Source organism: Delphinus delphis, chromosome 15, assembly GCF_949987515.2.
Source record: "Delphinus delphis chromosome 15, mDelDel1.2, whole genome shotgun sequence".
Lineage (NCBI taxonomy): Eukaryota > Metazoa > Chordata > Mammalia > Artiodactyla > Delphinidae > Delphinus > Delphinus delphis.
The window spans coordinates 28,207,161-28,278,349 of record NC_082697.1 but is presented as its reverse complement, the minus strand read 5'-3'; the positions used below and the strand labels follow the sequence as shown (position 1 = coordinate 28,278,349).

The 71,189-nt window shown below is 49.9% G+C and overlaps 1 protein-coding gene across 4 annotated transcripts; it reads right to left on the bottom strand.

Moving 5' to 3' along the window:
• Window positions 1–26,926: 26,926 nt before the first annotated feature.
• Window positions 26,927–68,544, bottom strand: LOC132437741 (tyrosine-protein phosphatase non-receptor type substrate 1). 4 transcript variants are annotated; one of them, XM_060031104.1, is made up of 9 exons: window positions 68,205–68,544; window positions 67,264–67,351; window positions 49,150–49,503; window positions 42,783–43,103; window positions 41,868–42,197; window positions 39,951–40,061; window positions 36,897–36,921; window positions 30,428–30,467; window positions 26,927–28,033 (listed from the first exon to the last, which is right to left on the bottom strand). In XM_060031104.1, exons 2-9 carry the CDS (start codon window positions 67,340–67,342, stop codon window positions 27,779–27,781), a joined length of 1,515 nt encoding a protein of 504 aa, XP_059887087.1. In that variant the 5' UTR covers window positions 67,343–67,351; window positions 68,205–68,544; the 3' UTR covers window positions 26,927–27,778. The 4 variants fall into 4 exon arrangements, with proteins under 4 accessions (XP_059887087.1, XP_059887088.1, XP_059887086.1 ...); XM_060031105.2 differs by lacking the exon at window positions 68,205–68,544 and adding an exon at window positions 67,956–68,058; XM_060031103.1 differs by lacking the exon at window positions 68,205–68,544 and adding an exon at window positions 67,817–67,881.
• Between the last annotated feature and the right edge of the window lie 2,645 nt (window positions 68,545–71,189).

Below are 71,189 nucleotides of genomic sequence, written 5' to 3'. Positions count from 1 at the left end.
ATGAATTACAATGCAAGTTGAATTAAGCCTCATCTGGTAACTGCTATTAATATAAGGGCATTGATTGGGAAAGAATGGGATCCTATAACTTGGGTTGGGGAGTGTGGGAAGACCCTGATGAAGGGGGGGGACATTAAACCCCTAAATTCTAATGAGTTTTCTTTGCCAGTGGAAGTGGCCTCCCCACCACCCCCTTGGTATAGGCCTTTCCACCTTTGGCTGAGGGGATTAACCCCGTACTGCCTGAGAAAACTATAATGGCCTCCCCGGAGGCAGTTTTCAGTTTTCATGTAAGACGATGCTGATTCTCCTCAGGACCCACCCCCAACACCCCTCTTTGCTTCCAGACCTATAACTAGAGTCAAGTTCCAGCAGGCCCCCAAAGGTGAGGTACAAAGTGCGACCCACTGAGGAGCTGAGCCACACCCCAAAAGAGCTAGTTGAATTCTTCAATTTATACAGACAAAACTCCTGGGAACATGTGTAGGAATGGGATAATGGTGGAAGGAATGTAAAGTTCGATCAGGCCAAATCTACTGACATGGGCTCACTTAGCAGAGATTCTGCACTTAAAATTGCAGTTTGGGGAGGTAGGAAGAGCTCTAACAAGTTGCTTGGTTGGTCAGATGAAACATGGAACAAAAGGTGGTGGGTAAATTGGAAATGCCCGACCGTTTTTGATTTAATGTAGAGGGAGGGGTTCAGAGGCCTAGGGAAATTGGAATGTTAGAGTGGATTTGTCATTAATACCCACTCTCTCACACTGGGAGAGTCCAGGAGACATACCTTTCACCAATACTTTGAGAAATAAATTTGTAAGAGGAGTCCCAGCATCCTTGAAGAGTTTCATGATCACTCTCCTCTGTAGGCTAGACCTTGTGGTGGGAACTGAAGCCAACCAATTGGAAAACCTAGATGCAATGGAAACAATTGGATCCTGGAGTGGCAGGGCCCAAGTGGTGATACTCGACCTCCAAAGACAAGGTGGGCGTGGTTACCACAGTGGACCGCAGAATCAAAGAATCAGAATAATGTGACTCGAGTAGACCTAGCCAATACCAGGCTAGTTAATGGTGGTGTTCCTGGAAGTGAAATAGGTAGGGAACCTACTAAATTCTTGCTCTATCTGTATAAACAGAAGAGTTCTAGGTCAAGTGAACAAAATTCAAACATGAATCATAAAAACGGAGTGGTGGCCCCTCAGTTAATACCCAGATTTGAGTCAGTTTACAGACCCAGTATCCCTCGAATGAAGAGGAGGCCGGGCACCTTGAGGAAGGATCCCAGTACACTACTGAAAATTTTTACTGTTCATCTTTCTTCCTGGCTTCCCCAAAGAGACCTACAGCATTTTACCAGGGTAACTGTTTATTAGGGAAAAGGAAATGATTAGACCTTTTGGGGACTACTGGACACTGGCTCTGAAAAGCCAACAATTCCAGGAGACCCAAAATATTACAGCAGTCCACCAGTCAGAGTAGGGGTTTATGAAGTTCAGATGATCCATGGAGTTTTAGATCAGAGCCATCTCTTGGCGGGTCCCCGAAGCCGTCTTGTGTTTACTTCCCCAGTGCTAGAATGCAAAATTGGAATTGACATACTTAGGAGCTTGGAGAACCCCCACATGGGTTCCCTGACCTGTGGAGTGAGGGCTGTCATGGTGGGAAAGGCCAAGTGGAAGCCACTGGAACTGCCTCTACTTAGGAAAATAGTGAATCAAAAGCAATACCACATCCCTGGAGGGATTGCCGAGATTAGTACCACCATCAAGGACTGGAAAGATGCAGGGGTGGTGACTCCCACCGTGCCCTCCTTCAACTCTCCTATTCGGCTTGTGCAGAAGAGAGATGCTTCTTGGAGAATGACAGTGGATTATCATCAGCTTAACCAAGTGGTGACTCCAACTGCAGCTGCTGTACCAGATGTGGTTTCATTTCTTGAGCAAATTAACACCCCCCCTGGTGCCTGGCAGCCAGCTATAGATTAGGCAAAGGTTTTTCTTCATACATGCCTAGAAGGCCCACTAGAAGCAGTTCGTTTTCGGCTAGCACGGCTTGCAATACAACTTCACTGTCCTGCCGCAGGGGTACATTAACTCTTCAGCCCTATGTCATAGTTTAGTTTGCAGGGATCTTGATTGCCTTTCTCTTCCACAAGATATCACACTGATCCATTACATTGATGACATTATACCAACAGGGCCTAGTGAGCCGGAAGTAGCAACTACTCTAGATTTAATGGTAAGACATCTGTGTGTCAGAGGGTAGGAAGTACATTTGACAAAAATTTAGGGCCTTCGACCTCAGTGAAATTTCTAGGGGTCCAATGGTGTGGGGCATGTCAAGTTATCTCTTCTAAGGTGAAGGATAAGTTGCTCATCTGGCCCCTCTTACTGCCAAGAAAGAGGCACAATGCCTACCTGGCCTCTTTGGATTTTGGTGGCAACATATTTCTCTTTGGGGGCTGTTAACTCCAGCTCATTTACTGAGTGACCTGAAAAGCTGCTAGTTTTAAATGAGGCCAAGAACAAGAGAACACTCTGCTATGGGTCCAGGCTGCCGTGCAACCTGCCCTGCCATTCGGGCCATGTGGTCCAGTAGATGCAGTTCCAGAAATGAGGACTCCACTTGTCATATTTCCTCCTTATTTTATTAAGAATATGTTTGTGTGTATATGTACATGTACTAAGCATATACCTTTTTTTCTCTTTTCTTATTACCTGATCATTTGACGTAAGATGTATTGACTTTACATAGTATTTAAGTATTGTCAGTATTATATCACAGTAATATTTAAGTTATGGGATATCAGGAGAAGAGTAAAAATCACACAAGAACTTTATTTCCTCTTCTGTGGAAGGGATTAATGCATTTTGGGTTCTATACAGGGTGATTTTATGTTGGACAGAATTACACCTTTTATTGTCTTTATTTGGGGATTAACTGTATGTGTGCCAAATTGACAAGGGGTTAACCTATGATGGTCACAACCTCAGGTAGTTTCCACACATGCATGTTGTGATGGTGAATTTTTTGTATAAACTTGACTTGGCTGAGGGATGCCCAGAGAGCTGTTAAAACATTATTTTTTGGTGTGTCTGTGAGGCTGTTTCTGGAAGACGTTAACATTTGAATTGATGAACTAAGTAAAGAAGACGGCCCTCGCAGTGCAGGTGGGCCACATCCAATCCCCTAAGGACTCGACTAGGACAAAAGAGTGAAAGAAGGGTGAATTTGCTCTTTGCTTAAGCCGAGATTCCCTCATCTTCTGCCCTCAGACATCAGACATTAGCGGCCCTCGTTTTCTTCTTGGCTTTTTTTTTTTTTTCCTGTCTTTTTTTTTTTCCCCTAGCTTTTGGACTTGGGTTGAGATTTGCACTATCAGCTCCCCTGCTTCTCAGGTATTCAGACTCTGACTGAATTACTCCTTGGCTCTCCTGGTTCCATAGCTCATAGACGGCAGATCGTGAGACTTCTCGGCCTCCATAACCACATGAAACAATTCCTACACAGATCTCCTCTCATCTTACGTATACAGTTGACCTTTGAACAACACAATAGTTAGGGGTGCCAATCCTTCACACAGTTGAAAATTTGTGTATAAGTGGAACTGTGCATTTCAAACCCATGTTGTTCAGGGGTCAACTGTATCTCTCTCTCTCTATATCCTATTGTTTCTGTTTCTCCGGAAAACCCTGGCTAATACAAATGTGCTCATCGGTTCTCAGAAGACTCGAGGGCTCCTCTGCAGATCTCCAGAGCTGGCTCTTTCTCTTCCTTTCTTTCCTCTCAGTCCTTCCCACTTCCTCTTTCTCTTTCTGTACAGCTCTCTCCTCAGTGACACTCTGCCCCGTGAACTGTAGCCGCCTTGGCCTCCTAGCTTCATCTTCTCCCTCAAGGAGACCACCGGGCTCCACCTAGATCCGCTTTCCTGCATGGTGGTCTGAAAGCTCTCTCCAGATAGTAGGCTGGGGGCTCCCCTCTTTTGTTTTCTATCCCTCAGTGATCACTGCCTTTGTTGTCTGATGTCCAAGGTCTTGAAAACTGTTGTTTCTTATATTTTGCCCAGGTTTTGGTTTCAGGTGAGAGGACAAACTCCACTCCTTACTCCATCTTGGCCAGAAGGAAAGTCAATGAATGAGCCCAGATCACTTCTCAAGGAATCAGTATAGCTCCAAGTGTTTCTACTGGGCAAGTAGGATGGAGAAATTCTTTAAATTTAAAAAACAACAACAACAACAAAGCAATGGATAGAGCAAACAACACATTCCACAGGCTAAATTTGACCCCTGGGCGCCATTTTGAGACTCATAACCTAGTTGTTTCTAGGTTTTTTACTTCTTCTTTTAACTAATTTAAGCCTCAAAATAGTCTTCACGTTTTACAGATGTAAGAAATTAAGACTCAGAGAGGTTAGGCCACCTGCCCAACGTGAGGAGTTGGAAGAAGCAGCATTTGAACCCAGGTCCTCTCTGACTTCAAAGCCAGTGCCATTTCTTATGTGAAATTCCTACCCTTTTGTCCCTTTCTGCACTATTACATTTTGCGGTGTTTTCTGTGTATTTCCCGTATGCTTCTTCCCTTCCCCCTCCGACTTTGAAACTCCTGTACTTTCATCCCTACCCCTTCGTGTTCAGCAGAGGGCCTGAACTATGGGAGATGATGAGGAAATTTTTGTGGAACAAATGACTTTTCTCCTACTATTTGCTTTCTTAATGTTTCATGTCTTCTCTAGTCCACATCTGTCTGTTCAGTGAGAGGTATGTTACCAGCAGCTCAGGTGGGATTCAAATCAGGCGGCTGTTAACCGTGAAATGAGGCCTCCGCTACCACAGGGGTGAGGAGCGTGGAGTGATGTCAAGATGGAGTCGGTTCATTAGAGGGGAAAAGGGCTGGTTGATGTCATGTAAACACAATCTTTTAGGGATTAAAAACAATTTTCAAGTTCTAGAATATTGGAGGGGGGCTATTCAAGTTCAATAGTCATCAAAAAAAATTCAAATTAGGGCTTCCCTGGTGGCGCAGTGGTTGAGAGTCCACCTGCCGATGCAGGGGACACGGGTTCGTGCCCCGGTCCGAGAAGATCCCACATGCTGCTGAGCGGCTGGGCCCGTGAGCCATGGCCGCTGAGCCTGCGTGTCCAGAGCCTGTGCTCCGCAATGGGAGAGGCCACAGCAGTGACAGGCCCACGTACCGCAAAAAAAAAAAAAAAAAAAACAAAAAAAAATTCAAATTAACAAACAAAATATTAGCATAATTAAAAAAACAACACAAAGATGCTCTCATATGCTGCTGCTGACATTATAACTCAGTATTATTTTTCAGGAAGGCCATTTAGCAAAGTTTATCAGAAGTCTTAAATATGTTCATCCCATTTGACTAAGCAATTTCACAACTAGAACATTCTATCCTAAGGAGATAATCGGACAGGTGCACCATGATTTATCCAGGAGAATGCTCATTGCAGCACTATTTATATTATAAAGTTGAAAACTGGGGACTTGATATATGCATCCATTCAAACAACAACCCCACAACCTTTAAAAACACGCAGAAGAATGACTTTAAAACGTTTATGAACAATTTCTGAGTTAAGAAAACTCAATTATAAAAGTATACACATATTAGTCATAATTAATTCTTCCCGTGTGCTTTACTTATTTAATTAACCCGTTTAGTCCTTACAATAATCTTCTGAGGCAGGTGCTGTGCTTGTGGATGGTAGAAGCTGGAGCATGGAGAGGCCGACTGACTTCCCCTCAGGCTGGCGACCAGTGAAGGGGTCCAACCCCTGACACCAGATCTCAGAGTCAATTCCCAAAATGTGATCCTTGCTCCAGGAGCTTCGTATCACCTGGAACTTGTTAGGAATGCCAATTCCCAGGCCTTCTGATTAGAAATTCTGGGGGTGGGGCCCAGAAATGTGTGTCTGAGCAAAGCCTTTCAGGTTCTACCCTATTCCACTTTTCCTTGCAGTTTGGATTTTAAAAATGTATGTGTATGGATAAAAAAATGATGAATTAGTCCCTAAAATATCAACAACGTCATATCTAGATGGTGGCATTCTGGGTGATCTGATTTTCTTCTTTGTGGGTTTTTTTGTTGTTCTTGTTATTTCCAGAAGTTTCACAATGAACATTTGTGACCAGGCAAAAGACGTGTTCTTTTTTTTTTTTTTTTTTTTTTTTTTTTTTGCGATACGCGGGCCTCTCACTGCTGTGGCCTCTTCCGTTGCAGAGCACAGGCTCCGGACGTGCAGGCTCAGCGGCCACGGCTCACGGGCCCAGCCGCTCCGCGGCATGTGGGGATCTTCCCAGACCGGGGCATGAACCCGTGCCCCCTGCATCGGCAGGCGGACTTGCAACCACTGCACCACCAGGGAAGCCTAAAAGACGTGTTCTTATAAAAAAAGAAAAAATGTCCCCAGGGAGAAGGAACTCTTCTTTAAAGCTCAGTGAGTGGGTATATATTTGCAGGGTAGGGGGAGATACAGAAGGAAATAGTTTTCCAAAATCATGTTGAAATTCAAGCAGTGCATCCTGACTACGTATGAATCACCAGGGGGTCTTGTTAAAATGCAGACTCTGATTCAGCAGATCAAGGTGGCTGAAGTTCTGGATTTCCAAACAGCTCCCAGACGGTGCAGATCCAGGGACCACAATTTGAGAAACTTTGAGATGTAAGCTCTCAACTCCTAGAATTCAAGCTCCGGAAGCCTTTTCTGGGTCGATGATATATTCCCAGTGTTCTGAGAACAGAAAAAAGAATAGTTACCAAATAAATGCACAGAGAAATTGCAAGCCCAAGGGTCCTGCTGGGGACCCAGGAAACTGGGTTTTGACCATGGTTCTGTACCTGCGGCCGGCACCCTCCTGGGCAAGTGGTGGCCTCCTGGTGTTCAGTGGGCAGGACGACAGCCCTGGGCCTCCTTCTCTATGACCTGATGTGTAAATCCCACTCAGCCTGGCCCAGGGCTGCCTGAGATTTCAGCCGCACTCAAAACAGACAGTCCCAGGAACTTAGCTACTCACGGCCAGGAGTAGTTCTGAGAAACCAAGGAAAGCAGTTAGAAATGAAGAAATCTTTAAGCTGAAGTTTCCTTAGAAACATTAACTCATCCACAGAGGCTGTGTGCTGCATTTGGATTACAGGTTAGGCTCATAAGCCTGAGATAAATTACATACTCTTCGTATTATTCAACACTGTACTGTATAATAATAAATTACACAGTTATAGGCCTTAGCCTAAGTTATAACAAATTATACCACAGCATATAATTACCCTGCACTGCACCATTTAATAATAGACAGCTACGAACTTAAGTTGTGATTCCAGAAAGAGATATGAGAATGAACGGGGCCTGTTGATCCATTCCTCTGATCAAAGCCTGTCAGACAAGCCTGGGGCTGAAGGAGAAAGGGGTCGATCTTTTCTTCCCTCTCTCCTTCCCTCCCTTCCTCCCTTCCTTCCCTCTTTCCTTCCACATATGTGGATGCCTCCTTGATTCTGAGTACACACTTGACCTTGGAAACCTGGGCTAATTGGAACTAATGCTTGTCCCCAAAGTTTCCCAGGTTGTCAGGGGTGGTGGTGGGGGGAGGTGAGGAACCACGTGTAAACTGAAAATGCAACCCCGTGTGATAACAGCCATTTACTACTCATAGTAAAATAACAAAGCAGCAAGGTATTTAATGTATTAGCCTAGGTGTTGACTCCTCACAGCCCTGCAAGGTGGGCATCAGCGTCTATTGAGAGGTGAAATGAACAAGGCTGATGTGACTTGTTCAAGGTTACACACCTAGGAATGGCAGAATGAGGTTTCTAGCCCAGGGCTATCCACTGGTTCTACTCTGAGGGTGCTCTTCAGTGGAGCAAAGATCAAGCATCATAAACATGACACTTGACATGTCCTTAGGAGACAACAGATTGGAGTCCAACACATCATCCCCCACTGGGTCCAGCATGGTCGGGTTATTCCCACAGCCCCAGAGAGGGTATTCTTCCTTCCCAGGAGTTCACGGGCCTGGTGTAATGTGAGGTTGTAATGCTGTGAGCACATCATATGTGGTAAACTTGTTTTATTCTCTCAACCACCTTATGAAGTTGGTGCTCTTCTTACACTCATTTTATAGATGAGGAGCCTGAGGCACAGAGGGGTCAGCAAGTTGCTCAAGGTTAGTCAGTGGCAGAGCTGGAGTCTGAATTTAGGCAAGTCTGGTCTGCCAGATTCCTCATTCTATACTGCTAGTTTAAAAAGAAACAAAATACACTTATCTTTAAAGTCTAAAACTTATCCTCAGATAGTTGTAGGATGGGAGACTCTGGGGGACTAAGGCCCAGAGAGCAGTTTCCTGCTTGTATCTCCCATCCACTCGGGACATACACGAGCCCACTGAGCCACTGGTGCCTTACTTAATTATTCATCTTTTCTTTTGTCTTAAGACCATATTAAACACAAATAAGCAGTGATTCCATTGGAATCAAGGTGTGAAAGAAGCCAAAAGGGACAGAGAACTGAAGTGCTGTTGTCAGGGAAGCTTCTGGGAGGAGGCGGTAAAGGGCCAATAGGAGTTTAAATGGCGTTCAAGGGAGGGAGAGGCATTCGAGGCAGGGAGAAGAGTAGAGGTAAAGAATGACAGGTGAGAAGAGATCGTCTTTGGGGAATATCAGATCCTAGGTGGTTGTGTAAGCTGGGCAGGAGGTGAGGTGGGGTGAGAGCCTAGTCCCTTGGATGCACAATTAAGGTACGGGGACTTTATCCTGTAGGTGGCGATGATCAGTGTATGGACTTGAGGTTCTGTGGGGACATCCCAGCTTCACACTGTAGCCTAAGAGGGGGAAACTGAGCCCTGCCAGGACTAACCTCGGCCTGCCCTACTCCATCCTCCAAGGCTCTCACATGCTGATAGAGTGCTTAAAAGGAACGTTCTTCTTGTCGTGTCAGGCAAGTGGAAGAGACTCAGTTATGTGGGTCTCCCTGGAAAAGCATCTACTGGGGGATGAAGATAGGATGGCCACATAAAATACAGGATGCCCACGCCCTGTATTTAAATTTAAATTTCAGATGAACAACAAATAAGTTTTTAGTAAAAGTGTGTCCCTAAATTGGTTCAAGATGGCGGAGTAGAAAAACATGCTCTCACTCCCTCTTTTGAGAACACCAGAATCACAACTAACTGCTGAACAACCATCAACAGGAAGACACTGGAACTCACCAAAAATGATACCCCACTTGCAAAGACAAAGGAGAAGCCACAATGAGTCAGTAGGAGGGGCACAATCACAGTAAAATCAAATCCCATAACTGCTGGGTGGGTAACTCACAAGCTGGAGAACACTTAAACCACAGAAGGCCACCCACTGGAGTGAAGGTTCTGAGCCACACCTCAGGCTTCCCAGCCTGGGGGCCTGGCAACGGGAGGAGGAATTCCTAGTGACTCAGACTTTGAAGGCTAGTGGGATTTGATTGCAGGACTTCAGCAGGACTGGGGGAAACAGAGACTCCACTCTTGGAGGGCACACACAAAGTAGTGTGTGCATCGGGACCCAGGGGAAGGAGCAGTGATCCCATAGGAGACTGAACCAGGCCTACCTGCTAGTGTTGGAGGGTCTCCTGCAGAGGCGGGGGGCAGCTCTGGCTCACCACGGGGACAGAGACATTGGCAGCAGAAGTTTTGGGAAGTACTCCTTGGTCTGAGCCGTCCCAGAGTCTGCCATTAGCCCCACCAAAGAGCCCGGGTAGGCTCCAGCATTGGATCACCTCAGGGCAAATAACCAACAGGGAGGGAACACAGCCCCACCCATCAACAGACAAGCAGATTAAAGTTTCTTTGAGATCTGCCCAACAGAGCAACAGCCAGCTCTACCCACCACCAGTCCCTCCCATCAGGAAACTTGCATAAGCCTCTTAGATAGCCTCATCCACCAGAGGGCAGGCAGCAGAAGCAAGAAGAGCTACAATCCTGCAGCCTGTGAAATAAAAACTACATTCACAGAAAGATAGACAAGATGAAAAGGCAGATGGCTATGTACCAGAAGGAACAAGATAAAACCCCAGAAAAACAACTAAATGAAATGGAGATAGGCAATCTTCCAGAAAAAGAATTCAGAATAATGATAGTGAAGATGATCCAGGACCTCAGAAAAAGAATGGAGGCAAAGATCGAGAAGATGCAAGAAATGTTTAACAAAGATCTAGAAGAATTAAAGAACAAACAAAGAGAGATGAACAATACAATAACTGAAATGAAAACTACACTAGCAATAGCAGAATAACTGAGGCAGAAGAACGGATAAGTGACCTGGAAGACAGAATGGTGGAATTCACTGCTGTGGAACAGAATAAAGAAAAAAGAATGAAAAGAAATGAAGCCTAAGAGACCTTTGGGACAACATTAAGTGCAAAAACATTTGCATTATAAAGGAGAAGAGAGAGAGAAAGGACCCAAGAAAATATTTGAAGAGATTTTAGTTGAAAACTTCCCTAACATGGGAAAGGAAATAGCCACCCAAGTCCAGGAAGCACAGAGAATCCCAGGCAAGATAAAGCCAAGGAGAAACACATTGAGACACATAGTGGTCAAATTGACAAAAATTAAAGGCAAAGAAAAATTATGAAAACAACAAGGGAAAAACAGCGAGTAACATACAAGGGAACCCTCATAAGATTAACAGCTGATTTCTCAGCAGAAACTCTACAAGCCAGAAGGGAGTGGTGTGATATACTTAAAGTGATGAAAAGGAAGAACCTATAACCAAGATGACTCTACCCAGCAAGGGTTTCATTCAGATTCGATGGAGACATCAAAAAAGCTTCACAGACAAGCAAAAGCTAAGAGAATTCAGCACCAGCACACCAGCTCTATAACAAATGCTAAAGGAACTTCTCTAAGTGGGAAACACAAGAGAAGAAAAGGACCTACAAAAACAAATACAAAATCGCTAAGAAAATGGTAATAGGAACATACATATCGATAATTACCTTAAATGTGCTTGCATTAAATGCTCCAACCAAAAGACACAGGCATGCTGAATGGATACCAAAACAAGACCCATATAAATGCTGTCTAAAAGTGACCCACTTCAGACCTAGGTACACATACAGACTGAAAGTGAGGGGATGGGAAAAGATAGTCCATGCAAATGGAAATCAAAAGAAAGCTGGAGTAGCAATACTCATATCAGATAAAATAGACTGTAAAATAAAGAATGTTACAAGAGACAAGGAAGGACACTGCATAATGATCAAGGGATCAATCCAAGAAGAAGGTGTAACAATTATAAATATATATGCATCCAACATAGGAGCACATCAATACATAAGGCAAATGCTAACAGCTCTAAAAGAGGAAATTGACAGTAACACAATAATAGTGGGGGACTTTAAAACCTCACTTACACCAATGGACAGATCATCCAGACAGAAAATTAATAAGGAAACACAAGGTTTAAATGACACAATAGACCAGATAGATTTAATTGATATTTAGACATTCCACCCAAAAACAGCAGATTACACTTTCTTCTCAAGTGCACATGGAACATTCTCCAGGATAGATCACATCCTGGGTCACAAATCAAGCCTTGGTAAATTTCAGAAAAATGAAATTCTATCAAGCATCTTTTCCGACCACAATGCTATGAGATTAGAAATAAATTACAAGGAAGAAAACGTAAAACACACAAACATGGAGGCTAAACAATACGTTACTAAATAACCAAGAGATCACTGAAGAAATCAAAGAGGAAATCAAAAAATACCTAGAGACAAATGACAATGAAAACACGACAATCTAAAACCTATAGGATGCAGTAAAAGCAGTTCTAAGAGGGAAGTTTATAGCAATACAATCCTACCTCAAGAAATAAAAAGAGGGGCTTGCCTGGTGGCACAGTGCTTAAGAATCTGCCTGCCAATGCAGAGGACATGGGTTCAAGCCCTGGCCTGGGAAGATTCCACATGCCGTGGAGCAACTAAGCCCACGTGCCACAACTACTGAGCCTGGGCTCCAGAGCCCGCATGCCACAACTACTGAAGACTGTGTGCCTAGAGCCCATGCTCTGCAACAAGAGAAGCCACCACAATGAGAAGCCCATACACCACAAAGAAGAGTAGCCCCCGCTCGCTGAAACTAGAGAAAAGCCCACGCACAGTGACAAAGACCCAATGCAGCCAAAAATAAATAAATTTATATAAAAAAAAGGAAACAAGAAAAATCTCAAATAAACAACCTAACCTTACACCTAAAGTAACTAGAGAAAGAAGAACAAACAAAGCCCAAAGTTAGTAGAAGGAAAGAAATCATAAAGATCAGAGCAGAAATAAATGAAAGAGAAACAAAGAAAATGACAGCAAAGATCAATAAAACTAAAAGCTGGTTCTTGCAGAAGATAAACAAAATTGATAAATCTTTTAGCTGTCAAGAAAAAGAGGGAGAGGATTCAAATCAATAAAATTAGAAATGAAAAAGGAGAAGTTATAACGGACACTGGAGAAATACAAAGCATCCTAAGAGACTACTACAAGCAACTCTATGTCAATAAAATGGACAACCTGGAAGAAATGGACAAATTCTTAGAAAAGCATAGCCTTCCAAGACTGAACCAGGAAGAAATAGAAAATGTGAACAGACCAATCACAAGTAATGAAATTGAAACTGTGATTAAAAATCTTCCAACAAACAGATGTCCAGGACCAGATGGTTTCACAGGTGAATTCTACCAAACATTTAGGGAGGAGCTAACACCCATCCTTTTCAAAGTCTTCCAAAAAACTTCAGAGGAAGGAACACTCTCAAACTCATTCTATGAGACCACCATCACCCTGATACCAAAACCAGACAAAGATACTGCAAAAAAAAGAAAATTACAGACCAATATCATCATTGATGAATATAGATGCAAACATCCTCAACAAAATACTAGCAAACAGAATCCAAGAGCACATTAAAAGGATCATATACCACGATCAAGTGGGATTTATCTCAGGGATGCAAGGATTCTTCAATATACACATATCAATCAATGTGATACACCATATTAACAAATTGAAGAAGAAAAACCATATGATCATCTCAATAGATGCAGAAAAAGCTTTTGACAAAATTCAACACCCACCTATGATAAAAACTCTCCAGAGAGTGAGCATAGAGGGAACCTACCTCAACATAATAAAGGCCATATACACAAACCCACAGCAAACATCATTCTCAATGGTGAAAAACTGAAAGCATTTCCTCTAAGATCAGGAAAAAGACAAGGATGTCCACTCTTGCCACTGTTATTCAACATAGTTTTGGAAGTCCTAGCCACAGCAATCAGAGAAGAAAAAGAAATAAAAGGAATACAAATTGGAAAAGAAGTAAAACTGTCACTGTTTGCAGATGACATGATACTATACATAGAGAATTCTAAAGATGCCACCAGAAAACTACTAGAGCTAATCAATGAATTTGGTAAAGTTGCAGGATACAAAATTAATGCACAGAAATCTCTTGCATTCCTATACACTAACAATGAAAAATCAGAAAGAGAAATTAAGGGAACAATCCCATTCTCCATTACAAGAAACAGAATAAAAAACCTAGGAATAAACCTACCTAAGGAGGTAAAAGCCCTGTATGCAGAAAACTATAAGACACTGATGAAAGAAATCAAAGATGACACAAACAGTTGGAGAGATATACCATGTTTTTGGACTGAAAGAATCAATATTGTGAAAATGACTATACTACCCAAAGCAATCTACAGGTTCAATGCAATCCCTTACAAATTACCAATGGCAATTTTCACAGAACTAGAACAAAAAATCTTAAAATTTGTATGGAGACACAAAAGACCCCAAATAGCCAAAGCAATCCTGAGGGAAAAAAATGGAGCAGGAGGAATCAGACTCCCTAAATTCAGACTATACAATAAAGCTACAGTAATTAAGACAGTATGATATTTTCAGAAAAACAGAAATATAGATCAATGGAACAGGATAGGAAGCCCAGAGATAAACCCACGCACCTATGCTCAGCTATCCAACTATAATTAGTTGTATATTCTTGCCAAAGAGGGCAAAGATATGCAATGGAGAAAAGACAGCCCCTTCAGTAAGTGGTGCTGGGAAAACTGGACAGCTACATGTAAAAGAATGAAATTAGAACACTCCCTAACAGCATAAACAAAAATAAACTCAAAATGGATTAGAGACCTAAATGTTAAGACCAGACACTATAAAACTCTTAGAGGAAAATATAGGAGGAACACTCTTTGACATAAATCACAGCAAGATCTATTTTGACCCACATCCTAGAGTAATGGAAATATAAACAAATGGGACCTAATGAAACTTAAAAGCTTTTGCACAGCAAAGGAAACTATAAACAAGATGAAAAGGCAACCCTCAGAATGGGAGAAAACATTTGCAAACGAATCAGTGGACAAAGGATTAACCTCCAAGATATATAAACAGCTCATGCAGCTTAATATTAAAAAAAATCCAGAAATGGGCAGAAGACCTAAATAGACATTTCTCCAAAGAAGACATACAGATGGCCAAGAGGCACGTGAAAAGATGCTCAACATCACTAATTATTAAAGAAATGCAAATCAAAGCTACAATGGGGTATCACCTCACATCCCTCAGAATGGTCATCATCAAAAAATCTACAAACAATAAATGCTGGAGAGGGTGTGGAGGAAACAGAACCATCTTGCCCTGTTGGTGGGAATATAAATTGATACAGCCACTATGGAGAACAGTATGGAGGTTCCTTAAAAAAAACTAAAAATAGAACTACCATATGACCCAGCAATCCCACTACTGGGCATATACCCTGAGAAAACCATAATTCAAGAAAGGACATGTACCACAGTGTTCACTGCAGCACTATTTACAATAGCCAGGACATGGAAGCAACCTAAGTGTCTGTTGACAGATGAATGTATAAAGAAGATGTGGTACATATATACAATGGAATGTTACTCAGCCATAAAAAGAAACGAAATTTAGTTATTTGTAGTGAGGTGGATGGATCTAGAGTCTGCCATACAGAGTGAAGTAAGTCAGAAAGAGAAAAACATTGATTCCTTAAAAAAAAAAGAGAGAGAGAAACAAATACCGTATGGTAACACATATATATGGAATCTAAAAAAAAACCAAGAAAATGGTTCTGATGAACCTAGTTGCAGGACAGGAATAAAGACACAGACCTAGAGAATGGACTTGAGGTTACAGGGAGGGGGTAGGGTAAGCTGGGAAGAAGTGAGAGAGTGAGGGCTTCCCTGGTGGTTCAGTGGTTAAGAATCCGCCTGCCAGTGTAGGGGATATGGGTTCGAGCCCCGGTCCAGGAAGATCCCACATGCCACAGAGCAACTAAGCCCATGCACCACAACTACTGAGCCTGCACTCTAGAGCCTGCAAGCCACAACTACTGAGTCTGTATGCCACAACTACTGAAGCCTGTGCGCCTAGAGCCCGTGCTCTGCAACAAGAGAAGCCACCACAATGAGAAGCCTGCTCACCACAATGAAGAGTAGCACCTGCTTGCTGCAACTAAGGAAAGCCTGCATACAGCAACGAAGACCCAACGCAGCCAAAAATGAATAAATAAGTAAAATAATTAAAAAAAAAAAAAAAGAAGTGAGAGAGTGGCATGGACATATATACACTACCAAATGTAAAATAGTTAAGTAGCGGGAAGGAGCTGCATAGCACAGGGAGATCAGCTCGGTGCTTTGTGACCACCTAGAGGGGTGTGATAAGGGAGGGTGGGAGGGAGATGCAAGAGGGAGGGGTTATGGAGATATATGTATATATATAGCTGATTCACTTTGTTATGCAGCAGAAGCTAACACAACATTGTAAAGCAATTACACTCCAATAAAGATGTTAAAAAAAATAGACACATGCACCCCAATGTTCATTGCAGCACTATTTACAATAGCCAGGTCATGGAAGCAACCTAAATGCTCATCAACAGATGAATGGATAAAGAAGATGTGGTACGTATATTCAAAGGAATATTACTTAGCCATAAAAAGGAATGAAATTGGGTCATTTATAGAGACATATATGGACCTAGAGATTTTCATACAGAGTGAAGTAAGTCAGAAAGAGAAAAACAAATATCGTACATAAACGCATATACGTGGAATCTAGAAAAATGGTACAGATGAACCAGTTTGCAGGGCAGAAATAGAGACACAGATGTAGAGAACAAACATATGGGCACCAAGGGGGAAAAGTGGGGTGGGGGTTTGGTGGTGGTGGTATGAATTAGGAGATTGGGATTGACATGTATTCACTAATATGTATAAAATAGATAAGTAATAAGAACCTGCTGTATAAAAAATAAATAAAATTCAAAAAAAAATAAAAAGAACACTATGAAGTTTTACAATAAGGAAGTATATCTCTATGTGTTACCTGGAAAGGTGCCTGCCCCAAGTGTGTAAAGTAGCTGGAGATGAACCCATTTATGTAAAAAAAAAAAAAAATAGCCTATACAATAAGAATAGCTCCCAGTTTTTGAGGGCTAATGATCATCTGGGCCCATTATAACCACTTTTTTTTTTTTTTGCGGTACACGGGCCTCTCACTGCTGTGGCCTCTCCCACTGCGGAGCACAGGCCCCAGATGCGCAGGCTCAGCGGTCACGGCTCACGGGTCCAGCCGCTCAGCAGCATGTGGGATCTTCTCGGACCGGGGCACGAACCCACGTCCCCTTCATCGGCAGGTGGACTCTCAACCACCACGCAACCAGGGAAGCCCTGTCATAACCACTTTTACATTGTCTTGTCTCATTTGATCATCACAGCAACCCTTTGGGGTAGGCACAGTTTTAGGCACCTTTCTATAGAGGAGGAAACTTTCACAGAGAGGTTAGGAAACTTGCCTAAGATCACACAGCTGGAAAGTCGAGAGCCAGAAAATGAATCCAGAGTCTGACTTCCAAAAATATATTCACTAAATGGGTGTAGAGTGATTATTTCAGGGGGCGGAGAGGGGTGAGTTGAGGTTCAGGAGACCCTGGGATGTCAGGCAAAGGGCCCAGATGTCAATGCTTTTCTTGGGGCACTGTGTGATCTCAGGCAAGTCAGCTCCCTTCTCGGTGCTCACCTGGGAACCCAGGGTGGTGGGCCAGAGCTACTGAGAAGAATCAATTGGATAATGTCGCCAGAGTGCCCAGCTCGGGGCCTCAAGACACGGTAGCTCACAGCAAATGTTATGAATGTTTGGGGAGGCAGACCTGACCTTGGCTGCCTGAAAGCCTTGTTCCGTTTCCTGCATCCAAGGCCACACAGGGTCTCCCCAGGGCCTGGGTACTTGGTTCAAGGCCACTGTCCACATGGGGCTCCAGGGCTCCCAGCTGTCGCCCATCGAGCTGCTCCCACTGTGCTGGAATGTGACTCCCTGGGTGGCCCAGCCAGGGGAATGCGCAGGGGTCATTCTTGACATAGCTGAGCTCTGGGCACAAGGTGCTAAGAGCAGGGCAGTCAATTTCAAAGGGCCTTTGCTGCATCTCTTGAAAGATGTGACTCTAAAACTTGTCCTGCCTCAGCGGAATACACAGCTTGAAAGGGAAGTCGAGTTAGGAGCAGGTGGCTCAGGCCTTTGGTGCCTGCCGGGCAGAGCTGCTTCTGCACAAACGGGTGAGGGAGTGCTCGTGGGCAGCTCCCAGTCTGGACTGTGCATCTGGTTTCCTGCACCTTCCCTCTGAGCGGCAAATTCACGTCTATTTTTGTAATTATTTGGTGATTCCCTCATGCCTCCCCCCACCCCCCGCCATTTCCCGCAAAGGCCTGGGACCTTGTCAGCTGCTCTCTCTGTGTACACAGTATGACTTGCAGTAAGGTGCTGAGTAAATATTTCTCAAATAAATGGATTGCCCCCTTCCGCCAGTTTTGTCATGTTGGAAAGGCCCTGGGATTTATTTATTTATTTATTTTTAACAGATTTATTGAAGTCTAATTGATATACAAAGAAATGCACATATTTAATGTGGGCAATTTGATGAGTTTGGACATGTGCAAACACCCATGATACCATCACCACAATCAACATAACAGACATATGCAACACCTTCCAAAGTTCCCTTGTGTCCTCTTGTTTTCGTTTTTTGGAGTGCACAATACCATACTGTTAGCAATTGGCACTACGTCGTACAGCACATCTTTAAAACTTATTCACCTAGCATAACTGAACTTTATAAAAGATAGTTATTTTTAATTGCTTAAATTACAATACAGAGTTTAATTTTTCCTTTCACTTTCCAAAAATGCATATACAACATAATACCTAAAAAAATGTTGGCATCAATAGATAAATTTTCGGGAGGTCTTTACATGTTTTGGCATCTGTCAAGAATAAAGAAAGGTCTTTCTGATACAGTGACATTTGGACACAGACTGGGAGGAAATAATGAACGTTCCAGACAGAAGGAACACTAAGGGCAACGACCCTGAGGTAGAAGCACGTGTGGCAAATTCAGGGAAGACCAAGGACACCAGTACGGTTGGTGCAAGTGCGCAAGCTGAAGGCCCTGGGATTTAATCCTGCTTCTAGGACTAGTTGGGTAACTTTGAACTTCGCCTTCAAGGCGATAAGGCTCCGGAGACGGCCTGTCTGGGTTTGAACCCAGGCTCTGCCTCTTCTTACTAGTCACATCAACTGAGGAAAGTTTCTGAACGTCTCTGCCTCGGTTTCCTCATCTGGGAAATGGGGCCCTCGCTGTGCCTACATCACAGATCAGCGTGAAGGATAAATGGCTCAGCACGTGGCAAGCACTTACAATAAGGCAAGGCACAGAGTAAGGTCTAGATAAATATTAACTCGTATTATTTTATTATTAAATCAACTTTATTAAGGTGTAACTTACAAACAATAACAGGCATTCATCTTAAGAATACGATTTGATGAGTTTTGATGGATATATATACACCTATGTAAGCACAATCTCAATCAGAGGACAATCCCACCTCCGCAAGTGTTCCCTCTGCCCATTCGGTCAACCCCCTCTCCCCTGGCCCCCACTTGTCTGCTCTCTGTCTCCATAGCTCAGTTTTGATGGTTCTGGAACTTTATATAAACGGAGTCTTACAGTGTGTGCTCCAGCCTCTGGCTCCTTTTGCTCAATGTGTTTTCATCCATGCTGTTGTGTATATCGGTAGTTTGTTCCTTTTTATTGCTGTAACTCATGTTATTACCAGTGATATTCTCAGTCTCAGTTTCCTCTTCTGTGAAATGAGGTTAATAATTTCCACCTCATAGAATGCGGTGAAGGAGAAACAGGACCCTGAGTAGTGTGGCCGCATCACCGATCCCCGCACAGAGGACCCTGCATCCTGCACTCAAGCCATGCTCTCCCACCACCTCCCCCTGGTCCCCAGAGAGGGGCCCTTCCAACGTCACCAGGAGCCTGGAGCCCAGAGGGTCAAGGGCTTTGCGGGGTCAACTGGGGAGGGCCCTCTGAATAGATGCACAGCCGTGAGATGATGGCTGTGTTTATAAAGCAGACTGTTATTTTTTAATTCTTCTCCTTGTGTCCTTTCCCCTACTTCTCTCTTTCAAGGATAATTAAAATGCAAGCTGGCACTCCCTGCAAGGAGACAGCTGAAGATTTAATTGCCCCAAGAAAAATTTTCCAGTGAAAGGTCTTGCAGTAATGGCAGCTCCCGGCCTGGCTGCCCAAGAGGCTTTGCAACTCGCACATAATATTAGCTGTAATGCCTTCATCTGCATGTGCATGGGTTCCATTTACTGGCACGGAAGGAGTCAGGGCAGAACGGAGACGACAGCCTCAGTCGGGCCATCACCTTCTCACCATTAAACTCTCACCCAGCCTCACTCTGGAGACAGGTCTGTGGCCCAGATCCATGCGGCCGGCTGCCACACCAGCTGACCCTGCCCCGAGCGGGCCTGCGGGGGCAGGAGGCCCAGGCGCCTGGGAACAGCCCCTTCCACCACGAAGGTTTGGCCTGTCGTCCTTGAAGTGGGGCCAGGAGGACACGTCTGCTGAGCGGCCAAGCCCCACCAGCTCTCCACGTCGGGCCAGTTGCCAGCTGTGCTTGGGTTGCCCAATTTCAGGGCAGAGAAAGATCCTGCAATCTCTCATTCTGTTTTCCAAGTGTGGTACCAGTTTCCCCAGATGAGGCATCAAAGGCTCAGACAAGGGTCCCTGGCTCCTTGCCTGTTGGGGAGCGTGCATCAATTTTTTAAAAAGTGATCGCTCTGAACCCTGGATCATGATGAGAGGCAGAGTGACTCATTGGGAAAGTCAGACGGACTGGGGTTTGAGTCCTAGTTCCAAACCTGCCAGCTGGGGCACTTTTATTTCTCCTAAGGTGCCGTGCAGTCTCCAATTTCGGGACCTTTGTGCATGCTCTTCTTTCCCCACCTTTCTTCCCTCCTTCTATCCCTTCCTTCCATCCTTCTTTCCTTCCTATCCAGACCTCCATCCTCCCATGCATCTATCCATCTATCCATTCATCTTCCCTCCATCCTCCCATCCTTCCATCCCTCCTCCCATCCATCCAACAAATTCTTATTGGACACAGCCTGTGAGCTGAGCACAGGAGTTACATTAGTAAGCAAAGCTGGCACCCCCTTGCCCTGAGGCAGCTCCCAGGGCAGTGGAGGAGAGGAGTGTTAAGTCACCACAAGGTCAATGTATACTTACAAATTGTGACCAGGGCTGCAACGGAGAAGCTCTGGACAGGTTGTTACCGTGGTGTTCAACAAAGGAACTCAGCCCATCTTTGATTTGGAAGACAAGCCAGAAAGACGTAGCAAGTGTTCCAGGCAGGGGGAACAGCATGTGCAAAGGCCCTGTGGTTCCTGCCAGGAAGTGTCGGGAGGCTGGAGTTGCCGGTGGAGGGAGTGATGGGGAGAGTAACACAGGGCCAACCCCCACGGGGAAGGGCAGAGCCTGCACCGGTGCCTCCACACCCTCTTTCTCTGGCTCATTCTTACTCATCCTTTAGGGCTCAGCTCAGGAATTACCCCTCCAGGAAGCCTCTCTGCCCTATGCAGGTTGAGTGAGGCCTGTGTACTTTCTCCTAATAGGAAAAAGTGTCCAAAACTCAGAAATAAGGCAAAGAAGGTGGCACTTCCTTTCGTTGCCATACTGGGGCATTGTTTAAAAGGCCCACTAAAGGATCAGTTAGTTTTCTGGGATATATACCCAAGTTTGACTTTGCTATTCTGTACTTGTCATGTTTTATCATTTCCTGAAATGTCAAGTTGACACCCCCTTGTTCTAGTGGTGCTCATGCAGTGTTAGGATTATTACTAGGAGCTCTGGCTCCCTCACCCTTCATGGGCTCACAAGGGTATGGTCATCTTTTGTCAACATTGTATCCTCAGAATTTTGCACAGGGCCAGGTTCACAGCCTGAGAAATAATTATTGGCTGAATGAGTGACCTTGACCTTATCTCTTCACTTCTCTGAGCCTCAATTTTCTTATCTGTGAAATGGACATCATAGCACCCATCTGCAAAGGAAGTAAAGTTTCAGTGAAATACAGAATTCAGTTCCCTGTAATCCTGTGGGCTTCAGTCCCCCTTCTCCCAGGCGCTGGATCCAAAAGGTAGGAAATGAAGATCTGGTGTGGGGAGCTCATGGTCTGGTTGGGGGTGGTACTTAGTCACTGGAGGAAGGGAAGGTGACTCTCTGTGGGGCCAGGGCAGCCAGAGGCAGATCCATGTGGTATTTGTTGGGACAGGGAGACCAGCCTGGCTGGGGAAGAGCAGGAAGTAGCCTTAAATAGACCAGGTAGGGTGTAAGGAAGAGACTCTGGAAACCAGGCTGGGATGTTGGATTCCCCAAAGTTGGTAAGAGGGAGCCATCCTAGGCTAATGAGGGAGGGGGGTACTCGATGAAATCATTTCAGCCAGGAGAGGAGAGCCACCATTGCTGAGCTCCTCTGAGAACCTGGCCTTGGGGTGTGTGTGTGTGTGTGTGTGTGTGTGAGAGAGAGAGAGATTGTGTGTATAAATGTGTGTGAATCTGTGTGGGGGGCATGTGAGAGTGGGGGTGTGAATGTGGGTGTGGGTGTGTGTGAAGGTATATGTGTGTGAGTGGGCGTGTGTGAATATGCGTGCGTGTTGACTGCCATCTGCACCACACTGTTGCAAAGGGCTGATCTATTCTCTATCTAACCTTCACTGGAGCCCCCTGAGCTGAAGACTACTACTCCCCCATCTCACAGGGGACCAAATGGAGGCTCAGAGGCGAAGCCATTTGCCCAAGGTCACAGGGTGAGGACTGCGCAGCTGTCTTGACACCCCTGGGTGGAGAGAGGAGGGCTTTGGGCGCAGGGTGAGGAGGGAAGGAGGGGTGTAATTAAGGGAGCCTCAGTAGACAAAGTGATGACAGATAAATGGTTCCTCACTGTTTCTCGTGCTGTTGAGGTCACCTGGATGTTATCTTTCAAAGGAATTCAGCAATGCTTCCTAATATCTCACCTGGGCCAGGCCCTGGGCTGAGCTCCTGGACAAAAGATAAGGCATGGGCTCCATCTTAAGAAAGTGTCAGGTTGGGGCAGGCATCAAAGTTGGGGGTGGGGTTGAATCCCCAGGGAACCAGGGCACCAGTCTTCTTAAAACGCTGAGGTATATCTTGTATGCAGAGAAATGCAGATATTGAGTATGTACTTGATGGATTTTTATATCTGCAAGTCCCCACATAACCACCACTCGGGTGGGGAAACAGCATCCCATCACCCCTAGAGGGCCCCCAGAGGGCCCCTAGGCCTTCTCCCCTTCACTACGTCCTCCAAGGATAGCCCCCCTCTGACCTTTGTCACCAAGCTGTTGCCTGGTTTTGAACATCTGGGGTCCATGTCTCTTTGGAAAGCATTTTAAATTTCATAATCCTGTATGCAGAAAACAGACCCAGATTCCAGTCAAACACAGTGCCATGGTTAAGGGGGGGACAGAGGGGACCACAGTGGTGGCAGGCTGAACCCCGGGGAGGCCCAAGGGTACATTGGCTGGCTGGTGACCGGATGCACCCCAACCCTGTATGTGGCCACTGCTGTCTCTCCAGCAACCCCCTGTCCCCATCATGCCCGTCCAGTGCCCACCCATACCCACAGTGGCACCACTGTCCAGAGGGACAGTGGCTCTTGAACAAAATTCATAACCTCTCTGCGCTTCAGTTTCTCTGTTAAACCGGGGATAATCTTAGGACCTACCTTACAGGTGTGTTAAGAGGCTGGAGTGAACTGATATTAAATAAGTTAATATTTGTACAGAGTTTAGGAGACTTTCTGATACGTGTAAGGGCTTATGTTAAAACTAAATAAAATAAACTAACGTGGATCCAATCTTGGCTGGTGTGAATATGCTAGAAGACGCAGTCGCTTTTACAGCTGGCCATTAGAACCTTGAGAAGGGGCAGAGATTTTCGTGATTATAATGTAAAGTGGGCAGGGGCTGCAGAAGGGAGAGCACGGGTCCTCAGGGATGGGGGCAGGTTGCGGCAGTCCTATCGCTCTCCTTTGCACAAGGAACACCCAGGAAGTGCCTGATAAATGCCGAATGCTTAACTTATTTCCCGGCAGGAGGGAGAGGGTCACTTGGGTCCCATGAACTTAGATTTCGCCTGCCAACCTCAGCCCTAGAGATATGGGCTGTGGAGAAGTGAGGCCCAGGTGCTGCGTGAATTACATCCCCCGGTCTCCTCGCTTGGATGTGCAGTTGGCACCCCCGCTCTCGCCTTCCCAGAGAACGAAGGCATTTCCCCACCTGCTCAGCCTGTATTCATGCCTGGAACACCTCATCCTGCAAGCAGCACATGTATTTCACAAGCTGGGGCCAAGGGAGGAGAGCTGAGCTCTCTGTCACAGCCAAGGTCCTGGAGGGTGAGGCAGGTGACCTCTCTGAGCCCAGCAGGAAGCTCCTTGCCTCCTGTGTGGTCACATGGACCAGGCCAAGGGCTCAGGGCTGATCCCGGGTGGGCTTGTGGATCCAAGTGCAAGTCCCAGCTTGACTAAAGATTCATTGTGTGAGATTGGCCAGGTCATGTGCACTTCTGAGCCTCAAATTTCTGTCTCTCTCTGCAAAATGGGCACAGCCACCACCACTACTGGACAGTTAGGAGAATTAAACATGATGGAGAGACTTCCCTGGCGGTCCAGTGGTAAAGAATCTGCTTTACAATGCAGGGGATGTGAGTTCGATCCCTGGTCAGGGAGCTAGGATCCCACATGCCGCGGGGCAACTAAGCCCGCGAGCCACAACTCTTGAGTTCGCGCACCTCAACAAGAGAGCCCATGTACCACAAACTGCAGAGCCCATGCGCCCTGGAGCCTGTGCGCCACAACTAGAGAGAAACCTGTACGCCACAACGAAAGATCCTGCATGCCTCAACGAAGATCCCGCGTGCCACAACTAAAGACCTGATGCAGCCAAAGAAAAAAGAAAAAAGAGAAAGAAAGAAGAGGCAGACTACTTGGGCTCTGCCATGGGGCATTAGGGAAATGACTTAGCTTCTCTGTGCCTCGGTTTACTCATCTGTAAAACAGGGATAATGAGAGTTCCTACCTCACATGGTGGTTGGGGGATTAAATGAGTTAATAACTGTAAAGCATTTGGCATATCACTCACCACAGCAGGCATTAGCTATTATTACTGCTAATAATTTTGCAGAGTCAGTGCCCATATGTAATGTGTTGATATTAACTCAGTGGCTAGAAGTTGGGCTCTGAAGCTGGCAGCTAGAGTTTGAGTCTCAGCAACATCACTCATTAGTTGTGTGACCCCATAAAAGTTACACCACCTCTCTGTGCCTTGTCTATAAACAAGGCCAGTACTATTATTTACCTGGCGTTGTGAGGTATAAAGGGGTTAATCAGTGCAAAGCGCCGACACACAGTAAGCACTAACTATGAATGTCATGTTACCATCATTATATAACTGTCATTAATATTATTAATATTCTTATGGAGGGGACATAAAGAAACTAACATTTATTGAGCACCTACTATATACTAGCACGAGACATGAATCATTGGCAGTGTTATTCTAGGACAAGCATTAGCTTCCACATTTGGTAGAGGAGGAAAGTGGGGCCCCGAGAGGGTGACCTGCTTGTCCAAGATCCCACAGGTGGTGAGGGGTGACCAGACCCCACTGTGCAATGTTTAGGGCAGGAAGACCCAACGCTTAGTGAAGGCCTGCCATGTGCCGAGCACCCTAGCCCCTTTAATCCCCGCACTAAACCTAGAGGGGGTATTATTGTCCCCATCGTGCCAACGATCAGCCTGAGTCTCAGAGAGGTGAGTGGTTTGTTCCCGCAGCTACAAAGTGGCAGAGCCGGGATCCAAACTTGGTTTTCTGTTGGAATTCTGCTCAAGCAGGTGTTTGGGTGGCCTTACCCTGACTCCCTCTGAGCCAGGGGAAACAAAGTCTTTGTGTCTATAAAACACAAGAGAGGATCAAACGCTGAAGTCACTTCCAAGCCCTGGGGCCCACATGATCTTCTCCCAGGCTCGTGGGCGCAGGGACAAACTCACAGAGACAAGGACACTCAACACCCAGAGGGGCCGTTGTTACCCAGAAATCTTTATTACAAAAATATTTTGCAAGCCAAAAAGTTTAAGTTGCAACTATATACAAAATAGGGCCTGTTTCCTTCCCCGCAGTTTGAAAATAAACTCCAGAAACCGTGCTCCTTCCATACTGTTGTTTCGACTGCTTCCTTTTCCTGGGGTTCGGTTCACAAGGTATGGGAATCTCCAGGCTGCCGGGCTGAAGCTAAACTACGTGACTTTCTTGGCCTCCTTCCTTACTCCCCTTCCAAAATTCAAAATAAAATAAAATGAAAATGGCACCAAGAAAACATTTTTTTAAAATTCTGTGTGTGTGCGTGTGTGTGCTCACATGCGTGTGCTGTCTCTGGGCAGAAGAGAGGGAGATCAAGGTTTACAAGCCAAGCTTTTGGAATCTGGAAATAGCTCGAGCCAGGTGGCTGGGCCACTGTGCTCCTAGATGCCACAGAGAAGCTCTGGCTTGTGGGGCCAGAGCTGCCCACATGGCCTGTTGGCTCAGCCAGTTCCTGCATGCCATCATGTAAAACAGATCACTGTCCCCCAGAGAGCTGGGTCTGCACTCGGCTCCCCGAGTTCCACCTGGAGGACCTGCTGATGGGCAGGATGGCTCAGCTTCTGCCTCTGACAGCGTGAGCCAGGAATCCCTCGGGCATCAAATGGCTGGACCCAGGGGGCAGTGAAGATTGGCATCTCAGCTCTGAGAGCTGATCAGTTACACGTGAAGACCGAATAAACAGGGCTTGCAATATCTTCTTGCCCTGGGCCCAGCCAGGCCCCCACACTGAAATGGAGGGGTGCGGGGTCCGAGGATAACAGGGTCACGGCCTCTGCCCAACCTCTTGACAGAGGGACAGAAGGTAGGTCGTTCCTGGCGTCACAGCTACCCAGTCCTCCTGGCTGTCTTTGATTTGTTCCAGTTTGATTTCGACAGGGTTTGGGAGCAGAAGTGGAAGATTCCACCTTCAGAGATGAGCTCAGAGAGCTGGAATGGGGAAAACATCCAGGCACAGCTTCCTACCCTGCATGGCCCTAAAGTGCTTGTGAGCGATGGAGGGGAGGGATGGCATCTTTCCTCTCCCCTCTTTACAGGTGAGCAGACTGAGGCATTGGGTCTTGGCCAGACGGAGAAGGAGGCAGCCTGGAGAAGCATGGGCAGGTTCAGACTTAGCACACTGGGGGCTCGGAAGGCAGAAGTACCAGCCTCGTGGAGAGAGGGCTAAGTGTCTCCATGAAGCAGCCAACCTGGAACCTTCTTCCCCACCCTCAAGCCTCAGGGACTGGGAGGAACTCAGTTTCCACTGTAAGAGCATCCCTCCAGGACAACCGACCGTTCAACCTTAGACTGCACAAGACCCAACCACACACTTCAACACATGACAAAGAGCCAGGATAACACTGCTGTTGTTTTAAGAAAAATACAGAACAAAACACCACAGATCAAATTTTCTAACACCTCAGTTTCAAGATTGCACATTTCACATTTCTCAATAATTTACAGGCGTCCACAGCGAGAGGTTGTGAGTTAGTGCTTGCTGAAGGAAGCGAGCTCAGGTATGGAAGGGAGAGGTGGGGCCACGTGGAGTATCACCGTCGGAGGTCCTCCAGGTCTCGAGGGCCGTGAGGAGGAGGGGCGTTTTGTCTCAGTCCTTGGTGGCGGAGGAGTTCCTCAGACGGTCCTCTCCTCCCCGGGGCTTGTGGCTGGTCAGTGCAGGGAGGGGAGACCGGGACTGCTGGCAGCCACGGCACCAAGTCTCGGGATGCGCGTCCAGCTTCTTCGCCATGGATGGGCAGTTCGATCTAAAGGGAAAACTTTCCCCAAAGCCCCAGGTGGGTGGTGCTGGGACGAGGAGGTGGGTTTTCTCCCTCCTCACTCTGGAAGATCGGGCTGCAGAGTGTCAAGGAGGCAGTCAGTGGTCTCCAAGACCATGACAAAGACCCACAGTTGATGGACAGAGGCGTGAGAGTTCTTGCACCCCTGATGGCTCTGGCCAGCTCCCAGGTCGGTTCCCTGCCTAGTCTGGCAACACTAGCCTCCATGTGTGGCCACATAGAGGGGCCATGGCTCCCGTGGAAATGCTGGAGAGCCAGCTGGGCTGGGGAGACAAGAGCTACCCTCACTGTTGGGTCCTGTCCCACCCTGGCCCTCCAGGAACTGGGCTGGCTGTCCTCATCAAGGTTGCCCGCAACGGGACAGGAAGGCTCATGGGGACAGACCCTAGAGATGACCACGGCCCTGCTCACTTCCTCTGGACCTGGACACTGGCATACTCTGAGTAGGATGGCTCAGGCTTGGGGGCTGGCTGCTTAGGGTTCCGGTTGAGGTGGACCATGTCCAGGTCGGCGTAGGTGAGGGTGTCCTCGGACACAGGTGGTGGGCAGGCCTGAATGCTGGCATACTCCGTGTGGTTGTTGGGTTCGTCGGCCTTGGGGGTGGACTTCTTCCCCTTGGGCAGGTTCAGGTCTGCATATGTGATGTCGTTGTTGTCCTGGATCTAAGTGAGATGGAGAGAAGGTCATTCTAGAGCCCCCAGCCACTCACTCACCCTCAGTACCAAGTCTGGTTGCTTCTGTCTCTTCTTGGCCTCCACTGGCTCAGCCCTAGTTCATGCCCCTTCTTCTCCGGCCAAGGTCATCTGTCTCCAGCCTTGCCCTTCCAATCAGCCTCTTCCTCACGGCCTAACCGTCAGTGTAGTGGCCTCACGTCCCTGCTTCAACGTCACCCCCTCCTGCAGTTCTCGCCTGCCTTTCCTGATGCTCTTTCCTCTGCCTACAGTGTCCAGCCCTCCTTCTTCTTGTAATGAAACCCAATCCACCCCGTCAATTTCATCCTAAGACCCTCCTCTCAGCTGGGTCCAGAGCTCTGTCTCTGTGCTTCCTCAGTCTGTGTTTCTGCATCACAGCACCCACCACCTAGGACTGTCTGTGCCTGTTTGGAGGTCTGAGAAGATGCTGACCCCCCAGTGGAAGCAGACATTCACTTATTTACTCATTTATTCAACAAAATTCACTAGGCATCTGTTATGATGCAGAAACCAAGGCTGGCACAGAAGAAGCCCCATGGATGTTAAATGAACGAATGAACGAGTGGTGGATGGATAAATGGATGGCAACAGTTTCAGCCCCGCTTCTGGTGAAGCTGGGGACTGGGGGACAGAAGACAGGGGTGTGTGAGAATGAGGCCAGCAGTGAACAGGAGGTAAATGTTCTGTAGGCAGAAGTTGGAGTATGAATCCTGGTTCTGCTCTCTCTGGCTGAGGGACTGGGCAGTTCACTTAGCCTCTCTGGGCCTTGGTTTCCCTATCTGTAAAGTGGGTCTAATAATAGTATCTATTGCCAGAGTCACTGGGAGGATCCGATGAGATGGTCCAGGTAAAGCTCTTAGGACGGAGCCTGGCTCATGCCAAGTGCACATATGTTCAGCACGTGTCAGCTGTCATCTGCCACCTGGCAAACCTGAACCTCTCCCACATGCTCATCTTATTACCCAGAACTGCCGCCTTGAAATTACCCATCATGAATGACATACTTTGCTCCTTCTGTGCCCGGCACCTGCGCTGTAGCAGTGGAGGGGAGCTACCAACGCCCATGATCCTACCTGATGCACAAAAATAACCTCAGTCCCCAACAGCTGACAGGCGCCCTGCTCACACGTGGATCACCCGATTTAGGCCCTAACACAACCTGCTTGGTAGGAATTATTTACTCTATTTTACGGTGAAGCATCTGAGAGCCAGAGAAGTTAAATTCGGTCAAAGTCACACAGCCAGAAAAGAGCCAAGGTCTGCTGGTCTCTGAAGCTGTGCTCCGACGGCCCACAGCACTGGGAGTCCTAGTCACGGGGCTGCAAGCTCCACAAGAGCCTTGCTCACTGCCCAGGGCCTGGCACATAGTAGGTGCTCAGGAAGTCCCAACTGACTGAATTCTGTGTAGGCTTCAGTGCTCTTTCCACCATCATTCTTTCCCTGCAAAGTTCCAGAAAGAACTTTGACTTTGAAAGCCCCAGAAAGTAAAATGACGGGGGAGAAGGCCTTCCTGTCCCATGACTGGAAATGGTCTTGGATTTCTAATCACCACCTGAGCTCATGCCCAGGACCCGCTGGAGGCAGGAAGGGTGGGGTGGGGCTGTGCTGGGTCAGGAGAGTTTTGGCCTCGAAGCACCGTGCCTCTCACCAGCCCTGACTCTCTTCAACAGACTACAGATACGACGATGACAACTGCCAGGAAAATGTCAAGGACAGCTGCCATGTTCTCATTCCAGGTTCAGGGTAGGGCCTGTCTCCTTACAAGGCTCAGAGGAGCCCTCTGCCTCCAAGGTCTGACAGCGTCAGCTGGTGCAGACAGGGCCAGAGTTCTTGGAGACAAGCCAGCCATGGTGCCTTGAAATCCCCTCAGTGATGCTGGGGCGAAAGTGCCAGCTCAAGGGAGTGTGCCCTTGCATGAGGTCATTAACGGCATGGGGTCTTCCCACCAGCACAGGCAGCGCAGTGCTGTGCGTTACCCCGTGTGAGCGGCACAGGGCTGCAAGGGTGCTCCTGGTGGAAGGACTGGCTGGGCACGTGCACGGAGGCTGGATGGCGTGATGAACACTAAGCCCGACTCCAGGGCACCGTTTAGACAGAACACATGGTGGATGGTGCCCTTCCAAGCTGTGCAGTGCTTGGCACTGAGTCAGACAGGCGGGGACAGACTCTCGGTGGTATGATTTCCTTGCATCAACAGGAGTTGCAGATCCTGTTCTAAATTAAGACTCCTTCGCCAGGGTGGGCGGGTGCCAGGGGTGGAGGATCCTTGCTTTCCTGAGTGCCCCCCTCCCTCTGCTCCAGCTGGGAGAGTCTGTCCCAGCCTGTTCCTGTTTCCCAGGAAGGGCATCTCACCAAGCACCGTACCTGGGTTGTTTCTCTAGTGTTCTTCTCGGGCTCATGCAACCTAAAAAGGAAAGAGACGCACAGATAAAAATACCCTCACTATCTCCAGTGCTCATGCAAATGGGTAAGAATAACATTTAGGTTCCACTTCCTATATGGGTGGGGGACGTGGATGAGCGATTCCCAACAGAAACACAACTGCTTATCACATGTTTGGACCAAAGGGCTTTTCAGCATGTACTACCTTTTTTTTGTTTAACCTACTTTATCATCAAGGATCTTTAAAAATTATAATACTCGGTGCTGGGGAAGGTGCAGTGAAACTGGCAGGTTCACACACTGCTGGTGCGGGGGGCCGACCGACACAACGTTTTCTGGAAGCCGCTTGGCAAAGTCAAGAGCTTGGAAGTTGTCCTCATCTTTTGACTCATAATCGCACACTTGGCCGGGTGAGGGGGGGGGATTCAAAATATAGAAAAAACTTTATGCACAGAGGCATTTACCACAGAACGCGATGGGGGAGGAAGGTTTACACCTCACAGCTCCACCAACTGGGACTGGTTAAGGAAATTAGGACAGATTTGTAGATAAAGACTTAAAAGGTTTATGAGGAAGTTTTTTTTTTTAAATTACAAATCACATTAAAATGATAAGTATAAAAGCAAAATTCTCTGTGGAATGATTTCAATTATGAAAAATGTGTGGATAACACTGGAAGGAAACATAGTAAAATGTTAACAGCAGGGGTCCTTGGGTGGTATTTTTTCTTCTTTTTAGTTTCCCATGTTTTCCCAATGTTCTACATTATACACATCTAAGTCACCACTAAGAAAGGAAAAGAGAAGGACCAAGTGTTCTGGTTAATCAAAGAAGCTCTTCAAGCACTTGATTCTGTAATTGGAGGCCGTGGCTTGGCTCACTGCAGGGTCACAGTCAAGGTGGTGAGCAAACCAGAGCCACTGGCTCTGCAGGAGTTGTGTAAATTCTCAAGCTGGCCACTCTGGGGATGTTAGCCTGGATCATGTCAGAAACGAGCAATGGGGCTTGGCAGTGGGGTTATTAATGGATTTGGCATGAGCACTTGGCTCAGAAAGCAGTTCTGGGGCAGGACGGGCCCCACGTGGCCAAGCAACGGCCCTCCAGGAGCAGGGACACCGTCTGGAGGGGACCATCACTCACTCAGTCTCCATCCATACCCCTCCTGCTTCCAACGGGTCTGGCTTCCCACTGCCTTTGGTTCAATGCCTCGCCCTGCTCGTAAGCCCTGTGCAGTCTGTCCCTGGCTGACCTCCCTAGGGGTCATTCACTCCCTCGGCCTCATTCACCCACTTATTCACTCACCCAATATTTCTCAAGGGCTACTTGATGTGGCCCACTTTACATGTCAACAACAGCCTTGAAGAACCCCCTCAACCACTTTTCCTCTTGGTTAACCTTTGCTCATCCTTCAAGACTCAACTATGTTGTCACTTCCTTGGGAAGGCTCTGACAGTGCTGGGCTGGCTGGGCTGCCCCTCCATGACAATTTCAAACTTCTTGCATATTTTCCCATCTGGTTTGTGTGTCTGGCTGTCTGCCATGCTTCTTCACCACATAGGTATGGGTGCTCAAAACTGACTTGGAATGAATGACAATCAGGCTGCCCCAGGGCCTTTGCACACTCATTCCTCCTTGCCTCTTCATCTGATTCACTCCTTCTCTTCCCTCAGAGCTGTTTCAAATAGTTCTTTCTCAGGGAAACCTTCACTGAATCCCAAACTCCGTTCTCAGAACACTGGGCTCCTCTCTCAGAGCAATTATTACAGAACAGAAGCAGTTATCCATTTTTCATGTCTGTCTCTCCTCCGGTCCCTCCTGTCTCAGTGAACGGCATTGCTGTTACTCATCCCTGTGCTCGGCTAAGGAAGTGGGAATCACCCCTGATTCTCCTCCCTCCTCCTTTAAAACCTGTGTCTAATCCACTGCAAGGTTTGTCGACTCTGCCTCCAAAGTACATATCGAACCCCTCCAGTCCGTCATCACCACCATCCAGGTTTTAAATTTCTGAGGAGCCTCTGGCGTCTCTGCTCTATTCCTGCCCTGCCTGCACTCCACTCCCCACATGTAAAATGCATCTGCGATGTCATATCATCTTTCTGCTTAAAACCCTCAACTCCTTCCCACCACGCAGTGAAATCCATCTCCGAGTCCTGACTGCCTGGCCTGCGTGACGTGCCCTCACCCAATGCTCTAGTCCTGTCTCCGCCCTCGATCACTCAGCTCTGGCCCCCTTGCCTCCTCCATGGTCTGTGAACACGTCCAACTGCTCCTGCCTCGGGGTCTTGGCACTGGCCATTCCCTCTGCCTGGTCTACTCTTGTTCCCGATATTCCCATGGCTAGAGCCTTCTCGCCCCTCAGCTGTCTCCTAAATGTCCCCTCCTTAGATGGTCTTCCCTGACCGCCCACCGCACACCCACCCCCTGCCCCCCCAACCTCTGCTCTGCGTCTGACTTTGTGTTATTTAGTCAGTGCCTGCAGCACATCGTGTATTAACCTCCTAGCTTGTTTGGTAACTTGCCTCCCTGTGGACCACTAGCTCCATGTGGGCAGGGACTAGGCCCGTGTCATTCACCACCAGAGCCCTGACACCTAGTAATGGGCCGGTGCGCCATTAGCATGCCATAGATGTTTGCTGAATGAATGAACATCTCTCCCATGGGATCAAAAGTGCCACGAGACCAGGGCTAGTGTCCTTTTTGCTACTCTTTGCAATCCCCCGGCTTAAGGCCTGGCGCTCAATCCAGATGAATAAATGAAAAGAGTCAGGGAAGCCTTAAATATTCCAAGAATAAATTCAGTGAATGTCTGACAAGTGAACAAATGGCCGACCGAATGAACCCCAGTGCCCAATTAAGGGAGCAGAGCCACATTTTTCTCTCATCTGAGCTGAGGAAGATTACAACGTTCTCTTGTACGGTCCTAACCTAGGGAGTTAGAAATAGCCAGTCCCCCCACTGGCCCTGCAATCTGATGGGCCCTTTGAGCTCAAAGTGGTGGCATTGCCCCCTCCCCTGCTCCGCCCCCTCCCGGGGTGCTGGGTTGTTACCCATGCCAATGTCCTCTGGAAAGCGTCTGATCCCAGTCAGCCTAGCTGAAGCTGGCGGCTGCACGGGAAAGCACCATTACCGCTCACTAGCTAACGCTTTGGCTTAGAGAGATGAAAGGGAGCAAGTGATCTCACGGCTCCCTCGGTAGGCTCATGCTGGAAAAATAAAAAACAGGCAGAAAACGGTTGGCTTCTCTGGGGAAGAAGAAACAGTCAGCAAGAGGCACTGGATCAGTGATGAACAGCCTCAGCTTCAGCGTCAGAGAAATCTGGGTTGACTCGTGGTTCAGCACTTACTAACTGTGGGACCTTGGGAAGGTCTCACGACTTCTCTGAGCCTCAGTTTCCTCAAGCACAACATGGGGACAATAATAAGCTTCTAGAGCAGGGGTTCTCAAAGTCCAGCTCGGAAGCAGCAGCATCAGTGCCACCTGAGAACTTGTTAGGAATACAAATTCCGCCTCAGAAACTCAGGGGGTGGCGCCAGTAATCTGCATTTTAACAAGCCCTCCAGGGAATTCTGCTACACACTCAAGTTCCAGAACCTCTGCTCAATTAAACTGGGACAAGAGTAAATCATAGGATTTTTGCAATAATTAAATCACCAGTGGGCTAATATAGGTACAATCACAGATCTGTGCCTGGAACACAGTGAATGCCCGATAAACGTTAGCCGCTGATGCTGTTGCCATTATTATTATCGACACACCCCTTTTCTTCCAGAAATGTACTGTCTAATTGAGGAGATGACATGTAAAAAAATAGTGACAACAATAAAAACAAAACAAAAAAGAGAGATCCTTCCACATCTGGGGCTGTGAAGCCACTGACAGGGAGAGTTTTAGGGATTCAGGAAGTTAGAGATCGGGGATTGCTGTGGTGGTTTGGGACGGCATTTGTTCATTCATTTATTCAACAAACCTTTACTGAGCACCCATTCCATTCCGGGCATGGTGCCAAGTTCAGCAGTAATTAGCGGTGAACGTGAGGGAAGTAACCCCTGCCTTCGAGAGGGGTGGGTTATACTATGGGGACAAGTGCAGAGACAACTTGGACACACTGGGGTGTCCATCCAGGGGCATCAGGAGAGCTCCCAGGAGGGGCCTCTGTCCCTGGAGGAGGTAACACCCTTGCTGAGCCCAGAAGGAAGAGCAAGAGGTAACCAGGTAAAAGGAGGGGCGCCTACACTAGCTTCCATGTGGCACAACTCCCGGGGGCGCTGTTCAGAGCCGGCCGTGACTGCTGCCCCCTGGAGCTGTGCAGACCCTGGGTGGCTCAGGAGCAGGGGTGGGGAGCACATCTCAGGGAGAGGCCCAGCACACAGGGCGAGGAGAGCGAGGATGCAGCGTGAGGGAGGAGGTGAAGGGGGGCAGTGTTGGCTGAGACACGGAATGTGAGCTCCAGGAGTGGCTGGGAGTAGAACTGTCCAGCGCAGCAGGGCTGGACCACGAGGTGCTTGAGGGCCTCAGGAGGGCATCTGGACTACCTCGAGGGCCACAGGGAGCCCCTGAGGGGTTTTAGGCAAAGGACGGAAGCTGAGCCTTGCCCTTGAGAAAGAGTGTACTTCAGTGGGAAGTGTGACAGTTGAAGGCCCGGCAACAGGAAGCACGTTTCCCTGGGGGCAGCGAGCAGCCTGGTTTTGCTGGAGTGGTGGCTCTGCTTGTTCAGGGATGGGGAAGCTGGGAGGCTGGCCAGGGCTCAGAGCAGGAAGCCACCTGCGGAGGTCAGAGCAGAAAGCAAGGCTCTCTCCCAAGGGCACCACAGACTCCCGCTGTGGGTCAGGAGGGACACATAGTGCTTCCTAGGGCCCTCCAGACAGGTCAGATGCTCTTGCTGTGTGCAACCGCAGTGCCTAGTATTTCCCCACTGCATCTGTGGTCCCCAACACAGGACACAGCACCCCTATGCCCCCAACCTTGGTATCGTCCTTGGCCCTACAATCCATCGGCAAGTTCTCTTGGCTCTACCTGTGAAATATATCCAGAATCTGACCATTTCTAAGCCCAGCCCATCACCCTGGTCTAGGCCACCACCATCTGCTTGGACAACTGCAGCAGCCTCTTCTCTGGCCTCTCTGCCTCCACCCTCACCTCCTTTACCTTGGTCCACACACAGTGGTCAGGGTGATGGCTTTTAAAACAAAGTCAGATCATCTCCCTCCTAAGCCTCCTCATCCAACCGGGAGTAAAACCCTGAGTCCTAACAGCTACAGGCCCTAGACCCCTGGCTTCCCCTCCAGATCCTCAGTTCTGCTTTGCAATTCTGAAATCCACAAAGCTCTAAAAATATCAAAAGATTTTCAAAACCCATTTGCTGGCAAAACCTGTCCCGAACCAACATGAAGCTATTTATAGTTTGTATTTATCGTCCTTGGTGTGGACGTTCATGTTTCCATGCAGGTACATTCACGTGGTAGATGATGGGGTGCTGCCTCTACTCTGCTGGGGTGAATGTCGGGGGCCTTCCCTAAAGCTGCAAAGTCTGGATTAGTCACCCATCTGCTGCATGGGCCACAGCTAAGGTACGTGGGCCTGCACCTCCTGACCTCATCCCTTCCTGTCCCTTCGCTCCTTCTGCTCCAACGGCTGGCCTCCCCTATCCTCCCGGTACTGCCCACCTTGGGCCTTTGCCTCACCTGCTCTCTCGCCCAGCAGGTGTCCCCTCACAGGTCCCCAGCTCCAGGTCCCTGCTCATATGTCCCCTTCAGAGGAGGCCCTGCCCCTGCCCTCCCTGCCCCGCAGTCTCCATCCCCTTGCTGTGTTTGATTCGTCACCACCTGACGGGGCATTATACTGTTTTGCCTCCAGGCTTACTGCCTGCTTTTCTCACTGGCATCTGAGCCTCATGAAGGCCCAGACTGACTCTTGTTCACTGCTGTATCCTGAGTGCTCAGAACAGAGCTGGTGCACAGTAGAGACAGCAAAAATCACCGATAATGTGAACCAACAAACTAATGCACCATCTGTGATGTCATGTCATCGGCTTAGCTTCTGACCAGGTCACGGGCTTCAGGAGGGCACAGATGCTTCTACCCCACTCATGCCGGCATTGCCAGGGCCGTCTGTGCCAAAGCACTCAATGAATATTTAGTGAACGAAGGAAAGAGCAAAGTATACAATTTGGATTCGGGGGCAGAATGTGCAGGCGTTTTCTGCCACAGTCCAGATGGGATTTGATCAGGGTCTCACTGTCTGTGGACAGCAAGCAAGAAATCAGTGCCTCTGTGTGCAGAAATCCCCTCAAATCCCCTCATTTGAGGTAGTAATTACAGATGGACCTGGTGAGAAGAGCTCATAAAGGAAAAAAATAGTTGACTGGCGCAGTGGGTGTGCAGTATGCTTTGCAGTGTTGGAGGCAAACAACAAAATAACTACAAAAGCACCCGAGCCCAGTGATGCACTTACCTTGTAGAGGAAGTGGAGCCCTTGGCTGAAAGAGAGAAGAAAGAAAAGCCAGTTATTTAACCTAGAAACACACTTTGCTCACGTAACTTTGTGTGTGTGTGTGTGTGTGTGTGTGTGTGTGTGTGTGTGTGTGTGTGTGTGTGTGTAGGGGCGGAGGCAGAGGTTTACCTCCAAGGATGTTGGGAGGAATTATTGAAATCACCTCTAAACCACAGGAAACCCCGTGTCCACCCCACTGGGGTGGGTGGCCCATTATCTTCCATGGAGGAAGACCAGTGAGCTGGGCCTTCCTGCTTTCCCATCTCTGGGAATTGCCAAAGGTCAGATCCCAAAGCAGCCTTCAGCCTGGGAGGGGTCAACTGCCCTACCTCTGTCTGAGCCTCACTTCCATCCATCACACACCTTACCAGAGACCCTACAGCAAGCCTGGGTCCCCATCAGGGCCCTTCACTGCTGGAGAACAGGCTTTAGCAGGTCTGCTAGGTAGGGGAGTAAATGGGAATCCCACTTCTGCCACCGACTCGCTTGCTGTGTGACCCTCTGTGGGTCATCTTCCCTCTCTGAGCTTGGATTTCAGTGCTTTAACTCACAGGGTTGGGCTGGACATCCATTTTCATCTCACCACTTTCCAAAAAAGGATCTTGGGAGGAAAGAAAGGGTCCATCTGGCTCAGAGATTTTAAGCCTGTGATATGGGGCATCCCACAGAGAAGCCACTGGGGATCAGCCACCAGTTGACTCTCATTTTGCTGTAAAACTGTAATTAAAAAGCAACATGCACAGGCAAATGTGCTCTGCACCACATTGTAACAGGCTGGGGGCTGCCACAATGCAAGAATTCTCACTGCCACATTAACGCTTGGTGCCTGGGCAGGTACTGGATTTTTAGGTGAGTGACACCAGTTAGACGCTGCCGCTCAGCATCTAACATTTGAATGGAAGATGATGGGTTGCCAAGTGCTGGGTCATGAGTCATCTCAGGGAGTCCAGTGATGGGACCAATCATCTCCATTTTATACCAAGGACACTGGTGACTCCCTAAGGTCACACAACTGGTAAGTGATAGAGTTGAAATTAGGATATTTCACTGTGAGTATGAGGTAGAGGATGGCAGATACCTCCAGGGACCAATGAGGGAGAAGAGGTGTCTCACTAGGATGGAGGTGAAGTGCAGAGTGGTCTCAAACAAAGTCCCTGGAGACCCACTGTCCAGGTGTGAATCCTGGCCTCAGCACTCACCAGTTGCGAGACCCTGAGCAAGTTTTATAACTTTCCCATGCCTCAGTTTCCTCATCTGTGAAGTGGGGTTAGGTTTGTGAACAGTGCCTGGCACATCAGAAGGTCTGACTGAGGGCCAGTTGTCACTGTCTCTAGAGCCTATGTGTGAGAGCTGGGCTCTGCACACAAGCAGACGCACCACTCAGGGCTGGGTGGCCTTCACCAGCATCTGCAGCTCTCCAACCCCCTCCCCCTCCGGAACACTGGGTCACCGATGCCCAGGCCCATGGTAGTGAGCTCACATGTGCCGGAGCCTGACGTGGTGGCCAGGGATGAGGCTCCAAAGGGGACTGGGACACTAGTGGACACCGTGAACGCTCCATCCAAGGGCTGGCTTGTCACTCTTGGTGGGCAACGGACCCTGCTTCCCCACCTGAGGAGGAGTCCTTCCTGTGCGGGGGCGCCAGGAATGTTAGGGAAACCACCCTGTAGATCAACTGGCATCATTCTGGATTCCAGAGATGCGGGCCCTGACGCCAGCCCTCCTGGACGGGAGCTGGAGGCTCAGGCAGTGTCTCAGAGCTGAGTCCCTCCAGCCAGCCCAGCGGGGAGGGAAACTTGGGGACCAGAGGAAAGGGGGTGCAGGAGGGGTACGTGGCTGATGCACAACACGCCCGTTGAGCTCTGCCTGGAGGTCTGGGTGCAGAAGCACAGCTCGGGACCACACTTTGCACCTTATAAGCTGCAGCACGTGGTGGGTCAAAACCAGCATTTTTAAAAGAATATAGTATAAAATATGACAAAAAGGAAAATATCAGAGTTCCAATTTTATAGATGGGGTGTGTGTGCATTGGGTTGAGACATGAAATGTATTTCTATCACTTGTAACCAAAAAAGTTTCAGAAACACTGGCTTAAAATAGTCTCCTTCAAGAGTGGGAAAGAGAACATGTATCCTTTTAGGTCTGAGAATGTGTCAGAGCTGCTGTTTCACATGAGCGTATTTGTTTCATAACTAGCCTCCAAGGCAGGCACTGCCACACCCATTCTACAGGTGAGGAAATGGAGGCCAAATTGTTCAGGGCATAAAACAAGGGTCTGGAACCCTAGTTTGTCTGACTGTAGAGTCAGAGGTCTGGCTACAGCAACAACTACACACACACACACACACACACACACACGTGCTTGCCCACGCACATGCATGAGCATGCAAACAAGGGGACGATGTCCTGGATTTGAACTTATACCCTCCTGCTGCAGTCCAAGGCCACACACCTTGCCACAGTGAAGGGAGCTTTCCAGGGAGGTGGCTCGTGTTTCCAGCTCATGTACAATACTGACGACAGGAGTTAACATTTATTGAGCACTTGCTGTGTGCTGGGCATCTTACTAACATTGTACCCACAGTCAGCCATTTAATCCTCCCAACGGGCTCAGAAGTAAGTTGTGGTATTATCCCCACTCCCTTCTAGCCTCCTGCCAGGGTGCCGGGCATGTAACCTGGACAGGTAAGGGGAAAGCAGAAGTCTGCCCGGGGCTCCTGGGAAACACTGTTTCCTCCCTGAGGTCCTCTTGACACCCTCGCATCTCCCTGCTTGCCACCTTGGTAGTGGTCCCATGAGGATGTGAGGCCTGGAGCAGTGATGGCTGCGGGGGTGCTGACCCCCCCAGATTCCAGCCTGGTGAAGGGCCCACACAGCCATGGCACTGTTACCTTTGGACTTCTTGTTACCGGGAGTAACTGGACATCTTTATGGCTTAAACTGCATGAGGTCTCCCCCTCTGGGAAGGACAGTCCAGGGGCAAACTCATGAGGAGGAACTGAGAGATGCACCCACCTTTCTTCTGTCTGATTCGGAGGAGGTAGAGGGCGGCGATCATCAGGGCCACCAGCAGGGCACACACTACGCCCACCACGATGAAGATACTGTTCCAGTTGTCAGCCTTGTCTAGGACCACACAAAATAGAGGCTTCTTGTAGGAAAATTTAAAACAAAAAAAAAGGAAAACCCACTGCCCCTATTCACCATGAGGCAGGCTTCATTAACGGAAAACATCTGGCTCAGACATTTCAGGCCACATGGGCACGTCCATGGGTCTGCACACACCTCCCCTCATGGGTTACCCACCGGCAGTGCAAAAACCGTGCTGAGGTAACAGGGGGGAAACGCTGCCGTCAGCCTCGGAGAGGCCCAGCTGCAGGGCACGGGCGGGAATCTCCCTCCCGAGGAACAGACATATGTTCCTCCTCATCTAAGTGAGCTGTGGGGCGGCCACACAGGGAGCTCCTAATCATAGCTGGGGCATCACACAGCGCAGGGGGCAGGGGTGGCGAGGAGTGCTGGACGTGCGTCTGGACATGCAGAGCCCTGAGACTGTGCCCTGGTCCGTGCCCAGGGCCTGGGCCTAGGAGTGCTGAGCCCAGGACATGGGACACGGAGACAGGGCAGGGGTGGCGCCGGGCACAGGCAGGGGACCCCACATGAGGGCACAGTGGGAGGCCAGGAGCAGGTCTCAGACACGTGGGTTCAAATCATTGCCCTCTGTGGTGTGACCTTGAGCAGGTCATTTAAGCCCCCCTCACACACTGGCTTATGTTACTGAGGCCAATAGTAATCTCTACCTCATTGGATAGCTCTGAGGATTACCTCACTAACTAAACAGCTCGCACATCAACCAGCTAATTCACTCTTTCGTCATTTCTAAAAGTATTTCTTGAGTGTCTACTGCATACCCAGCACTGAAGCTATAATGCTGCGACAGCTATGGTCCTAGCAGCCGAGACTCAAAGCTGGGGGATCACCAGGGTCACCTCCCTCAACATTGCCAGAGGCAGGCAGAGCAGCCCAGAGACGGGCACTGACTTGTCCAAGCTCCCCAGCAAGACTGTGACAGGCGGAGTGGATCCACACAACCTGTCTCCGGGGGCAGGGCTCATCCTGTGAAAACCAGCCACTGGTGGCACCAAAGGGCACCGTGACAGGCCCAAGGCTTCTTTAGAGCTGTTTCCTTCAAGGATGCACGAAGGAAGGAAATGGACTCTATTCTAATCCATTCAAAGGGTCGCTACATACAAGTGTACAGGTGATGGAACATTCCACAGTGGTACCAAAACGCCAACTAGGTGCTGCCGTTTTGAAGAAAGAAGGGAGACACATCGACAACAGCTTGGACGGGGGCTGACACCTTTCACTCTCCCAGAAGGGTGGCAGCATCACCATCACCTTAAATGGGCCTAGAAATGTTCCCTGGGAATCGTCCCACAGAAATAGCTGTGCATGTAACAGAATGTGTACAAGGACATTTAGTGCAGCACTGATTTTACTTGAGATAAGCCACAGACACCCTGAAGCCCCCAATCCTACTCCCAGTGGGGCACCCTTGCGATGGCAGCCAGGGAGACAAGGCCCAGGTAAGAAAGAACAAGCCGGAGGGAGGAGGGCGGACATGGAATGGTGAAAACAATTACTGTTAGTGAAAGAAAGCAAGAGGTAGGACGCTATGGACTGGACGATCTCTCTCCTTCCCTACTTTCTTTCTTTCATGGATATTTATGTCAAAAGATCTGTAAAGAATATACCAAACTCTAACAAGTGGTCACTCTTGGGGGTGTGGGGTTTGGGGGCGGGAACTCACTCTAAAGTTCTACTTTACGTCTATTCATTTCTAGATTGTTCTATAAAAAGCATGAATTACTACCTTTAATATTAAATAAAAAAGGTAAAGAACTGGGTCAGTTGGATTGGAGGCCTCACCAATACGTTCATCTGCATCCTGGTTCTTCTGGGGAGCAGAGGCCTCCAGGGTGTGGTTTTTGGTGACCGCCGGCTGTCCGTCATGCTCCACCTGGCAGGTGAGCAGCACAGCCTCCCTGTGGGCAGATGAGTTCACCAGGAGCGAGCTCGTCCGGTTAAAGGTCCCGTCCTTGTTCTCTATGAGGGTCGAGGCCATGTCCATTCGGGACACATTTCCGTTCTCCAACCAGGTCAGCTGTAGGCGCTGGGGGTAGAACTTGTTCACCTGGCAGGTGACATTCACCTGGTTCCCCACCCTGGGGTGTTGGGTAATCGTCAAGGTAGGTGGAACTGAAACAGCACAGGCAGAAGCTCTGACCTTATGGAACCAACAGGTCACAGGAGAGGGGCTGGATAACAGCTTCCAGCACAGCAAGGGAGTCACCAGAGGACAGTGTCAGGCATGCAGCAGGCGCTCAAACACCGAGGGTGTCTTTGCATAGAAATGAAATCATAAGCACACTGCAGGGCGCACAGTAGGTGCTCGAGGACTGGGCTCCTAGTAGGTTAATGATGTGTGTCATCTACAAGCACAGCCCCTGGCATGCAGTTGGAATATAATAACTGCAGCAAAATATACGAAATCGCCAAGCACATAGGGGCCTGGCTTATAGTAGGTGCTCAGTAGTTGGAGAAACTATTGATAAAGTAAAGGAAACTACTCAGCACAGTGCTCGGCACATGATGGGTGTCCACCTGGCAGCTGCCGTTAAAACGGTAGTTAGTGACCAGCTCATCTAGGAGCCTGGTGATGGGGCAGGACTGTCAGGAAGTAGATTCCAGGCAATTTGAGGCCTGGAGCAAAAAGCAGGGAGGAGGAAGGGACTGGGGCCTTGAGAGCAGGTGTGGGCTTAGGCTGGCGTGAGGGGCTTCTACCTCGGATGGTCTCAGACAAGTTGGCTGTCCCACGAAGAGGAGGGTCTCCCTGCAGGGTGATGTGGGTCACCTCGCAGATGACCTGGGAGCGAACATCCCCCGGGGCCAGCACCACCTTGGTTGTGCTGGAGATGCTGTAGGAAACGTTGTTTCCCTCCGGTTCCACGTCGGTCTGGGAGGCTGAGAGCTCATTGCCATTTTTGAACCATTTCAGGGAGATGTTTCTGGGGGAGAACCCGTGGGATTTGCAGGTGAAGCTCACTGTCTGCTCAGGTGTGACCCTCACTGTGGGGCCTGATACCACAGGAGGAGAGGGTTTGGCTACAAAAGGAACATTTATAAATGATGAACATGATTGTAATTATCATCACTAATGATAAAAATGTGACGCAGTTAAGAACCACCACACATAATGTGACGCAGTTAAGAACCACCACACATATTATGTTTTAAATTCTTCAAATAGTTCTGGGAGGGCAGTGTCATCATCCTCATCTGACAGAGGAGACAGACACACAGGTTCCCAGAGGTGACTCTGAGTCAGGGGCAGGGCTGACATCGAATTCCAGGCCTGAGTTCAAAGTCCACCTTCTTACATCTGCCAGGTGATTTCCCACCAGTTTGGGCAAAGGAACAAAAGTACTGATTGGTCTCACTCTCCTATTAACTGTTCCTAGCTGGGCTCCCCCTGGAAAACTTAGGTAAGTTCGGAGAAGTGTTCACAGAAGTAAATGCAGGGGAAGCGGGGTCATCGCGGGACCACATGGAAGCTGAGCCAGGCTGGCCGTTCAACGAGAGCTGTGGCCATGGCACCTCCCAGCTCCTCGTCTGTGAAAGGGGACAGCAGGCATTACCCTTCCCGGGCTGCAGTGAGGGTTAAATCAGGCAGTGGGAGCATTTTTGCTATGAGTAAAACACAAGATGATTCTCAAAATTAAACAAACACAGATCCCTCTTTAACCCAGACTGTATTTATATCCCTTCAGGTATCTATGAATTTACTGCATAGTTTTCATTCTTTCCACAAATATTCCAGTAGGACTAATGTGCCAATCCTTGAATTTGAAAGGAAGGGAGCAAAGGGATGTTTTTCGAATCTGGGTTCCTCTCCTGGGTCAGTTTTAGGTTGAAACAAAGATCATTGAGTGCTAAGAAACCAAAGGCGGTTAATTTCTTAATTGTTATTAAATCAGAAGAGACATAGACACAGGCCTATGAAGCAGCAGAAGCACCTCTTGTGTTCTGAAAATGGACACAAATCAGCAAATCAAAAGTGAGGGCAGGGGCTTCCCTAGTGGCGCAGTGGTTAAGAATCCGCCTGCCAATGCAGGGGACACGGGTTCGAGCCCTGGGCCGGGAAGACCCCACATGCCACGGAGCAACTAGGCCCGTGAGCCACAACTACTGAGCTTGCGCGTCTGGAGCCTGTGCTCCGCAACAAGAGAGGCCGCGATAGTGAGAGGCCCACACACTGCGATGAAGAGTGGCCCCCGCTCGCCGCAACTAGAGAAAGCCCTCGCACAGAAACGAAGATCCAGCACAGCCATAAATAAATAAATAAATTTATATATATAAAAAAAAAGTGAGGGCAGTTTATCCCTGTAGAAGGGTCCTCTAGGGTGTCTCCAAATTGTTCGTTATTACGTAACACCTCCTATAAAAGTTGGCAGACAGCAACTATTATAAATATTTGCATTTGTAAATATTTAACTTGCTTCCTAAAACTCATCAGACATTTTGAGGACATAGTAAGGAGGTGTTACTTGAATAAATCAAGTCATAGAAACACCAGCATCCTGGACGTAAGTAAAGGGAGCAGACACTGTGATCAGTTAGCACTTACAGAGAGTTTTGGGGAGCCTGGTGCTGGGCTGATTCCTCTAGGAACTTCAGCTCTCTCATTCCCCACATCAGTCCTGAGAGGGAAGCTCGAGAGTGGCCCCATTTATGGGATGAGGCTCAGGGAGGATGCAGCTGGCCAAGGGCACCCAGCGAGGAAAGGTCAGAGCTCATCTCACTGCACACAGGACTGACTGATTTTAGGGTCTCTGATCTTTACTTAAGCCTCAGTGTCTGATTCTAGACAAAGTGGATAAAGCACCACTTGGTAAGATGAGTGAGGATGTATGTAAAACACAGAGCCTTGCATATAGTTGCTTAATTAATAATACAATAACATCTTAATCATAAGATCTGGTCATTCCTAGGTCTGAAACTATGTATTTATTCTCTAAGTAAGAAGGCAAAACAAAAGTATTATGGAAAAAACAAGAAAAGTCTCAAATCTTGTTCCCTGCAGCTGCCATGAAAAATCCACATGAATAGAGGAGCAGGAAACCACCAAGTTATGATTCTCTCCCCCTTTTTAAAAATAATCCCCTCAGGGAAAAATCTGGGGGAACCGGCTTTCAAAACACACAAGGGATCATAGGCATTTTCCTGCAGGTCAGCCCTTTACAGAAGCTGGAAGCATTCTGAAAGGAGGGAACACGTTAGACTTGGTCAGTGTCACTGTGGTGTACTGACAGGAGGGCTCTGGGCTGAGCAGAGAGGGTCTACAGGGATTCTAGCACCTGTTTACACACACACACGTATTTAAAATATGGGAAAGTTTCCCCAGAGATGAAGCTCGGGTCTGAACAGGGTGATCTGAGTGCACAGGAAGCCCCTCTCAGCCCAGATGAGCTCACCGGGGAGGTGTCTCTGCCTCTCCACTCAGGCTGACTTCTTTGGGCCTCCTAAAAGCTGTCACTGTCCTGGACTATTCTGAAGCACCCACACCCGGAAGAAGTGTTCTTACAACTCAGGCACCACGGGGGACCCACCTTTGTCAGGGAAAAACCACAGCCTTCCCTCTGTGACCTCAGAGAACATGTAGATCAGGGCTCCTCTGTCCTGGCTGGGCACCAGCATCCTCTGCAGCAGTTAAAACACTCACCTGCCCAGGCCCACATCTGGCCAATTAAATCAGAATTTCTAGGGTGGGGATAGGGTCGCGCGAGCTCTTCACTGTCTCCCAGGTGATTCAAATGAGCAGCTGAGGTTGAAAGGCACCCAGCCCCACCCCAACTCCAGTTGTACTTAGTCCTGGAGGGAAAGTGACCCATCCAAGGTCCTCTGGCTCCAGCACATCAGAGCTCACGTTGGTGGAACACGTTCCGGGTGCCAGGCTCTGCTCTAAGCTCTTGACATGTATCCTTCATTCAGTCCCTGCAGCAGCTCTGTAAGGGCAGTGCTGTTACTGATGGACGAGGACACTGAGCCCCAGTGTGGGGAGGGACTTGTCAGAGGTCCCAGAGCCGGGATGGGGCAGAGCTGGGATGGAGGCCCAGGCAGGAGGGGCTCGGCCCAGGCTCTCAACTGCTGTGCACTGAGCTCAGTGACACCCAACCCACTCCATCCAGGGCTTCCCAGATGCTCTCGAGTCATCACAGACCCCTGAAAGGCAGCGTGATTACCACCATTTTACAGACGGGGAAACTGAGGACTAGAGGGAACTGAGACTAGCTAAGATCACACAGTCTGGGAGGCCAGCACCATCGCTCCCTGAGGGGCTGTCTTGTCACCAGGTCGTTGTACCCTCAGGACATAATGCAAAGGCTGTGTGATTATCCTCTTTCTACACGTGAGGAAATGGGGCCCAGTACAGGGAACTGGGTCACAGCCTTGAAAAAACACCTCGACTGGGGGGCCCCTACTCTGCTGGTGATTTAGACAGAGCACCTCAAATCCTTCCAATTCTCCTGAAAGGAGACCATGATGATCATCATTTTACAGATGAGAAAACTGAGGTTGAGAGAAATGAAGGGACTGTCTCCTCACCCGCCCACTGTGTCCCAGAAGTGTTTCCTGTCACCTCCAAGCTTTCATGGCCATCAGCAGAGCAAGCGCCCCACCTTCACAAGCCCCACACTGACCACCACCCTCCCCTTTTCCCTCTGAGATTCTTGACTTCAAGCAACTACAGGGAGGAGTGGCCTCTGAGTGCCCAGGCCTGGGGACCCTGTAGCAACAAGGGAAGACATGGGCCCCTGACACCTGAGTCTAGAATATGAACTCTTGCTCACGCGGGGCCCCCAGCGCCCTCTAGGGAGCACCTCCCCCTCCTCATCCTCGGCCTGCAGAGCCAGGAATGGGCATGCATGGTGCTGCTGGGACTGCACTGGCCCCTCTCTGTGCTGTCCACGCTACACTTCCCAGAGCTGCTCCCCCATGAGGCCTAGTGAAGAAGCAAGATCGCAGCAATGGTGGAAAAAAGATTCCTGGTGCTTTTAAGTATGTCTTTTAGGAACATGTTCAGGACATCACAAGACACTGTAGTATCTGTCTGATCTGGTTGTAAAGGTAGTCCTGCCTCTCACACGGGACTTCTCATAGTTATTACTGAAGAACAGAACAATACAGGATTTTATAGGAGAGGGTTGAAGCTTTCTCTACACTTCGACAAGCACAGTGGGGGTATAGAGAGCAGGGTGTGAGTCAGGACGCTGGGGGTTCAGTCTTGGCTCCCCTACCTGCTCACCAGCCACATCCCTTTCTGAGCCTCAGTGTCCTTATCTGTAGAAGGGAAAACAGACAGCCCTTCCTTCTGAGCACTGGCTATAGGGAGAAAAGGCCATGAGGAAGATTCGGCGTCTGTCAGGCTGCTGTTCACTGGTCCCCTCCCCTCGCTCCCTTCTCATCCAGGGAATCCTCTGGGCAGGCGGCCTGGGGACGAGGACGAGCAGCCTCCTGGGAGGCAGCAGATCTGAGTGGCGGTGGAGCCACTTACTAGCTGTGATTGGCTGAGCAAGGAACCACCAGCTGGGAAGTGTAGTAATAGCTGCAAAGTCAGGATAAAGGCGCCTTCCCTGCGTCCAGGGGTAATGGGGAGATTCGATTGCTACCACATCTAGGAGGGAAATTTGGCAATATCCACACGAATTAAAATACACATAGTCCATGATCTAGCAATGCCACCTCCAGCGGGCATCTCCCACTTGAGTACAGTGATGCAGGACAAGATTATCCACCGCAGTGCTGTTCTAATATCCTAAGTTTGGGAACAACTTGATATTTGTCAACAAAAGACTGACAGACGCTGTCTCCATATGCTGAGTGCTTTGCAGCTGCTGAAACACTGGGCAGCTCCAGGTGATATGGAATGAGGGAATTGTGGCTAAAAATAGGGAGAGGTTCCCAGTCACCTTGGGCCTCAGGGCCTGAATGTGAGGGGCATTCTGAATCTTGGGGAAACCTATGTAAAGGCTCCCTGTTCAATGGTTAATTCAAGGAGCTTTAATCTTGTCCCCTCTATGTGCCAGGCTCTTCCATGAAACCAGTTCCAATGGTGGTGCAGGAAGGAGTCTGGCCTGGAATCAGATTGGGTTCTGGAAGGATTCCCTCACTGACCATGTGACTGTGGTCTAGGTCCCTGTCACGTCTTGGCCTCAGGCTCCCCATGTGTACGTTGTGGGTTGCACTGGATGGTGTATAAGGTCCTCCCTGTGTCACAGTCCAGGATTCAGGAGTTAGGAAGAGGATCCAGGGTCCTTGCGAGAAAACTCTAAATGACCACCTTTGCTACCTCAATGGGGCAGCCCCTAAGTCACCCACATGGGGAACCTCTTCCCTGGGGAGGGACATTCTGAGATGACCCAGCTCTGCTGGGAGCCTTCACTGACTCTGTGAGTCGGTCCCTGAATCACAGGAGGGTTTTCCCAACAGACCCTCAGGAAACACCCAACCTCTGGGCGTCTCCTCTAGCCCGGGCCGTCAGAGTAAACACTGAACCTATGCCTCTAGGAATTTCTTCTCAGTGTGATGTTTCTGAAGAGGAAATAAAGAAACCCTGCCCTGGATAGACTTCTCTTTGGAAGGGGAGAGAACATAAGTTCCACGGGAGAAGAGCCTTGTCTGCTTTGTTCACTGCTGCTTCCACAACATCTGGAGCAGGGCCTGGCACACAGTAGGTGCTCAATAGGTGCTGAATAAAGAGAAGACTCAGCCACATTGAGGGGGGCACTCTCTGGAGGCAGGAGGTGATACCTGGGCTGTGACGGGGCAAGTCGCTCAGACCTTCAGTTCCCTCAGCCCTGGAACCAAAGGGCTAGATGGGATGGAAAAGGCAAGGGCTGTGGAGCCAGGCAGACTGGGGCTCCAGACTTTTCCCAGCTTTACCAGTTGTGGGGCCTTTAGCAAGTAGCACAACCTCTGCAGGCCTCAGTCTCCCTGATCTGTAGAAGGGAGTGAAATCAGATCATCATATAAACACCCACTGCTGCACTTGATCCTTTTTTCTTTTTCTTTTTTCTCAAAGGGTGGAGGGCATTCTTGTTGACTTATTGTCACAGACCAGGGGGAAAAAATAGACCCAGGCCATACTCACCACTCACAGTGAGATGAGTGCCTGGTCCAGACTTAACCTCCACGTCAGGGCTTGCTTTCTTGAACTTCACACAGTAGTACATACCGGTGTCTGCTGGCGTGATGTTACTGATGCGGATGGAAAAGTCCATGTTGTTTCTCCTTGTAGTATCTCCAACAGTTGTTACTCGAGGGAAGGGGGCTCCTATGAGACTGTAGATTAACTCCCGGCCTGGCCCTGTGCCCCTGAACCACTTGACGGGCCCCACGGGGAGCAGGGAGGTCACGTCGCAGCGCAGAGTGGCCGTCTCTCCTGCTGCAACTGAAACTGACCTGTCAGGCTGAATCACCTGCAGCTCGTCCTCACCTGCCACTCCTGGAGGGAAACACAATCCAGTTACTTATTCATCCTTAGGTGATCCTGTAGGTTTTCTCAAGTGTTTATCAACAACAGTTTTCATTGACTTAGTGCACCATGAGCCACACCTGAACCCAGCACCTTGCACGTGTATCACATGTAACTGCACAATGAGCCTGTAAGGTGAGACCCTAATACAAGAGAGGAAAGTGAGGCACAGAGAGGTTAAATGATGTGGCAGAGAGTAGGTTTGAGTACTTGAGCCTGCTCTGGAAGTCAGAACTGGGCTCTCAATTCAAATCTGAATTTACCAGGAATAAAGAAAGGGGCACAGTGTTCCTGAGAGGGGGAGCAGCCTGGGCAAAGGCTCAGAGGTAGGCGGCAGCATGGTGTGCAGGGGGGCTCCATAAGGAGTTTAGATTCTGTTTTGGGTCTGGCTCAGGAAGCAGGCCCTGGAAAAGTACTCAGCAGTTGGGGCTTGTCCGGGCCGTGGACTTGTGAAGTACAAGGACTTGGGTGTGAGTCCCGGCTCAAGGCTTATTGCTGTGTGACCTTGGCTATCACTCAGGCGACCGTGAAGATCCCATAGGGAGGCCTGTGAGTACGCTCGACAACTGCACACTTGATATTGCTTGATACCTTTAGTTTGGGCGGGTCCCTTTACTGCCCTCTGAGCCTCAGTCTCCTTATCTGTCAGTTACTATGGGCCCGTCTCCATGGATCTCTGGTAGGAACAAACAACATGCCTAGGCCAGGACAGTGTCAAAAAGAAGGGTCTGGTCTTTGGAGCCATCTGAACTGGTTTGAGACCTGGCTCACTTTTTATTCACCCATGACCTGATTATGCATTGCTTTAGTATCAGTTTCCTCATCTACGAGATGGGTAGACCACCCCCAGGCCTCTGCGTGTTCTGAAAAGAAAATGAGATCACACGCAGAAGTCACTTAGCACCAAGCTGGGCACAGGGGAAGCTACTGTCATCACACAATGAATAAATGAGGAGGGTCAGCTGCTCAAACTTCACTCCCACCAGATCTCGCTGATGCTCCTTCAGGCCAGGCCCAGGCTGGGTGCTGGGACACACAGGGGCTGGACCCAGGTCGGGCCTCCAGGGCTCCCAGGCTGGACAGCTGGAAGGGGTCCTAGAGGCTGGCGGTGGGGAGGGACCCGAGCCCCAAATTGGAGAGGACTGGGGCACATGAACAGGGACTCCCAGTAGAGGAGGTTGAGAGGGAGGGGGACACAGGAGGAAGATGGACAGGCCTGGTGAAGATGCTGTGAGAGGTGCTGTAGATGCTCGGAGTGAGGTGCAGCCAGGGCCTTGATTCTGAACAAGGTGTGGGGTGGGCAGAAAGGACAGATCATGAAGACCTTGGAGAAACACACACATACACACACACACAGAGACAGAGAGAGAACCACAGAGACGGGCAGAGGGAGGGGCAGACAGACAGAGATGGAGTGAGAGACTGAGAAGGAGGCGGGGGGAAAGAGAGAATAAGACAGAGACACGGAGTGGCAGCAGCCTGGCAGAGGTGCAGATGGGCCAACTGGTCTCTGCCTGGTTGCTCCACTGACCCTTGATGTGACCCTGTCCTGTCCTGACCGAGGCCACCTTGCCTTGTACATTGGACAGGGTTGCAGTTGCTGCCCCGAGTAGCCCCTCACCTCTGGCTGAGCTGGAGAAAGACCTTGTGAATTTACCCAGCCACAGACTCCTTCACTGCAGGTAAGCCCAGGGCCTCGGGACAGGCCTCTCATCCCCTTCCTGTGGTCCCAGCCCTGACTCCCAGGCCAGGCATTGCCCGTTTCTCATGGCCAGTGAGTGGAAATGCAGAGTGGCAGCCTGAGGACAGCCTGACCCTCATGGTGCAGGGAAGAAACCACTGTCTGCAGAGGACAGGGGCGTGGGGTAGAACTGTTGACCAGGTGTGTGAGAGGCACACGGAGGAGGCCCACAGGGGCAAGCAGGGACCTCGGGAGATCCCGGGCAGCATCAAGAGCTGCCATGAGCACCCAGCAGGACCATCCCCGAAGGGCTGCGTCTACACTGGAGACTGGACTAGAAACGCCACCGGCAGGAAGCACGGGCGCTGGGGCCAGCAGGCTTGCGTGAGAGCACGGTCCACCCTCAGCCAGTTCAGCACCCGCCCTCCCTGGGCCTCCACTCCGTCACCCACGAAGTGGGGTACTGGCACCTACACCCTGCACCTACACCCTCGAGATAGTCATGAGGACACAGCTGGACATAAGTGCCTGCAGCACAGGTGCTGGTTAAACTTTAGTTTCTGTTCCCATTATTACCACAGATACATTATTATATACTTGATTTTCTCTGGACTGTCATGTTCCCCCCAAGCAGGACGAAGGATCCACAAGGAAGTGTTTCCAGCCCCCCACCTAGAACACTGCCTGGCACACACCGGGCCCTTGATAAATACACGTTGAATGAACACATTAATGAAGGAAGGAGGGATTTCACTTGCTCCTGGGCAAATCCTCTCCCTGAGGCTCTTTCTTCATCTGTTAAAGGGGCTGTCACAGGCAGGTCTGGGAGATGGCGAGCCTGGAGCCCGGGACTGTGCCTGGCCCATAGACACGCCGTCAATGGTGGTTATTATTATCCTTATCAATACCACCGCACAGGGCTGTGAGGCAGCAGCTGGCGAGGGAGGCGGGAGCAGAAGAGGAGGTGCGGAGCCAGGCCTGCGGCTGGGGCAGGGCTATTCTTGTGCAGCCGGAGGCCTGCAGTCACAGCCAGGAGGCCACAATAAAATCTGGAGTTGTGTGGGGCCGCCCCCCCCGCCCCGCCTTTTTTAGCTCCTCTCAAGCTCTCTCTACCAACTGCAGCCAGATTTAGGAGGCTTAATTAATTAGCTAGTGTTTATAAAGCGTTTGAAGAATTTTAAAAGTGCGACAGAAGTGCCAAATATTATTTTAATCTGCTTGTGTGTGTGTGTTTCCAGCAGAGTCATTCCCTCGCTTGCTTGCTTTTCTTTTTCTCGGCAGGTTCTGCTCTGGGAATCGGCCTTGTTAAAAATCACTCCCGCGGTTCTGGGCCTGGGGTCATCGCGCTGGCATCACTGACAAACCCATTTCCCGCTCTCTCCTGCCCTCCTGGCAGAGAAAGCGATGGTTTAGCAGCCTCAACTGTCTCTGGGAGAGGAGGGCAGCTGGGCATCGTCACATGATGCTGGTGGGAGTGGAGAGTGGCGCATCCTTTTGGGAAAGCAGTGTGGCAGGAGGTACCACAGGTGTGAAACCTGTTCTCCAGCCCTTGCTGGGCTGTTCCATGAGGACATGACCCCGGATATGGAGTGGGGTTCCCATGTAATGATCTTGAAAAAGTTGGGAAAAAACCCAAGTGGCCAATGACAGAGGAAGGTTAAGTGAACAGTAGCCTGTCCACTAGACGGAATTACAGGCAGCCATAAAAAACCATCACTGTGAAACTGTAGCAGTCTGGAAATTTTTGCATGGCATAATTTTAAATGATACGGTGGTTAGCAAATAAAATCTGTTTATTGCAAAGCATTTAGAGAAAACAAAAAAGTATAAAAGGAAAATAATAATCTCATAGAATACCATCAAAGATAACTGTGATCAACGTTCTGATGTTAAAATATGAGTGAATAAATACGTAAAATCATACTCAGGTTACTAAGGATATGCGCAAACATTTTGCTTCATTCATTCAGGTGTTGTTATAAAAATAAAAAATTGGAAATATTCTAATTTCCAAGGAAAGGAGGCTGCTGATCCCCTGACGATGAACTCACATGATGACCAAGCCTACACGTAAGGATTATAATTATGGACACAGAAATAGACTACAAGATCAGAGTCAGTTCCTGAGTGATGTTTTCAGTGTGATCCCAAACTTCTAGTTTTGAAAAAAATGTATATCTGATATTAAAGATTAGTAGTAATTAACTGTGAGTAGTAGACTTCCAAGGGATTTTGCTTGTACGTCTTCTATTTGTGTTACTTGTGCAATGAAAAAGCAGGAAAACTGCTTTCAGTATGATCATGACATTGTAAACTAAAACTACGTATAAATAAACAACTGCAAGGTACTATACAAAGCTATAAAACACAACTCTCTTTGGATCATGAATCTAATGGGTTTTTCCTTTTTTTCCTTCTATTTTGGGTATTTTCAGATTTTCTAAACTGGATGCCTATTAAAGAATATTTACAGTATCCCATTTGGTAATAAGAAAATACAGTGCTTGGCGCAGAATAGATGCTCAATAAACATCTGCAGACTGACTGATCTAATCGTCTAGAGAAAAGGCCTAGAATGATAAACATCACGATGTTGAGGTAAGTTACGACTGGGAAATGGGACCAGCGTGGACCAGGGTGGACACGGGGATAGGCATATTTTCTATTTTATAGCAAATAATATATTGAAGTCTCTCTCTCTTTTTTGTAGTGAACATTTGTTGCTTTTGGAAGAATATTAAGCAATGAAATAAAACACGTAAGTTATCTAATGGAAGAAGTCAGCACAGTGGGTGGAACTGCCCCGTGTACTTGTTGTACGAGGAACTCTGTCCACAGGATGCAGGGAGCTCACAGCATGGCTGGACAGTGATGAATTACCAGGATCTGCTGTGAGCCAGGCCCTCAGCTCAGGGCTGCAGAACGGCTGTGTCCTGGCCTCATGGGGCTTGCACACGAGCAGACAAGATAGACTTTAAAGAAACAACTCCAATGCTACATTTGGACTGAGCCTCAACCCTTTAGACAGGGACTCCTGCTGGCACCTCTGACCCCATCTCCTGCCCCCTCCCCATGACCTGCTTCCCCCCACCGCGCCCACTTTGTCCTCCACGAATAGGCCAAGGAGGCTGTGAGAAATGAAGTAAGATGGGGACTGAAACCTGACCATTGGACTTGGAAAAATATTTGATTTTTTTTTTGTACAACAATCATGTGTAGTTTTTGAGATTAAGAAAAGATGAAGACAATTTCATCAGAAGTGAAAAAATAAGCATGGGTGCTTTTCTAATGGAACAAACAAATCAACTTAGAACTGAAACTTGCCGGGAGGGAAACAGGGCCACTGTGATCTCTGGGTGTGATTCCTCCTGCTTCATAAAGATGCAGAGGCAAAGCTGGAATGCACATTTCCCAAGAGCCAGCCTTTCCCTGATGGGTGCTCACTGCCACTTGCATGGGAGCCTGCCTGCTCCTGGAACCAGTGGGTCACCAGGGCAGGGGTCTTGGGGACAGGCTGGAGGTTACCCCTCAGATTTCCACAAACTCAAGGAGGCCGGAGGTCTGGCAGTGCCCAGGGCTCAGCATCCCAAGATGGCATCCACCGCGGCCCCCACAGCTGGGAGAGCTCAGCATCCCCCTTTCCTGACCTCGATCGTTTTCGGCCATCCTCAGGGGGCTGCTGGTTTATCCCCCCAACACAGCAGCACCTCATCAGGTGCTGCCTTTGGTATCTCTGATGTCTCTGTACGAAAGTGTGTAGTGCAGGAGTGTGGATGGGAGTATGCACACAGGAGTGAAAGAGGGCAGATGCAGGAGTGGGTACACGAGTGCACAAGTGCGCCAAGAACAAGTGTTCACACACATGTGCATGGGTGGGCATGTGCACAAGATGCTCGTATGTGCAGGAACGTGCTCTGGTGCAGCTCAGAAGTGTGTCAGAAGAAGACCAGGGACCAGGGGCAGGAGGGGGGCATGAACTGTGCCCAGGAGGGTATCTGAATGTGGGTGTGAACCTGTTGGTGGCATGAGAGGGTCTGTCTGCACCTAAGGTGTGAACAGACAGATATCGGGGAGGGGTGTGAGCATGTGAGTGCATAGAATATGTGTGTGGGTAGGGGAGGATAGGAGCGGGATGTGCGCACGTGTGTGTGTGTGTGTGTGTGTGTGTGTGCGCGCGCGCAGGGAGGGCACGTGTGTGATGGAAATGGTGTATACATGAGTGTGAACGTGAGGGTGTGTGTGCTTTAAGTGCTGGGGAGCAGGGGCCCAGCGTGTGTGGAGACCACTGTCTGTGTACACCGTGTGTCCATGCACCCAAGTGTGTGAGTGTACCCAGTGGTGAACATGCCTGGCACATACAGGGTGGTGAGAGAGGAAGGAGGGCAGGGGAGATGCTTCCCTCAAATCTGGCTCCTGGCGGGAAAGTGCTGCATGGCCCCTGGCACAGGGTCCTGCCCTTGACCAGAGACTCAAACCTTTACTGAGCACCTACTGACTGGGTGCTAGCCGTAGGGCACAGTGGTAAAGAAGCCAGCCTGGAAATGCCCTGCTGAAGCTCATGACCCTGGGTGGGGCAGACGGTCCCCAGGATGCATTCAGGAGGGGGCTGCATGGGTGATGGCTGTGTAGACTCTGCAGTTCCCATTTGGGGAGCTTGGGGCACCGATTTTCCTCTGGAGTCAGAATGATTCATTCATGCCCTTTCAAACCTCACTCTATTGCTAGGCCCTGTCCTAGATGCCACAGGACACAGAGCCAAGTAAGACGGCTCCCCACCATGTGGGGCAGAGTCCCGGACACAGGCAACGATCATGTGCAGGGTGATCAGTGAGCAAGAAGAGGCTTGGGGATAGGGTATTGGAAGAGGGGTGAGATCTGAGAAGACATCCTGGAGGTGGTGGTCCCTGAGCTGCATCTTGAAAGCTGACAGAGGCTGGGGAGAAGGGAAGGCATTCAAGAAGGTGGAATTTTTCTTCCTCTGCACAAAGGTGAGGAGGAGAGAAAAGGGCTTGGCACAATTCAGGGACCAGGGCACAGTCTTTGGGACATGCTCAATGGCTGTGAGCAAGCTGGGGAAGGGCTAGGGACTGGGCTAACCTAGCACCTGAAAGGATGGCTTCAGTTACCATCTGAACAGCAGGTCATCACTGGGAGCAGTCTACTGGTACCCATTGGGTGGAGATGCCCCAGGTTCTGCGGTGGAAACTAGCACCTGCCTTGGAACCAGCACAAAAGAGGATACACATGGCCTTGTGAATAAAGTGGGGGAGGGCCCAGTGGGCCCAGGGTACTTTCTCCTTTACCCCCACTCCAGGCAACTCAGAGAACTGGGTACTGTCCATACCCTTGCAGGGAAAGGGCAGACTCTGGTAGCTCCTTCCATGCAGCAGGTAAACTCCTAAGGTGCCAGGACAGTCCATAGCTTGGGCTCTGGGGCCAGAAGACATTTATATGTCAGCCCTAGTGGAGTGACTTGGTAGAGTCACTTTTCTTCAAGCCTCCACTTTCTCACCTGTAAACAAGGGGGTACCATCGTCTCTCTCCCCAAGGCCCAATGTTCAGTGGTTGGAAGAGCTGGCCTGAGATCTGTACGTTTCCTCGACTCCCATCTTTCTCCTGACCCACAGCCAGCTATTAGCAGAGCTTGCTGCCTCACCTTCCAAGATCTGGCCAGGCTCTGACCTCTCCCTACCACCTCTACTGCACCACCGTCCCTCACCTAGATCCTCATCTCAGCTTCCAAACCGGCTTCCCTGCTCCACCTCACCTCTGTGTAACATGTATCCTCCCTGTAGCCAGAGGAGCCTCTAAAACCTAAGGTAACATCATTCCTTTGTGCAAAACCCTCCTGCACCCTTCACTGTACTCAGAGTGAGGCCCAGGATCCTTGCGGTGGCCCCCAGGGCCCTGCAGTCTTGCTCCCAACCATGCCAGATTCTCTACGCACCTCAGGGCCTTTGCACTTGCCATTCTCTCTGCCTGGCACTCTCATCCCATAGATATCTGCATGTTGGGTGCCTCACCTCCTTCTGGCCTAAGAGGCCTTCCTTGGCGTGGTATATAAAACACTACCCCCCTCGATGTCCCTTGCTCTGCTTTATCTTTCTACAACACATATCACCCTGTATCTACAATACATATCACCTGACATATGACAAGCATTTGTCAATTTCATCAGCATCTATCTCCCTACCCTAGATTTACTTATAAGCCCTCTGAGAGGGATTTCGTTTTGTTCCCTGCAGTTTCCTTCAGGTTTATACCAGTGCCTGGCATTCGTTGAATGCATGTTCTGGTTTGGATTCTAACTCTGCCACTCATGAGACCGCAGGAAGTGTCTTAACCCCTTTGGACTTCTGGTTTCTCATCTGTAGAATGAGAATGATGATGATGATGATAATAATAATAACACTAGGGCTCTTCTAGGATGAAACAGGCTAATGTGTGTAAAGAGCTCAGTGCTGCTCCTGGCACAGAGGAAGCGCTCGTGCAGGGCAGTGTCACCATGCAGTGGATATTTAAGGATGAAGAGGATGACAGAGGATCCCAGCCTTAAGCCTGAGAAGCTAAGGATTCTCTCTGAGGCAGAACTAGCTCTGCCCCAATGTCTGCACAGGACCACTTGGAGCTGGACCTGTGGGCAGGCTATATGCGCTGTTGGCGGGAGGCCGGGGGGGCAGGGAGGGTCAGAGCCCTGGTGAGCATTTGCTAGGTTTAGACGGGATCTGGAGGCAATGAAGAAATGCTTGCAGCGCAGCCCTCTTTGCAAAGCAGCAGGGAAAGAACTATGGATACGTGTGTGTTGTAAGCACCCTTCATGTTCGCCAGGACTGGTGGGGGCCAGGTGAGGCTGGGAGAGCATGCAGGGGCACTAACACCCACCATCCACTTCCTTGACAACCTAAGGACCTCCTTCCCACCTCCCCATTTTGCAGAGGGAGAAGCTGAGGACCGGAAGTGAGGATTGGAGAGGCTGAGAACCCAGGCGGTGTCCTTCCAGGCCCAGCTGTTACTCTAGGACAGGCCCTGGTGCTGCCCGGCCACGACCTCATGGGTACAACGTGTGGATGAGGTCACATAACAGGGAGCCCTCATTTATTTAACCGTCATGACGGCCTAGTGAAGCAAGTGCTGTTGTCACCAGCCCCTTCCTATAGGTAAGGACGCTGAGACCCTGAGAGGCAGGGAAGGGGCAGAGGCAGGACTCAAAACACTGAGGTCAGTCACGTGCGATCTCTTCCCCCTGTGACTGGGTCCCCTCTGGCTCAGGATTCTGGATTCTCAGGCTATCACGGACGTACACACGTTTTCCCAGCTGAGATAACGGCCCCCTTAAAAGGAACGCACATTTATTAAATGACATTTGCCAAGGTTTCAGCACACTCTGCTGCCCACAGCAGACAGTCTCCGGACAAGATTTTTCCCCAAGCTGACACTATCCGCTGATGCCTTTTATAGTGCTTTTTGCAGTTCACAAAAGCACTTTCCACAGCTCTTAATTCCCTTAACCCTCAACAGTCCCTGTGCAGGAGGAAAGAGTGGTAGCATTTCCGTTTTACAGATGAGGAAACTGAGGCTCAAAGCAGGGCAAGACACCTGCTCCAGAGCACACGGCCAAGAAGTAGCACATGCTGGATTCACTCAGGAATGTGCCCCAAAGTGGGTACCTCTCCACTGCCTCCCCTGCTAGAGAGGGGGTCTGGGGTACCATCAAGATGAAGGGTGAGAGAGGCATCCTGGCTGGAGCATCTGAGCTGGAAGGGACCAGCAGGAGAGCAGCCAAGCTGAGCCTCCACTTCACAGAAGGGGAAACTGAGGCCCAGAGGGGCAGTGTAGTGAGTTCCAAGTCCTGGCTGGTAAGTGATGGAGCAGGACCTCCACCTGCTCTGTAGAGCTCCAACCATAAAATGGTGATCACACAGAGATAACAGTAATAGTAATGACGGTTAATGAGCATTGAGCACGGGTATTATCAGGAGCACGACAGGCTTCACCAGCCTCCGCAGGGACCCGGCAACACAGGCTGTCATCACCCCCACTTCACAGAGGGCAAGGCTGAGGCTCAGAGAGGTACAGCCACTTGGCCAAGGTCACAGGGCTGCGGAGCAGTCTGACTCCACCCACAACTTCACCCACTGCACCACACAGCCTTGTGCAATGAAGGACCCACTGGGGGAGGCTGGCACTGAGTCAGGCCCTCCAAACCAAATCAAGGCCAAAAGGGCGTAGCACGAACTGTGTCATGTTTCATGGTTTGCCTGCTCGTTCACCAGGGTGTCTACACTGGGGCAAGCTGTTCTATATAGCCAGAGTTTAAGTACCAATCCCAGGGTTTCTGGGCCCCTACCTCCATCCCAGCTGGCACTGATATTTTGTGCTTCCTGATATTTTAGGGATCCCTATTTCAGCACGATAGACAGGGATTTGCAGTGTGGTCATGGCCCCCGTTACAGAGGTAGGACTGTGTAGTGGTTAGAGCACAGGTTTGCTTTCCAACCAGGGTTACTGCCTGTGTGACCTCATGGCTCTGAGCTCCCTTTTGAAAATGAGTGTCTTTCTTCATTCAACCAATATGTATTAATCTGCCTACTGTTACCAGGCCCTGTGTAAGGTCCCAGGAGGCCCAGCAGTGAATAAGACGTAGTTCCTACTCTCATGTAGCTTATATTCTAGTGGGAGAGACAGGGCTGAAATAATTAAACAAATATAGAAATGGTTAGGAGTGCAAACGAATTTGGTGCCACGATAGAGAATAACAAGCAGAACCACTTTTAGAATGGGGCAGTTGTAAAAGGCATCTCCGAGGAGGTGAGATTGCAACTGAAACCTGAAGAATGCAAAGACCAAGGAAGGTGTTCCAATAGGCGAGAACAGCAAGTGCAAAAGCCCTGGGGTAGGAAAGCAGCTGGTGCATATGAAGGCCAGAAAGAAGACTGCTGTGGCTGAAGCCCATGGAGGAAGGCAAGTGTGGTACTGGTTGGGGCTGGAGAGATGGATGTGATCCCGAAAATGCCATGTCTCATGGATCATTGTAAGGAGTTTGATTTTATTCTAAGGGCAGAGTGGGAACCACTGAAAAGTTTGGAGAAGGACAAAGAGGATTTGATTCACTCCAGCTGCTATGGGTAAAGAAACTGGAGGGGGTAAGAGTGAAAACAGGAAAGCAGTGATGAGGATACTACAGTGTTCAGTGGTCTGAGCGCAAATCCTACCTCTGCACTTATAAGCTGTCTGAGCGCAAATCCTACCTCTGCACTTATAAGACCTTAGGTAAGTCACTTCACCTCTCTGAATCTCTCTTTCTTCATATGTCCAATGGTATAATAACAGTTCCCATCTTACAGAACTGTGTGGTGAGAATTAAATGAGATGGTGTACAGAGTAGTGATCATACCACATGACCTCACATGTTCAATGTCAAGTGCTCAGTGAACCAGATCCTACTTGGTCTGGCCCTGACCTCTCCTAACTCCCCTACTGCCTATCTCCCTTAAGTCCAGACTCACTGGCTATTCCTGGAACACAGTTAACCCATCCCAGCCTCAGGGCCTTTGCACTTGCTTCTCCTTCTGTGTGGCCTGCTCTTCCCCTGATATTCTCATGGTTGCTCCCTCAGTTTTATGCAGGCTTCTGCTCCTCAGAGATGCCCTCCCTCTCTCCCCACTCAACCTTCTATTCCCTCGACCTGCTTTAGTTCTCTTCACGGCACTTGTCTCCACCTGACATAATGTTTACTTGGGTCTGTTTTTCCTTCCTCACTAGTGTCAGTGCCATGAGAGCAGGTATTTTTGTCTGTTTGCAGTTGTATCCCTAGCACCTAGAGCCACCTCTGGCACATAGATGCTCAAAAATATTTGTTGAATGAATATTTGTGATTAAAATGACCATAATAAGGACAGAAAAATGGTTGAGTAAACCAAGCCTTGGATCCAGCTTTATTTAACTCTCACTGGTTATGTGGCCTTGGGAGGAGTCCAACTCAGCTTTGGGAATCTCAGTTTCCTAACCCATAAAATGGGGATGAAGGATTCTATGCTTTTTGGCTCACTGTAGGATTAGACAATGGCTCACATCCAAGCATTGATGGACGAAATGATGCCTGATGTCTACCATTTGCTTTACAATCCTCCCTCCTGCCCCACCCCCAGAAAAATGAGGGGCAGGTGAAACACGAATGGCCGATGACTGTTGAAGCTGGGGTTCCTCACACCATTCCTCATCTCGCAAACGTTTGAAATTTTCCAAAATAAAAAGATAAGGAAGAGGCAGCACACATCCACAGCTCAGCTAGTCCCTAGCACACCATGCACTACTTTTTTCCAGCATGGGCCGCCACTTCTGGAGGACAATGTGGGCTCTGAAGAATGAGGGCACTAGAACCCACCGTGGCATCGTCACCCACACGCTCCGGCTCCGGGCCCCTAGCCTAAAGGCTCATCCCTCACTCCTGGCTTCCAATCTCCCCCTGATCTGGGCACCTGATCTCCCTCAGCTCCTGGCTTACTCTGCAGCCATCTCACACTCTGCGCCCCCAGTCGGACGTGCCAGGAAATCTCACAGACACAAAGAACCAATTCTGTAGAATGGCCAGCTTCCACCTCAGCTGTTCTGCATCTCTCTGGACTGAGGGCCTGGCAGGACACCTGGCAGGGAAAATCCACCTTGCGGAGGGCTCCATCAAAAGACCTGTCCCAGGAACGCCCAAGTTAACAGAAAAGCAGTTTCAGTTGTGAAAACAGATGATTCCTTCTTCAGTACGGGACAGAAACACATCTTGGGAACACCCGCCGCCTCTGCCTCCCAGAAGGATACACTGATTGACAGAAATATGCGAGGAGTGCCAAGAGGGCAGGATGCCAGTACCCCAGGGCCTCAGTGTTTCTACCTGTCAGGGCGAGGTGACGCCTAGTGAGCGTACATCATGGGTGCTATGGTCATCCTGACTCTGCCACTTACTGTGTGGCCTTGAGCAAGTTGCTCTGTTTCTCTGAGCCTAGTTTCCTCACTGGTCAGATGGATTTGATTACAACCATGCACATCACCCAGGGTAACTGTGAGTCCCACTGGGATCATACATGCCCAGTGCTGAGCCCAGTAAGTGGCCAGAAACAATGTTTCCCATTATTATTACTTTGGTATTTTCCAGGGAATTTGGGATCCTGTCAGATTTCTAGCTTTAACGATGGAAACTTCCAGCACAGCTCAGTTTTAAAGAGCCTTGGCCTGGATGACAGGGGGCTTGGCATGCCACCCAGGCCCTGCCAGGGACCTGCTGTGTGAGCCTGGCCGGTCCCTTCCTCCCTCAGGCCTGTAGTTTTCTCAGCTGCACAAAGAGGTGCTGACTGATGGCTCTCGCTGGCCCCCTCCTGCTTTCCTGGTCTAGGAATCGGCAATTCCAGCCCTGTGGATCCAGACAGAGACACCTAGAGGCAGGCTGTGCCCACGGTGGCCGCTCAGTCCCAGTAACTATTCCATCACACCAGCTGGTCGGTCTCTGCGCAACTTGTCCTCCCCAACCGCACAAAAGCCACAGGGAAAAGTGCCAATCTCGTGTTCATTCTCAACAGCTTTTGTTGTTCTGTGAGCACCTACTGTGTGCAAGGAGCTGTGCTGGGTGCTTTCCAACATCAGTCCCACTCCCATAGATGAGAATACCCAAAGAACGAAACAATGACGATTACAACACTGGTTGAACGTAACGTGCAGTAAACTGGTACTGAGCGCTTACTACCTGCCAGGCATGGCTTCAAGTGTTATACATGGGTTGGCTGACTTAGTGTCTGAAATACAGTTGTTGATGTCAACTCCATTTTACAGGTGAGGAAACCGAAACACAGAGCTCAACAAATTGTCCAGGTAGGGTATGCTGTGTCTGTATGTGGAGAGGCTACAATGCAGAACCACTATGTGAACCAGAGTTAAACATGCACTCATATGTGATAAAGCAAGGGGAAAGTGATAAGTAGCTTTAGATAAATCCTGGGGTGAACTTTCAGAGGAGGAAGAGATCCCACGGAACATGAGGCAGCACAAATGGAAGGCTGAGTAGGATTCTGACATATGAAGATAGGGACGTACAGGGAAGGGCATCTCTGGTGGCAGGAATAGCATAAGTGAAGGCACAGAGATGAGAAAGTTCAGCTGAGGGTGTGGATTTGTACGAAGGCATTTACCAAACTGGGTTAGGCCGCGTGTTAATGGGCATTAAACAAACCCAATGCTTCTTGTTCATATGTCTAGGGAACCCTGGAGCAAACAAGGCCTGGCTGGGGCTTCTACAACTGCAGGCCTTCTCAGGGTCTCTTAGATGCCAATGCACTTGAGCTGCCAGGAAAGCTTTGGCTGCAGGGAGGAAGCCTGGTCGTTTAGAAGCATCTCAACAGGTCAGCTCTTTGGAAAACATGTAGCTGAGGAATAGGGCCTGTCAGGGAGGGAGCCCAGGCCTTGTTGTAGGTTTTTTTTTTTAAAAAAAGAAAACTTGGACCCACTCAACAGTTTTGAGCAGGGGAGTGACATGATTAGAATTGTGTTGACAGACCAGAAATCTGAGCACATTAAAAAGAGGCGGAGCGGGGGGCACCTTCCATCAGTCCAGGACTACAAATAAGAAAATAATCTGTCGCACGGAGCCATTGGAAGCAGCAAGCGAGCGTGTGTGGGATCTGTACAACAGTTTTAGACTGCCTTCCTCTCACACACCCCCTCTCCATCTGTCGCAAAGGGCACCAGGAAGATGCAGGGAGGAAGATTCCAGCTCTGGGGCCTCCAGAGCTCAGCTGTCCAGATCGGGGGCTCTGATGGGAGCCACACTGCTCCCAGAGCTGTCATTTATGAGGACCAAGGGGCTGCCAGTGCTTGCATCCTCTGGGCGCTTTCAGAGAAATGACCATGGCTCAGTTAACAACTTCTGCCCCAGAAGGAACCCTTCCACAAACCTCTGTCTGAGCTGGGTGGGGGCCCCTCTGGTTCTCTTCAGCTTGGACTAAGTAACCCTGATTAAGTCATTGAATTTCCTCCCTCAAAGGCTGCCTAGCCATGAGGCCAGGATTCAAAATCCAGGCTCCCTACCACTTACTGCTTGGACAGGTTACTTCCCCAGTTCTGGACTTTATTTTCCTCATCTGCAAAATGGGGATAACAGCCAACTCATGCTTTGCTTCGCTGATTGATGGGATTATGCAGATGAGGCGCTCAGCACACAGCCTGGAATACAGGTAACATTCAAGGAACATTGGTTCTCCTCCCTTCTCTCAACACACGGTTCCCATCAGGACTTCATACGTGCCGGATGAATCACACCACGAGTCTCCACGGGGTTGGTAAAGGAATAATTAATGGCAAGAAAGTACCCAGAGAACACCAAGGCCTTAAAGGACCTTCCACAGACTGAGTTCTTTGGGGCCAAGCACTCCGCCCCCCTTTCTCTTCTTGTGAAACAGGAAGTGAGATGAACTTCACCACTTAGGGAAGTACAGAGGAGTCACCAGCATGCTACCCTCTTCCGACAGGTGAGAGGTTCAGCAGAGGGCCAGCTGTCCCCCAAAGCCTGACCCCCATTTTGGCCTGGCCTTCTCCAAGTCAGAGCGAGGAGTGAATGGGGGTTTATCTGAAGTCTGTTCAGCAGGGGTCCCAGAGGTCGCCAGACCTAGGTGGGGCCAAAGTGAGGAGCCTGCAGGCTCAGTGTCAGGCACCGCTGCTGTGCTGCAGAATCCGGCTGCCCAGCTGTCCCCACCCCGGCCCCTTGCCCTTCTGCCAGCCTCACGATCTCCCTCGGTGAAGCTGTTTGAGGAAACAGGCCTCACGTTGGCTCCAAGAACACAGGTTGGTGACTTCGCCGCCTCTTTTCAGAATTTCCCTTTGGCAGCATCTGTGCTGAGAGCAATCTTTAGAAACTTCTTTCCCTGTCTCCCCCAACCAAGATAATTCCCATGACCAGCCCCCTCCAAACAGTGATCATGTGAAGCCACAGCAGTCATGTGACACTGCCCAGGCTGACAGTTCTGCCAGAGACACTAGTAGTCATTCAATCCAAAGCTGTCTTCCTAAGCCTGACATTTGAGTTTCGCAAACAAATCCATTTTCTTAGAAAATTGGACAACTGCCTCCTTCTACCTTCCTGCCCTTCTGTCCTGCCTCTCTTGTGCTTTGTCATAAAGCCCATGCCTGGAGCCCTGGGAGAAGGGTCTGAAGGCCCATCCTTCAGCCAGACCAGGTGAATTCCATGCCACGGGCGAGGGTGACCGGGACCCTGTAGAACCGAGTGAAGGATGCTGGGATGCTTGAGCTCTGGCGGTGACACCCCCTCCCCACCACCCTCAACCAAGAAGTTTATTCTTACCTCCTAAGATTTATTTATTTCCAAGTTAATCTTTGCCCGTCTGCTGCTCCCACTTTTTCAGGCTATTGATACTGAATGGATTGGAACAGAAGTTTTATGGCCTAAACTTTACCATTTTATAGATTGTTTTTATAGGCAAAACGGGGAGAATTTCCTCCCGAGAAGGGTGTTGGTGTTCCCAGGTAGCCCTGGGAAAGGCAGCTGCCCACTCATTAATCAGCATCACCCCTCATTTGCCAGGGATGGAACCACGGGGTCCTGGTTAGAGAAGGCTCTGGAATAGACATTTAGAAATTAACTTGGACCCAGTTCCCTGCTTCAGGAAAATTAAGCGCTTGAGAGAGACCCTCGTGCACTTCCAGGCCAGGAAGGACGGCAGGGCAGGGCCTCAGACTTTTGCTGGGTGTAAATGGCCGGCTCAGGCAGGAAGGAGTAGATCGGAGATGCCACCGGCTCACCAGAGAGCCATGAAATCTATCAGGACCTCCTCTTGTCCAGCGAGGACCCAACTGTAATTGAAAGACTGGGAGAGGGGAGGTGGGGGGATGGCTGCGTGGGTTCCGGGGATCAGGGGAAACTGCGGGGCAGAGAGAAGCTGCTGTCCACCCCCACTACTCCCTCCACCCACTGTTTGCTAGTTCTCCGTTTCTCACAGCTATCAGATGGTTACCAGTCTCTAGGCAAATGCAGGAGGGGGGAGGTGCATACTGAGCTCATCTTTACCTCCTTCCTCAGGGGAGGGGAGGTGCAGAGACCCCTCTGCTGACAACACGGCTTCAAGGAGCCAAAAAAACAAGATCCCCATTCTCCCTCCAACAACTCCTTTAACGCAGTTTCTCCACCCCCCACCCCCTCCCAGGATACTCAGGGTGCTGCAAAACCCCTTTAAGAAGCAGGGCTCCTGAATGGTGACCTCACCTCTTGGCGAACACACGGTAGACTTCTGAGCCCGCCTGCTGGATACAGCCAGGTGTTTGATGTAGGCCAACAAAAAGACACGCTCAGAGCCACAGGTAACAGCCCCACAGAGCACCTGAGCTGCAGGGAGTTGCCTGGAAGCCTGGGGAAGGGAGGAGGAAGGAGGAGGGGCCGGAGAGCAGCAGGGAGCACGACCATCCAGCAAGAGGCTTTGGCAACCACGGGGACAATCCGCCGTGTTTCCACATCAGGATCTGTGGATTGCAGCAGCTCACCCCAGGGTTACCCTGGCCTCCCTTCCTCTCTCTCCCCCATACTAACACTGTTTTACTCTGCGCACAAGAGGGATAGCTCACTCTTCCCTAATTGCAACAGCCTGCTTCTGTTCCATCCCGTCAGTACTGGAAGGACCTCTGCCCCTTCTCTTAGACCCTGAAGTCAAACATGTGGAAAACATAAGAGCTTCTAGAGAAGCCAGGGGCGCCTTGCTCTGAAAGCTTCTGACAGCCTGCCTCCGCCAACAGATTGGGCAGGGGCTGGTGAACCAACTCATCTGGGTCTGTCCTGCTGCCCAGCATAGTGTCGCACAGTCAGAGTCGAGAGACACTGTGTTCCATCCTTGGCTGTGTGACCTTGGGCAAGTCGTTGTCCCTCTCTGGGCCTCAGTTTCCGCATCTGTAACCCTGGTTACGGGCACCTCTCCCCCATACTGCTCGACATTAGCCGAGTGGCGGTCTGAGAGGCCTGAACCCGCAATCTGGGGACGGCAGCGGTGGGGGGTGGGGGTGCTTACCTGACCAGGCGCTGGACGCAGCGAGCAGCAGGCAGAGCAGCGGCCTGAGGCGGCCGGGGGCCGGGCGGGCGGGCTCCATGGGCCGCGGCTGCGGAGCGAGGAGGGAGAGCGGCCGTGAGTGCGCGCTCGGGCGGGCGCGGACTGGAGCGGGGAAATGACTAAGGCTCCCCCCTCTCCTCTCCTCGCGGCCGGGTCCCCCCCCCTCCCCGGTACGGGCGCCTGGAGCGGCTTAGGAGCCGCCGTTAGCGCCGCGATTTTCGGAGAACCCCCGCCCCCCGGAGAGATCGAGAGGCGGAGAGGGGGAGAGACCCCAAGCACGCGAGAAACGAAGCCAGGGACGGCCCGAAAGAAGCCGCAGGAGAGGGAAACAGACCCAAGGGAGCCAGGCAGAGAGCCAGAGACACAGAGAGGCGAGAGAGGGGGAGAGAGCGAGCGAGCGAGCGAGCTCGGAGTGAGCAAGGCGGCGCGCAGATCGAGACAGCGCGGGAGAGGGAGGACCGACGCGAGGGCAGGGCGAGGGGCAGCGGGCCCGGCCGCCCCCGCCGCTGCCCACCTGCCCCGCCCGGGCTCCTTGCGGCGCCGTGGCTCGCCTCCTCTGGCCCATAGTCCCGGCCACGGCCCCCGCCCTCCTTCCCCTCCCCCTCCTCCCGCCGGCCGCGCGGGAAGCTGCGGGGCTCCAGCCCGGCCGGCACCTCAGCCGAACGCCCGCCGGCTGCGCGCCCCGGGAGGGAGGGCGGCGCGCGCGGCCCCGGCACCCCCGCACACCGGCCCGGGCCCAGGCTGCGGCCCCCGCCGGGGGCGCCCCTCTCGGCTCAGGACTGGACGAGCCCGGGCTCCGACAATATGCCAGTTCAGAAGCCCGCGCGGCGGCCCCGGGCCCCGAACCGCCTCCCCCTCACCGCCTCCCCCTCGCCCCCTCCCTCGGCCAGCCGGGCTCGGACCTGCGCCGCCGGGCCGGCGAGGGCTGCGAGACGGTGGAAGAGCCGCCGGAGCTGCCCAGAGCCCGGGCCCCTCGCTCCACTTTGCGCAAACTTGTTTTTCTAAGGTCAGCGCCGCGAGCCGGTTACATCGTCCTCTTAAGGTGGACTGGGGAAGTTGCGGCCGGCCTCCCCTCGCCTCCGGACTCCGGCCGCGGGAGGCTGGAGGCGGCGAAGGAGCGGGGGAGTGAATGAAGGGGGAGCCTGCCTTTCGCCCCTCCCCAGTGGCCCTGCTCCTGTGCCCCAAAGCCGAGGGCCCCTCTCGGGGTGGGTGAGGGCCAGAGGGGCCCCGATTCTTTCAGAGCTGGGCCGAGGTGAAGGAAAAGCAGGAAGTAAGTGAAGGTAGGGGGAAGGGGGGAGGAAGGAGAGAGTGATGGTACAAAAATAGCGTGTGTGTAGGAAGGACTTCAGTACCGCCTGGAAAAGCTCGCGGGGAGGAGAGGGAGTAGAAGAGGGGCTGTGGCCAGGAAACCCGAAGGGAAGGGTCCGGGCCTCCCTGGGCAAGTGGGCTTTTTTAGCGAGGTTCCTCTCTGTCAAGGATGGCTGATTCAGGGGTGCGGAAGGCCCAGGCAGGGGTGCGGGGCCAGGGGGAACTTGAAGGCCTGGGCTTCAGGAAGATGGCCGGTGGTGAGGAAGATGAGGGGATGGGAGGAGAGCAGGGGCCAGAGGTCTGGAGACAGGACAGAGCCTGCTGGTGAGAAAAAAGCAACGATTCTCCCTTTCTCAATCTCTCTCTCTGTTTCTCCCCTTCTTTGAGGGAAAGCTGTGTACCCAATAGCAGCCAGGCCAGAGATAGCAGGTGGGAATCCTCTGGTCACCTGGCCAAAGAAGGCTCCAGACTGTGGAAGGGAAGGGAGACCAAGACCCTCTGCTAATTGTAAATAACAGTAGCCGTTTGGCTTCAAAAAGCCATTAGGAAGATATGAAGCAAGGTGGGAGAAAGGCCAGTTCTATAAACTGTGGGGATTGAGGCTCAGAGAGGGAGGGGACTTGCCCAAGGCCACACAGCAAGGCCTGGGTAGAAACCAGATTTGAATTTCTGATTCCCAGGCTAAAGATCTTTGTACAGTGACAGCCCCCACTTCTCCCCCGCCTCCCCGGACCCTACCCCAGCCTCCCTGTCGAGTGCCTGGTCCTGGTATGATGCTAAGACAAGGAGGCAGGCAGGGTGCTGCCTAGGTTCAAATCCTGCCAGCCACCTCTTGTGAGCTGTGTAGACTTGAGAAAATACCTTGTCATTTTTGTGGCTCAGTTTCCTCATCTGAAATGAGGCCAACAGGAGTATCAACCTAAAAAGACTGGTGTGAGGTTTAGATAAATTAATATTTATACAACACTTTAAAAAGTGCCTGGCATGTACCAAGTGCCACGTAGCATTTGATAAATAAGTCAAGTATTTGACAGCAGTCCTTGGGAACCCACAGGGACCTGGGCAGTATTTGAAGTGCCAGGGGATTTTCTTTTCTTTGGGTGGGGGAGTACAGCAGTGACCCACGCCATGTCCCTGTCTACAAGGAATTTACATTCTAGTGGGGAGACAGATAGGTAGACAAGCAGAAATAATTAATGAACAACAGAAGGTCGAGCTTACACGGTGAGAAGGGTGCACTCGTTTAGATAAGGGTAAGGCCTCCGGAGAAGCTGGGAGCTGAATCACAAAGAGGGGCAGCAGGGTGAGGATTTGGGGATTTGTTCCAGGAAGAGGAACCAGCACATGTAAAGGCCCAGGGGCCAGCTTGGCTGGAGGGGAACGAGTGAAGGATGGGGGAGAGTGGTCCAGCTGGGTGGCCTTGCAGGCCTTGGTAAAGCGCCTGCATTTATTCTGCAGGAAAGAAATCGCTGGCGGGTGTTAAGCATGGTCTGACTTATGTGTTTAAAAGGCCACTCTGGCTATAAGTGGAGAGTGGGCTGGAGGGCAGGGAGTGTGGAATCAGGACACCAGTGAGGAGTTTTTCTGGGATCCTCCTAGTATCTGAGGTGAGGGTAGGGAGTCTCTAGCTGTTCAAGGCCACATGTGACTGAGACCACGAAGGTGACCAGTGGGGCTTCTGGGAAAATCCATCCCCCAAATCCATGTGTGTGGAAGTGGGGGCCGGGGCCGCTACTGAAGGTCAGAGATGAGGCAGCCTCTGGCCTGGGCTTCCAGAAGGCTCTGCAGTTCACTGTACACACACACAGACACACACACACACACAAACCTGCCCGGGATTAGGAAACTGCGGATTAGGGAAGGATAAGAGTGGAACCAGCTGCTATTTATATGTAGCACCTTAGGCCAGGGCGCCCAGCAGGACTTCCCAACACCCTCACCTCCGCCCCAGGTGGGGGCCCTGGCCTTGTTCTCCTGACCCAGCATCCACATAAAAGTCACCCGTGGCTGACTGTCAGGGCTGGGAGGTCATTGAGACCAATGGGCAGCTGGATATACTGAGGTGGGGGGACAATTTGCCTGAGGTCACACAGATTATGGCCGATAATTGAGGTGAATCAGCCCCCTTCATAGCAGGCATCTTGGGCTGCCCCAGATTAAAATAAAACTGCCTTCTGACCTATCTCATTCATTCACACGCTTATCCATGTTTATTGAGCGTCTGCTGTGCGCCAGGCACTGGGCTGGGCACTGGGGATGAAGCAGTTAGGAAAAACAGACAAAAACCCCACCCCAAGGAACTGACGTTCTGGTGGGGCAAGCAAGTCTCTAAAATAGCTGGTCTGTGGGATGGGGGTAGGCTGCAGGGTAAATAAAGCAGGGAAGGGGCCCAGGGCTAATGAGAGAGGAGGGCGTCAGGGGAGGCCTCAGAAGAAGTGATATTTGGGCAAAGACCTGGAAAATGTGAGCTGGAGCCAGAGGTGACTGCATCCAGGCATCGGTCCTCAACTCTCTCACTCCCTGGAGCAATGTGTCAGCACATCCCCGGGCTGGACCTTCCCTCCACATCCAGAACCAAA

Coding starts and splice junctions, on each gene's coding strand:
- LOC132437741 (XM_060031103.1), bottom strand. CDS start 67,867: ATGGGCCAGAGGAGGCGAGCCACGGCGCCGCAAGGAGCCCGGGCGGGG. Junction 43,104..49,149: donor CACTCATCTCACTGTGAGTG/GTGAGTATGGCC, acceptor TTCCTTTTGTAG/CCAAACCCTCTCCTCCTGTG. Junction 40,062..41,867: donor GGATGCAGATGAACGTATTG/GTGAGGCCTCCA, acceptor GTGTGGTCCTAG/ACAAGGCTGACAACTGGAAC.